Raw genomic sequence first — 72089 nt, forward strand, 5'->3', positions numbered from 1 at the left:
ACAACCAGTTGAGACATCTTTCTCTTTGGGATTGTGAGTATGCTCTCCAACAGGGGAACTGGTGGAAGGGGAATGATCCATGCATGGGATGGGGTGGAGGAAACAAATAAAAAGAGGTTGTTGCTGGTGGTGGTGTTTTGTATTGGAAGGGACACTGGGGGTCATTTTGCCTAATAATAATAATAATAATAATAATAATAATAATAATAAAATATTATTTATACCCCACCCATCTGGCTCGGTTTACCCAACCACTCTGGGCGGCTTTCAGCAAAATATTAAAATACAATAATTCATCAAATATTAAAAGCTTCTCTAAACAGGGCTACCTTCAGATTTCTTCTAAACATCAGATAGTTATTTATTTCTTTGACATCTGCTGGGAGGGCGTTCCACAGGGCAGGCGCCACCACTGAGATGGCCCTCTGCCTGATTCCCTTAAACCTAACTTCTTGCAGCGAGCAAGGGAACCGCCGGACGACCCTTGGTGCTGGGCTTCAGTGTCTGGGAAGAACGATGGAGGTGGAGATGCTCCTTCAGGTATACTGGGCAGAGGCCATTTAGGGCTTTAAATGTCAGCACCAATACTTTGAATTGTACTTGGAAACGTACTGGGAGCCAATGTAGCAATCTTGAAACGCAGGAATCTTAACTTAAATTGTGGTGCTCAGAATTGGACAGAATATTCCAGGTGTGGTCTGACCAAGGCAGAATAGAGTAGTACAGTGGTACCTCAGGTTAAGTACTTAATTCATTCTGGAGGTCTGTTCTTAACCTGAAACCGTTCTTAACCTGAAGCACCACTTTAGCTAATGGGGCCTCCTGCTGCTGCTGCGCCGCCAGAGCACGATTTCTGTTCTTATCCTGAAGCAAAGTTCTTACCCTGAAACACTATTTCTAGGTTAGCTGAGTGTGTAACCTGAAGCGTATGTAACCTGAAGCGTATGTAACCCGAGGTACCACTGTACTATTACTTTTCTTGATCTGGACACACTAGACTTCTGTTGATGCTGCCTACAATAGCATTGGCCTTTTTTGCTGCTGCATCACACTGTTGACGCCTGTTAAGCTTGTGGTCTACTAAGACCCCTAGATCTTTTTCACATGTACTGCTAGTAAGTCTTTATTCACTGCTGTATTTTCATCCATGTTGTTTGTGTCAGGTGCCATTGAGGAGTATATACAGAAATCCTTCCCACATAAGGAGTTCCCATTTCCAGCCAATCATCACCTCAAGATACGAAGTGTATATAGAAGGAAGAGGAAAGCCAGATAGGAAGGCAATGAATGTCCTTTTTGGATTCCAGCTTTACGCTGTTGCCGCAATCTTCATCACCGCAGGAGTTTGGCCTGTTTATAGTGCCTTTCCGGCAGAATTAGGTGAAATACCCCAAGCCATGAACTTGGCTTTTTGGCTCAAGGGAAGGATTAGCAGTCTGGATGAAGAAATATGTCAGAGGCTAGACACATGTCAAATGGGTTGGGAGGAAATTCCTCTCGGTCTACCCGAAATGAGTCTCCAAGCGAAATGCTTCCCTCCTGACTTCGAAAAGCAAACATGCCTGGGGGTCCTTTCACGTGGGCTTTTCGTATATAGCACATTTTTGAAATATTTAAAAGAAACTTTATTTGCCAGTGAGCCACACGAAAGCAATTATTATTGGAAAGCAATAAAGATCCTTGCAGGTAACTTGAAGTCATTGATGAAAAATCCTGAGACTGTCGAGTTTGTGGCTCCAGACGTGGAGGCACTGCTAGCAGAGCAGAGTAGCTCGACACCTACACTTATCAGGCATGTCATATTTAAAAGATGTATGTTGTTTCTAGATGCAACTGTAAGGGCATATATCTACATTAAAAGCTCCTGACACAGTGCTCTGGATGCCACTTACAAGAAGAAAATGATAGAGAATTCACACTGTAGCGGACAAGAGCAGGGTGGGGCTGGATTTCTTTTTTCCCCTTTTTCTTTTACTATTAGTATTATTTTCTCATAACACAATAAGATTACAACTACAAAAGAAGAAGAAACAAAGCATAGAAAAAGAAAAGGGGACGAATACAATACAATAGAAATAAAGAGAGGAAAAAGAGGGAAGAGGAAAAGAAACGTTAACAAAAGATAAGAAAGAAGAACTTCCAATCTTCCATCTGTCAGTTACATAAAAAAGGAAAATCTGATTATTTAAAGCCTTCAGTTCATGCATACATAGATCTTTTCCACTTTCTGTTAAACAATATTTCTTTTAAGTCAAGGTGCATCAGATTCATTCATTTCTTTTTCCAAAAAAAGTCCAAGATAGCTTCCCTAATAGTTATTATTGTTACTAAATGTTATCCATATGGTTTCTTTTCATTTTACCTCTATTAATTCCTACGACCATTACTCCATGTGGAATAATACTAAATTCTTCTATCCGAGTCCATATTAAAGTCTGTCTACTAAGATCACAAACTGAGTCAGTATTCCATTTCTGTTTCTTGTTGTATATCCACTAGTTCGTGTCTAGTTTCGTATAGGAGTGGGGGCTGGATCTGGCCAGCTCGCTACATCCTTATCTTGGACCTCCTCCTAAAAGTGGAGAGTTCATGAAGAAAACCTTATGGGCACCCAAAACTAGAACATTTAACACACACACACCCCATACACACACTTCACAGGATTCTGTTTGCATTAACAGTCCTTGCCCCAGTGCTTTGAGTTACAAACTCCTGCCTTCAGAAAGAAAAAGATGCCTGGATAGCTCAGTTGGTTACAGCATGGTGCTGATAATGGCAAGGTTGCAGGTTCGATCCCCGTATGGGACAGCTGCCTATCCCAGCACTGCAGGGGGTTGGACTAGATGATCCGCAGGGTCCCTTCCAACTCTACAATTCTATGATTCTATGACAATCAGCTGATTGGTTGCTTGCAAAGCATCTCCCACAGCGCTTCTGGGGTTCCAACAAAATCTGAATTGCCACAGGTTGACCGTCCTTACCTTAGCTTAGTGGAATGCATTATCCTGCTTTAATGTATGTGCTATGAAGATTTATTACAAAATTTCCAAGTTAGAGCAAATTTGAAATGTTCAGTCTTCTGAAATTCTCTCACTTGGCTTCTCAATGCTGTGATCTTCAGATGAAGGGCGATATACAAATATAATTAATTCTGCTACTGACACAATTCAAAGTGTTGGTGCTGACCTTTAAAGCCCTAAACGGCCTCGGCCCAGTATACCTGAAGGAGTGTCTCCATCCCCAGCGTCCAGCCCAGACACTGAGGTCCAGTTCTGAGGGCCTTCTGGCGGTTCCCTCGCTGCGAGAAGTGAGGTTACAGGGAACCAGGCAGAAGAGGGCTTTCTCGGTAGTGGAGCCCACCCTGTGGAATGCCCTCCCCTCAGATGTCAAGGAAATAAACAACTATCTGATGTTTAGAAGACATCTGAAGGCAGCCCTGTTTAGTGAAGTTTTTAATATTTGATCCTTCATTGTATTTTTAATATTCTGTTGGGAGCCGCCCAGAGTGGCTGGGGAAACCCAGCCAGATGGGTAGTGTATAAATAAATGATGATGATGATGCAAAGAATAACTTCACCTGAAAGGGAGAGGCACTCAGCCTGACTTGTTCACCCATTAGACTTGCCCAGTCTTCTATGCTCCTTCCATTTTATTAACCGCACATCCTTTGACCCCATAGAAGTAGAAATGATGCTATCCTTGACCAAGAGGAAGTTAGATTTGGGGCTCAATGAATAAGAAAAATCCCTACATCATTAACTTTGAAAATATTTCTTTCTATGGCTCCCGTGTATGTGCTACCTCTGTTAGCAACAGTAGGGGCCTGTGGGACGCCTTTCTCCATAAATTCAGCTTATGGCTCATGGGCAGGTATTTTCTAGCACCTGATTTATTTCCTTCACAGCCTCCCCACTGCACCTTTTAGTGAGATGGGTGTTTCATTGCAATGGAAGTTACTGAACACATCACCAAAGGCAGCCATTTTGTGTATGCCTGCTCCTGCAGTGGCCATTTTGTGACTATTTCTGTTTTTGACAGAGCAAAGTTAAGGATGCAAGGATTCGTGTTCCTTCTTATGTTCCTTACAGCCTACACCTTGCAAACCCTTACAGAACCTTCATAACCTGCATCGGATATACCGGTTCCCAACATTTAACCCCATGACTCCCACTTTCCATGGCATGTCCTCTGTTTTGCAGGTGGTGGTGAAGAAGGTGTTTCTGTTCTAAATACAGGCAGAAAGCTGGAATGCTGTAAAAAACATTTCAGCTTTTCTCACAACAATCTACTAATGATATTGGTGATACGAAACCCATGTCAATATTTGTTATGTCCCTGTCATCTGCTTCTGATGCCTCGCTCTGTGAAAAAGAAAGCACATTTTCCTTTAAAAAAAAAAATCCTTACTCTGTCTCTGTCTCTGACAGTCAAATGAAATTCCGCCACGGGCAGTCAGCAGACCTTCCCTATTAGTTAATACCAGTCTTTCCCCATTAATTAATACCTGCCATTTCTTCTTTGTAAAATGGGTTCCCACCCCATCTTGCCGTATAAGTGATAAAAAGAACACATTCATTTGGGCAGGTGATTTTTGGGAAATATTTATGGGTAGATGTTGGAGGACACACACACAAAAGCAAGTGATCACATTCATTTAAAAGCTGTTTCTTCTCATGTGTTTAGTCACTTAAAACAGGGGTCAGCAAACTTTTTCAGCAAGGGGCCGGTCCACTGTCCCTTAGACCTTGTGGGGGGCCAGACTATATTTTGAAGGGGGGGGAATGAACAAATTCCTATGCCCCACAAATAACCCAGAGATGCATTTTAAATAAAAGGACACATTCTACTCATGTGAAAACACGCTGATTCCCAGACCACCCGCAGGCCAGATTTAAAAGGTGATTGGGCCGGATCCGGCCCCCGGGCCTTAGTTTGCCTACCCATGAGTTAAAACATTTCATACCTGCATTTCAATGATTGACTTACTTTTAAAGATAAAATGATAGCTAAAATCTGTGGGGCCTGATCTATGCATACCCATTGGCCACCCTGAGTATATGTGCTAGTTGGTGAGCATCATTTGTGGCATGTAGATTGCTAGGCCTCCATGTATGTATACAGCAACAAACGTTCTCCAGCAACAAAATGTAACCTTGGAGAATGAGGTGCTTGATGACTACAGTTCTGAAGTCAGTAAAGCTTGCTAGCATTTGAGAATAAGAGTCCTTCACCTGTTCATCCGGATAGGTCACAGTCTCAGTGCCTTCCATCAGGGACTTCAGTGTATTTGCTAGGTGCTTTGCAGTTATCCACGGATATGTAGTTGGCCGCTCAGAGACTAGAAGAAGAAGAAGTGTTTGGATTTGATATCCCGCTTTATCACTACCCGAAGGAGTCTCAAAGCAGCTAACATTCTCCTTTCCCTTCCTCCCCCACAACAAACACTCTGTGAGGTGAGTGGGGCTGAGAGACTTCAAGGAAGTGTGACTGGCCCAAGGTCACCCAGCAGCTGCAGGTGGAGGAGCGGAGACGTGAACCCGGTTCCCCAGATTACGAGTCTATCGCTCTTAACCACTACACCACACTGGCAGAGTCTGTTCTATATATTTCAGAAATACCTCCATGTGAAAAAGCCCACTTGCAAGTGCTCTCAGGCAGGTTTCCTTGTCAAATGCATGTTCAGGCTGGCATCTGTCTGCTGCGGTGATCTCGGGAATGCTGAAGGGGAAATTAGGATGATCATTTCCCTGACATTCACATCCACCAGATTTCTCACACAGTTCTTTATCCCACTCAGTAGCCATATGTTTGAGCCAAGTAGCCACACCTCCTCACACCTCCCTTTTTTGTATTCTAGTTCAAATTAGCTAATTCAGCAAATCCTTTCCCTCTTTCTCAATTTTTTGTTCTATAATTTATCGTAACACAATCTAACTTTAAATTTTCCACTTTAGCCCATTAACAATCAGTTTTTGCTTAATTCTTTATAACATTTCTGCTAAAACCATATAACTTCATTCCAGTATTCTTCTATCATTCATTAATTTTGCAGTATTTCTGTAAGTATACTTTAAATTTTTTCCACTCTTCTTCCATCGACTCTTCTCCCTGGTCTCGGATTCTGCCAGTCATTTCCGCCATTTCCATGTAGTCCATCAGCTTCATCTGCCATTCTTCCAGGGTGGGTAGTTCTTGTGTCTTCCAATACTTTGCGATGAGTATTCTTGCTGCTGTTGTGGCGTACGTAAAAAAGGTTCTATCCTTCCTTGGCACCAATTGGCCGACCATGCCCAGGAGAAAGGCCTCTGGTTTCTTCAGAAAGGTACATTTAAATACCTTTTTCATTTCATTATATTGTAGCACCCTGCTTGTGGTTAACGCTTAGCTGGAATGAAATATTCAACGCAGCAATAGAGAAATTAAAATAATAATTTATTTGTCAGACAAATAAATGATTGGCACAGTGGTATATTTACCAAAAGCTCTGCACCACCCCAGCCCTGGTGGCCAGCACTTATATTCCCTCAGCCCAGCCTCCTTACTCCTCCTTTGGCTGCCTCTGTCCAATCAGCCTGGTTGAAATTCCTATTGGCTGTTTGCTAGAACCAATCATAAAAGATACACCCATTTCCTATTACCTTTTATGGGAGACAAAGAGCTATATTTCCTTCTATCAATATCTTACATTTGCCTTGACAAGGCATCTTAAATATCAGATCACCCTTTGCTCTTTGCTCTTCTGCTCTTTGCTCTTCTGCCCTTGGCAACAGGGGCAAATGGCTAAAACAGATGGCTCATGGTTTCAAATTTTGTCATATAAACAGAGGTCTTGGGTTCACCTTCTCACACACCATCAATGAAATAAGAATCTAACATAAGAATCTAACATCTCTTACTTTCTACATTCTTTTGTATAGTTACATTAAAGTCAGTACATATATATAGATTGATTTTTAGAAGGGAAGAACTTATTAAAAATCAAGTTTCTAAAATGACCAAAAACAACCTCAGAGCAGTTTCTCTTCCTCACCAGGCAGCAGCTGTTGTTGCTTTTAGCTCTTTGCCTTTTAACCTTCTCAGGATACCTTAAACCATGTTTTGATGGGAGGCACTATTTACCAACTCTAATTAGTGTTTTTGCAGCTTGGATTGTATTCTGTAATTCGTATGACCTTTTGTTCCCAGCTTTTGCTCCTTTTTACAACTTTGAGGTACTGCAACAAATCAATGAGGGGCCCTTGTTCAGGAGAATAAACAAAAAGACTCTCAGCCAGGTGGTTTCTGCCTGGCCTGGAGCAAGCATTTGGAGCAAGCATTTGGAGCAAGCATTTGGAGCAAGCATCTACAAATATATTTTTAAGCTTATTTTAAAATACAGATCTTTGATCAGATGCCTCAATATATCATCTCCCAGAAGGTCTTAATCCTTGGGCACGTCCACCAAAGGTGAAAGAAAGTACCTTCAGTCTCATTACATTTCCAACATTTATTATCGGGCAAATGACAGATTTTTGCCAGGTTGACTGGTGTTATGTACCACCTATAAATCATTTTCATTAAATTCTCCTTTAAGGCATTACATGCCGTAAACTTCATACCTGTGTTCCATAACTGTTCCCAGTCAGCCATCATAATGTTATGCCCAACATCTTGTGCCCATTTAATCATAGCAGATTTCACCGTTTCATCTTGAGTATTCCATTTCAGCAGCAAGTTATACATTCTTGACAAATTCTTAACTTTGGGTTCTAACAATTCTGTTTCTAATTTTGATTTTTCCACCTGGAAGCCTAATTTTTTTGTCCAGATTATATGCCTCCATTATTTGATAATAATGGAGCCAATTTCACACTCTGTTTTTCAATTTTTCAAAACTCTGCAATTTTAGCCTGTCTCCCTCTTCCTCCAGAATAGGAGCCCATCTTTGAAGGAAGCTGTGCCTGGAGGAAGAACTGTGAGGGGGAGCCTCCATCAGGCAAGGCCTCCTTCCACTTGCCTTGCCCCCCCCCCGGCCCTGGGTCTCCTCATGAGGAAGCTGTGCCTGGAGGAAGAACTGTGAGGGGAGAGACTCCATCAGGCAAGGCCTCCTTCCACCTGCCTTGCCCCCCCCCCCGGCCCTGGGTCTCCTCATGAGGAAGCTGTGCCTGGAGGAAGAACTGTGAGGGGGAGACTCCATCAGGCAAGGCCTCCTTCCACCTGCCTTGGGTCCTGGGTCTCCTCATGAGGAAGCTGTGCCTGGAGGAAGAACTGTGAGGGGAGAGACTGCATCAGGCAATGCCTCCTTCCACTTGCCTCCCCCCCCCCCCCGCCCTGGGTCTCCTCATGAGGAAGCTGTGCCTGGAGGAAGAACTGTGAGGGGGGAGACTCCATCAGGCAAGGCCTCCTTCCACCTGCCTTGCCCCCCCCCCCCCCGGCCTGGGTCTCCTCATGAGGAAGCTGTGCCTGGAGGAAGAACTGTGAGGGGAGAGACTCCATCAGGCAAGGCCTCCTTCCACCTGCCTTGCCCCCCCTCCGCCCCTGGGTCTCCTCATGAGGAAGCTGTGCCTGGAGGAAGAACTGTGAGGGGAGAGACTCCATCAGGCAAGGCCTCCTTCCACCTGCCTTGCCCCCCCCCCCCGGCCTGGATCTCCTCATGAGGAAGCTGTGCCTGGAGGAGGAACTGTGAGGGAAGAGACTCCATCAGGCAAGGCCTCCTTCCACTTGCCTTGCCCCCCCCCCCCTCCGGCCATGGGTCTCCTCATGAGGAAGCTGTGCCTGGAGGAAGAACTGTGAGGGAAGAGACTCCATCAGGCAGGCCTCCTTCCACTTGCCTTGCCCCCCCCCCCGGCCTGGATCTCCTCATGAGGAAGCTGTGCCTGGAGGAGGAACTGTGAGGGGAGAGACTCCATCAGGCAAGGCCTCCTTCCACCTGCCTTGCCCCCCCCCCCGGCCTGGATCTCCTCATGAGGAAGCTGTGCCTGGAGGAGGAACTGTGAGGGGAGAGACTCCATCAGGCAAGGCCTCCTTCCACCTGCCTTGCCCCCCCCCCCGGCCTGGGTCTCCTCATGAGGAAGCTGTGCCTGGAGGAGGAACTGTGAGGGAAGAGACTCCATCAGGCAAGGCCTCCTTCCACTTGCCTTGCCCCCCCCCCCCTCCGGCCATGGGTCTCCTCATGAGGAAGCTGTGCCTGGAGGAAGAACTGTGAGGGAAGAGACTCCATCAGGCAGGCCTCCTTCCACTTGCCTTGCCCCCCCCCCCCCTTCTGTGAGCAACTTTTAAGGAAACACCAGACATAGGTAAGGGGTCACTGCCTCTTCAATTTGCCTTTATTGAAGTGGGTGCCTTGTCACAGCAGCAATTTTTATTACTGAACACATCAGCAAGGGCAGCCATTTTGTGAATGCCTATGCTTCCCACAGCAATGATTCCCTAAATCGCCATGTCCCTACACTGGCCATTTTGTGACTATTTCTGCTTTTGGCAGAGCAAAGTTAAGGACACAAGGAGCAATGTTCCTTCTTACATTCCTTACAGCCTACACCTTGGAGGCCCTTTCAGAACCCGCTTAATTACCTTATCGCCTACACCAACATTTGATCGCAAGCTCCCCACTTTCCTTCAGGCATGTCCTCTGTTTAAATCAGGCATAAAGTTTTGAAAGCTTCACTTTTGGAGGACAGGCTAGGAATTTCTGTTCTGAATATAGATCAAAAGCCGAGATCTTGTAAATATGCTTCCCTGTGGTTGTTATATCACACCTTTTTTCGCTACAATCTCCTAATGATGTCAGTGAAATGAAATGCATAGTTATCTTTGTTGTGTGTCTTCCATCTGCTTCTATGGCTTCACTCCATGACAAAGCAAGTATTTTTAAATTCAAAAAAGTCCTTGCTGACTCTGATGACAGTTAAATCTAATTCTTCAGAAACTCTTGTTGTTTTGAGGTTTTGCTCAACTTGTGTCCAGATTTTCACTTTTTCAAATATGGCAACTCTGTGGTTTGGGGATGTATAGAGTTAGACATCACAGGACATATAAAAAGCAAGAGATCCCATTTTTAAGGCATTTGTTTTATGTATTTATTCATTTACAACAGTTCATACCTTCCTTCACTAATTGGCTTTCTTTTAAAATAAATTTATAGGTAAGTGCCCCTTCTAGCTCAGGGACTGATTTGTTTGTACCCCTTGTAACCCCTTGTTTGCAGCCCTAATTTTAAGTGGCAAATGGTGAACTTTATTTACATTGTGTAGATACGAGAACTACATGTATCTAAACGCACCTTCAATTTTCTCCATAAATGAAATATATTTTTGAAGTATGACATGCTGAATAAGTATTTTTACCCAGTTGCTATAGCTTGCTAGCTTTTTAGAGTAAAAGTCTGCGTTATCTGGATCGAGAGGGGTCACAGTCTTAGAATTCTGCATCATTGACATCAAACTACTTGCCAGGTTCTCTGTTGTTGGCCAAATATATTTAACTGGTTGTGTCTCACTGATACTTAGTGATTCTTGTAAGGTAAAGGTAAAGGTACCCCTGCCCATTCAGGCCAGTCTTGACAGACTCTAGGGTTGTGCGCCCATCTCACTCAAAGAGGCCGGGGGCCAGCGCTGTCCGAAGACACTTCCGGGTCACGTGGCCAGCGTGACATCGCTGCTCTGGCGAGCCAGAGCCGCACACGGAAACACTGTTTACCTTCCCGCTAGTAAGCGGTCCCTATTTATCTACTTGCACCTGAGAGTGCTTTCGAACTGCTAGGTTGGCAGGCGCTGGGACCGAACAACGGGAGCGCACCCCGCCGCGGGGATTCGAACCACCGACCTTTCGATCGGCAAGCCCTAGGCGCTGAGGCTTTAACCCACAGCGCCACCCGCGTCCCCTAGTGATTCTTGTAGATACTCCAAAAACACCCGAAATTGATAAAGTCCACTTGAAAGCCCTCTCAGGCAGGTTTCCTTTTCAAATCCATCGTTGGGAGAGCATTTGTCTTCTTTACTGATCTTTGGAAGGTGGATATTAAATTCAGGCTGAAAATCTTTGCGAGGCTTACAGGCACCTTCCGCAGCACACAGCTCTTGGTCCCATTCAGTAGCCTTTTGTTTGAGGGAAGCAACCAAGTTTATGACAGTAGACGTTTCTGCAGTGGCATCAACAACAGACAACATTACAAGGAGGAACACAAATGTGGTGATGTGGAGACCGCAGCCAGGTAGGAGACACATGGTCTTTCAGAATCTGCTGTTCCTCTTCAAGGACACCTTACACAAACTACACAGAAGGAAATAGAGCCACTGTAATTAAGCAAACCTAGACGGCATGTTAAAAAGCAGAGACATCACCTTGACAACAAAGGTCCGTATAGTTAAAGCTATGATTTTCCCAGTAGTGATGTATGGAAGTGGGAGCTGGACCATAAAGAAGGCTGAATGCCGAAGAATTGATGCTTTTGAATTATAGTGCTGGAGGAGACTCTTGAGAGCCCCATGGACTGCAAGAAGATCAAACCAATCCATTCTGAAGGAAATCAGCCCTGAGTGCTCACTGGAAGGACAGATCCTGAAGCTGAGACTCCAATACTTTGGCCACCTCATGAGAAGAGAAGACTCCCTGGAAAAGACCCTGATGTTGGGAAAGATTTAGGGCACAAGGAGAAGGGAATGACAGAGGACGAGATGGTTGGACAATGTTCTCGAAGCTACCAGCATGAGTTTGGCTAAACTGTGGGAGACAGTGGAAGACAGGAGTGCCTGACATGCTCTGGTCCATGGGGTCACGAAGAGTCGCACACGACTAAACAATAACAACAAATTAAACAGCAAAATAAATGTCACAGTTTAATTAGAAGTTATGAAAAATAAAAAAGGTATTTGCTTAGCTCCACAAAGAAGTGACAGACAAGTGTCCAAAGAAAGTCATTCCATAAATGCCAGGAGGGGAAGCTCGGAGAAGCTCTGCACCCTAGTTGTCACCTACCTCACCTGAAATGGTGGAGGCTCTTGAAGAGTGGAGGCTCTTGAAGAGAGGACTTACAGACAGGGCAGTTACTTGTTCAGATGAGGCATGAAGCCATGCAGGGTTTCAGTGGTAAGTCCAGAAAGAACCTGGATACCAGTACAATTGTTTCATCTCTGGTGAAACTTGAGACAGCATACTCACAATCGCAAAATGAAAAAGAAGGATGCTTCAGATGGTCAAGATACGTGTCTGCAGCTGTTTACCAAAATGGTACCTCGTAGCTTCTGTTGCATCCGCTCAGGTTTTCTTTTTATATACTTCATTGTTCATTTGATTGTACTGTTCCGCCACCCACCCACCAATTTTCTTTTAACTGGACACAGCTATAATTACTTCAGGGCCAGGTGCTCAGCCTGGAAGTCATTTTGGACTCACAGTTGTCCATGGAGGTGCAGGTCAATTCTGTGTTGAGGGCAGCTGTCTATCAGCTCCATCTGGTACAAAGGCTGAGACCCTACCTGACCGCAGACTGTCTCGCCAGAGTGGTGCATGCTCTAGTTATCTCCCGCTTGGACTACTGCAATGTGCTCTACTTGGGGCTACCTTTGAAGGTGACCTGAAAACTACAACTAATCCAGAATGTGGCAGCTAGACTGGTGACTGGAAGTGGCCGCCAGGACCATATAACACTGGTCCTGAAAGACCTACATTGGCTCCCAGGATGTTTCCAAGCACAATTCAAAGTGTTGGTGCTGACCTTTAAATCCCTAAATGGCCTCGGCCCAGTATACCTGAAGGAGTGTCCCCACCCCCATCGTCCAGCCCAGACACTGAGGTCCAGCGCCGAGGGCCTTCTAGCAGTTCCCTCACTGCAAGAAGCAAAGTCACAGGGGACCAGGCAGAGGGCCTTCTCAGTAGTGGTGCCCGCCCTGCAGAATGCCCTCCCATCAGATGTCAAGAAAATAAACTATCTGACTTTTAGAAAACATCTGAAGACAGCCCTGTTTAGAGATGTTTTTAATGTTTGGTGTTTTATCATGTTTTTAATATTCTGTTGGGAGCTACCCAAAGTGGCTGGGGAAACCCAGCCAAATGGATGGGGTATTAATAATAATAATAATAATAATAATAATAATAATAATAATATTCAGGGACATTTCTTCCTTGAGAAGTTAGACTGGCTCCCTCCTTGTCCTTCTCCTGACAAGCAAGGACCTTTTTTATTCCAGAAGGCCTATAGGAAATGTTTTTAAGTAAAGAGCTGGGGCTATGATGTTTTTCTTGTTTTGTGTATTTTTAATAGAAAATGATAGGTGATAGGTGTAGATGATAGATGATAGATATAGATAGATAGATCATAGAATCATAGAGTTGGAAGAGACCACAAGGGCCATCGAGTCCAACCCCCTGCCAAGATAGATAGATAGATAGATAGATAGATAGATAGATAGATAGATAGATGGATGATAGATAGATGATAGATAGATTAGATAGATAGATAGATAGATAGATAGATGATAGATGATAGATAGATAGATAGATAGATGATAAATGGTAGATAGATGATAGATAGATATAGATGATAGATGATAGATAGATGATAGATAGATAGATAGATGATAGATAGATAGATAGATGATAGATAGATAGATATAGATAGATAGATAGATAGATAGATAGATATAGATAGATGATAGATAGTTTTGCGTTCAACTGGCTGCCGAGAGGCCCAGTGGTTTAGACCACCCTCTTCTCCCCCTTTTTAATAAATAAAGATGTAGTTGGATCTTCTCCTGTGAGGCCAAAGTAACTGTGGGTGATGCAATGTCAAAGGCTGGGAGAGTGTAAAGTGTTGAGGTACCTTTCATTGATGTTAAGGAAAATCTGTTGCACATGCTTCCCTTCCTTTGCACCTGCAGGTCTTATGATTAGTGTTTGAAGGCCACTGTGATCTGGCAGCCAGCCAAGGGTGTGGTCATTCTTGGGTATATTAATTAGAAGGCTGTGCATTGCCTTCTAGCTTTGCTCTGAAGAAGCTCTGCCAGATTTATACTGAACTCTGTGCTGTATGTCTGCTGTGAGCTGTACTTGCTTTGCATTTGAAACCTGCACTTTCTACTAGGGCTTTAATGGAAGCCTGTACATAGTGTATATAATGAAACTGCCTTAATGCTTAGGACCTGTCAGTAAAGGACTGGGAAGTTGGAGTCTGACTGAATTTCTGACTATGGAAGCTCCTTTAATTTGAGTAAATAAGGGATGGAAAATGAAGTGAGCAGAAGCAGGCAAATTTTCCGTGTTTAAAAAGATTTTTTTTAAAAAATTCTGATAGTAATACAGGAGGGGGGGAAAGGAAGACATACAATGTGAAACCAACCAGCCTTATATCACTCTACTTCCTATGCAAAGCGCCGAGACTGGAGACAGTGGGGTTTTGATTACAGGATGTTATTCTTCATGTTAAACAAAACCATATGATGCTGAGGCTCTATGCTGCTGTTCATTGGCTATTGCATAAGTAAAAAAGTTGTACCAGGTCAAGTGAAAAGTTCTGAGCTTTTTGCCTGTTCTTTTCTCATGTACACATGCTGGTTGTTTGCCCATTAGTGTCATATCCGAAAGTTGTGGGAGCCAGATCTCAAATAGTGACACATTTATATATTTATTTGGTGAAGGCAAGCTTTGCTGTTGTCATTAAGTGTGCCGTGAGGTCTCTGCATAAGATACCACTGGCATCCTCTCTGTAATATGTCAACCATGAAAATCTAGGGTCCAGAGAAATATCTTGCTTCATAATCAAACAAGCCTCCTGAAACAGCTTTTTGTTTTCCCCAGAAGAAGGCACCCAAGGAAAGAACCACCACATATGAATAAAAAAAGCTGGGGTTATTCCAATTCCTCCAGCAAAGTGCTGAAGTTATTTAGCTTAAGTGGGTGTGTATACACCAACAGTGTGCAATGTCTCCATAGCATTCTCCCAGCAGGGGCAGATTTTAGGTCTTTCAAATTTCAACAGCGCCTGTGCAAGGCCAAAAATTGGCACCCACCATTCTCTCACCTTCCATTCTGCTCAATTCACTAGGTCATAGTTGCGGCACCCCCTAGGTTCGGCACCCAGTGTGGCAGGACCGGTCATACCGCCCTAAATCTGCCTCTGCCCCCCAGGTCTCTACTGAAGCAACTTTAAAAGAGACCTTAACTCAATTATTATCCCATTTGATATCTTTCAAAAATTCTCCCTTTTCCCAGTGCAGTTTAGGACAAAGATAGAAGTTGGAACCTGTGTGACAGAGGTGAAAGGGTTATAGATCTGAAAGATAAGCCCTTTGAAATATACTCAGAGTCGCAAAGTGATTTCATGCTCTTTATTCAGCTCATAGTGGTGAGGAGGAATGGATGTCCCCTCAAAGTATCTGCTTTATATACATTATTTACACAATAGGCTGCACATGATTGGCTAATTCTGGAATTCTACTGTAAGCCAATCAGGTTGTGGATTCACTTATATCTGGAGCATGATTGGTTGGTTCCTGCCAACCAATCATACTGCTGCATTGTCCTAGGACCAATCCGACTGCTGCATTCTGAATCCTATTGTTCTAGGACCAATCAGACTGCTGCAATTTGGATCCTATTGTTCTAGGACCAATCGGACTGCTGCAGTTTGGATCCTATTCAACTCAGTACATAACACCCCTCCCCTCTAAGTTCCAGTCCTGCCCGGGAGGTCGCATTCATAGTCCTCAAGGTACGCTGGCGGCCTACGTGTGCGTTGCGGCCTGTGGTGTTCCCTGGTCCGGGGTTCAGGTTCTGGCTCGTGTTCCAAGGATGCTGGCTGTGATGGGCCTGTTTGGTCTGGCGCAACCGGCTCGCTCAGTCGTGGTTCTGGTTCCGGTGTCCTTTCGGCCTCGCGGGTTCTCTCTGTATTTACTGATTCTGCCTCTCCTGCTGGCCCCTCCTGCTCTATGGGCCTCCCTGCCCCTCTGTTCCCTTGGGACTCCTCTGACCTTTCCTCCTCCTGGTTTTCTCCCGGGAATCGTCGGCGTATCTGGTCGCAGTGGCGGCGCCAGCATTGCCCCCCATCCGTTAGCACCTCGTATGACACGGGGCCAGTGACCCTGGTGACTGTGGCGGGAACCCATGCTGGGCCTGCCCCAAAATTCTTTGCGTACACTGGGTCCTGGGCCTTGAAGGTCCGGGGGTTCCTGCCTTCCCCCACCACTACCTCATCCTGAGCTCTATCGGGGTGAAGGCGGTCCAATCTGATTGCAAGGCGCCGTCCCATTAGTAGTTCAGCGGGGCTCCGGCCAGTCGTTGAGCTTGGGGTGCTGTGCTGTGCTAGGAGGAATGTGGCAAGGCGGTACTCCCAGTCCCCTTGCGTCATGCGGCGAAGGGTGTCCTTGGTGGTCCGCACCATGCGTTCTGCTTGGCCATTGGTGGCAGGGTGGAATGGCGCCGAACGGATGTGGCGGATGGCGTTCTGCGCTGTGAAGGTTTGGAATTCTTCTGACGTAAATGCAGTCCCGTTGTCTGAGACGAGAGTGTCAGGGAGCCCATGGGTTGCAAACAGCTTGCGTAGTACACGGATGGCTGCGGATGTAGAAGTGGACGGTACCAGTGCGACTTCCAGCCATTTGGTGTAGGAGTCCACCACTATGAAGAATGTTTTCCCCTGAAAGGGGCCGGCGAAGTCCACATGCAGGCGTGACCATGGTGCTCGGGCGGACTCCCAGGACTGTACTGGGGCCCTTGGGGGATCTGGGCGGGATTCTTGGCAGGCCTGGCAGTGTTTGACCCAGGCCTCTATCTCTCCGTCGATCCCCGGCCACCACACATAACTCCTGGCCAGGGCCTTCATTCTTACTACCCCTGGGTGTGTCTCGTGTAGGGCTGTGAGGACCCTTTTGCGGAGGGGCTGGGGAACCACGACCCTGCTTCCCCATAACAGGCACCCCTTGTGGGCTGACAGTTCATGTTTGCGGGTTGTGTAGCCAGCGAATTCTGGCCCGGGGCTGCTGCTGGGCCATCCCCTCCACACCCAGTCCAGGACCCGGGAGATGACCCTGTCTTTCTTGGAATGGTGTGCAACTTCTTGTGCCTGAATGGGGCGGTCGGGAAGCAGCTCCAGGCTCATAACCTCTTGTGCGGGTGCTGGGTCGGGGCCTGTTTCCGGTAGTGGTAGCCTGCTGAGGGCGTCTGCATGGCCCATTGCCTTCCCAGGTCGGTGAATCAGTGCATACTGGTAGCTGGCAAGGAAAATTGACCACCTGAGGACGCGAGGAGACAGCACTTGGGGGGTCTGCTTTTCGGGGGCGAACAAGCCAAGCAACGGCTTGTGGTCAGTCACCACGGTGAAGGACCGCCCGTACAAGAAATCATGGAATTTTTTTACTCCCTTCACAATTGCCAGCCCCTCCTTGTCTATTTGTGAGTAGTTCCGCTCGGTTGCGTTGAGTGTCTGGGAAAAGTATGCTACCGGTACCTCTCTTCCATCCGGGAGTTGGTGTCCCAGGACAGCGCCAATGCCATAGGGTGAGGCATCGCATGCTAGCACCACCGGCAGCCTCTCGTCGAAGTGTGCCAAGACTGAGTTTGAGACAAGCAAGTCCTTGACTGCCTGGAATGCAGCCTCCTGGCGCTGGCCCCACACCCAAGGGGCCCGCTTGTCCAAAAGTCTGTGTAGGGGCTCCGCTACCGCCGCCTTGTGGGGAAGGAAGGAATGGTAAAAGTTCAATAGTCCCAAGAAGGCCTGAAGTTCAGTCTTGCTCTTGGGCGCTGGGGCATCACAAATGGCCCGTACCTTGTCCCCAGTCGGGTGGACCCCTTCTGCGTCCACCATAAATCCCAGAAAGTCCACCTGAGGCACTCCTAGTAGGCATTTTTCCCGCTTCACCTTGAGACCCGCCGTCTGGAAACGGTGCAGAACGGTGCGGAGGCGGTCCTCAAACTCCTCTGGTGTGGGCCCGGCAATCAACACATCATCAAAGAAGGGGGTGACGCCAGGAATCCCTTTAAGGAGCGAGTCCATTAGATTCTGGAATATGCCTGGTGCCACACTGACACCGAATTGCAGCCACTTTACCCTGAAGGCTCCTCTGTGCGTCACAATCGTCTGTGCCTCTGCTGTGGCCTCATCTACTGGCAGCTGTTGATATGCTTGGGCTAAGTCCAGCTTGCCAAAAATTTTCGACCCAGCCAGGGTGGCAAGGACATGGCTGACCACTGGCACTGGGTATGCATGGGCCGTGAGGGCCTTGTTTATGGTACATTTGTAGTCTGCGCAGATGCGGACCGAACCATACGGGTGTGACGATTGGGGTTTCCCAGGGGGCATTAGGCACCGGCTCCAGCACTCCTTGCTCCACGAGCCGGTCCAATTCCTCGTCTATACGGGGTTTCAGGGCGAACGGGACCCGGCGGGCCTTGAGCCTGACCGGTCGTACTGCGGGGTCAAGCTGTAGCGCAATGGGGGGGCCCGTATACTGTCCCAATTTCCCATCGAAAACTCCTGGAAATTCCTTGCATATGGCGTCCACGTCCACTTGTAAGGTAGTGTGGTTCACCCCGGTGATGGCTAGCCCCAGTGGTCCAAACCATGCCAATCCCAGTAAGCTAATGTAGGGGCCCTTGACCACAAGCAAGTCCAGTTGCCGCGTCCGCCCTCGGTATTGCACCCTGAAGGTCCCCACCCCCATTGTGGGGACCTTACGTTTCTGGAAGTCCCGGAGGGTGAATGGGGCCGGCCTGAGTTTGGGACCCCCAGTAGGACACAGTTTCCTTAAGGTCTTTGCCGAGATTATGGATAGAGTTGAACCCGTGTCAAGCTCCATGCGGCATGGGGCGCCCTCTATCTGTACCTCTACATAAATTTTCTCTACGTTGGGGTGGGGCAACTGGTATACCTGGAAGTCCGTGAGCTCCGTCGAGTTGCCTTGGTGCGTTGGGCCCCGGGACCTGGGGCTCTTGGATTGGTCATCTGATGCCTGGCGTTGGGTGGACCGAGCTCGACACACCCGGGCGATGTGTCCCAATTTTCTGCACTGCCTGCACTCTGCATTGCGGAAACGGCAGGTCCTCCTCTCGTGACTTTCCCCGCAGCTTGCGCAGTTCCCTCCTTCTCGTCGAGGCAGCTGTGGTATGTGGGCTGCTTGAGTGCGCTGCTGTACTCGGTGCACCTCCTCCCTGTCAGATCCTGAGTCGTCGGTGAGGTCTTCGTGGTGGACCCTCGGTTGGGGTGGCAGTCTCGGCCGTGCCTCTTGCGTCGACCTCTTGGCAGCTTCCATTGCCAGGGCCTCCTCCAGAGCGACCTGGAACGTTAGGTCCTTCTTAGCGTAGAGGCGTCGTTGCAGCTTCTCATCCTCCAGGCCACCGACGAGGCGGTCCCGAAGCATGTTCTCCAGCTCTGAGAAGTTGCAGAACCGGGCGGCTTGGCGGAGAGAGGTCACAAACCCAGTTATGGTTTCCCCGGGGGCTTGCCGCTTTGCGTAGAAGGCATTTCGACGAGCCACCACTGAGGGCTGTGGCGAAAAGTGCCCCTTCAGCTGTTCCATTATTGTTTTGTATGGAACAGTAGCGACGTCTTCAGGCGCAAGGAGAGCCCGGGCGATTTCAAACGTCTCCTCTCCGCAGACGCTGAAGAATATCGCCCTCTTCTTGGCGTCTTCTTCATCGGTGACCCCTTTGGCTTCTAGGAGGAAGGTGAAACGGGAGGCGTACGCTTCCCAGTCTCCAGATGCTGGGTTGAACGGCGAGAAGCTGCTGTCGGTTGCCATCCTGAGTTCCTTGTGTCCCGGAGCTGAAGCCTGGATACACGGTGCGAGGCAGCGGTGCGGCAGGTGGCGGTGCTGCGGTGCTGTGTGTGGCAGTCAGCTCAGCGGGATCCCACCTTCGTCGCCAGTGAAATATACTCAGAGTCGCAAAGTGATTTCATGCTCTTTATTCAGCTCATAGTGGTGAGGAGGAATGGATGTCCCCTCAAAGTATCTGCTTTATATACATCATTTACACAATAGGCTGCACATGATTGGCTAATTCTGGAATTCTACTGTAAGCCAATCAGGTTGTGGATTCACTTATATCTGGAGCATGATTGGTTGGTTCCTGCCAACCAATCATACTGCTGCATTGTCCTAGGACCAATCCGACTGCTGCATTCTGAATCCTATTGTTCTAGGACCAATCAGACTGCTGCAATTTGGATCCTATTGTTCTAGGACCAATCGGACTGCTGCAGTTTGGATCCTATTCAACTCAGTACATAACACCCTTCCTGTTATGTATTCAGTGGTCTGTGTTTGCCTGAGCTTGAGTCTGGACTAAGAATTCTGAGCTCCTGTGTTCTGATTAGATACATAATATCCAATCACAGAACATTTCAGGATTTGGGCTTCTGCCATTGGCCCTTAAACTCTGAGTCATGATTCGCAGCTTGGAAGTTTAGACAGCCAATCACATTGGGGGTGGGATTAGCCCAGGCCTTCAGAAATGTATATAAGCAGTTGCTTTGTCCCTGTTGTCCAGTTCTGTTAGTTCAATAAAGGTTCTTGCTGTTATCACTGTGTCTTGCCTTGTGGGAACCCACCTACACTTCACTTACATGTTCAAAATAGGTTAATGTATGAGTCACTTGTAATCAGATCATTGGCATATAAAATGCAAAATTATGCAGGAAGTTACCAAGTTTTTGTTTTATATCTGGGCCTGTTAAGGGCCATTGGTTATTTGAGTTTCTATAGTTCTACTTGTTCCCATTTCCCAAAGGTCACAATTCTATCTAAGTTATGGAAGGAGAGATGAAAAAATAAAAGTGTTTTGGGTGTCAGACACCAAAGGGATAAGTTTCATCGCTCATTCCTTCCAAGGTTAAAGGTCAGAAGCCCAAAAGGCATTTGAAAGATCTTCCAAAACAAGCCTGCTAATTCTTTAAAATGGTAATGGCCATTATCACCCATGTCACCTTTGGAACCCAAACCCTCCAACATTTCTCCGATGAAAAGAGGGACATCCAATTCCCTAATGATAATTTTACTATTTATACCCCACACATCTTACTGGTGCCCCAGCCACTCTGGGCAGCTTCCAACAAGCGTAAAAACATAATAAAACATTAAACATTTTAAAAAAACCTTCCCTATACAGGATTGCCTTCAGACGGGTCAGGGGTTGGATAACTCCATACCCTCCCGTGAGAATAGGGACATCCTACTATACCTTCCAACATTTATCCATTGAAAATAGGGACATCCAAATGAAAAATGGGACATTCCCAGGATCAAATCAGAAACTGGGGCAGCTTCTCTAAAGCTTCCAGGGATGTCCCTGGAAAATAGGGATACTGGGAGGGCCTGGAAACCTGTATCAGCAAGAGTATATCATGTAAATAGGCTATTCAAAGTAGTCTTTTTTGTGAATAAATGTGATTATCATTGCTTTGTTTCCAGGTGCCCCTCCCCACATTTTTTTTTCATTAAAGCTAAAGGTAAAGGACGCCTGACAGTTAAGTCCAGTCGTGAATGACTTTGGGGTTGCAGCGCTCATCTTGCTTTACTGGCCGAGGGAGCCAACGTTTGTCAGCAGACAGTTTTTCCGGGTCATGTGGCCAGCATGACTAAGCTGCTTCTGGCGAAATCAAAGCAGTGCATGGAAACACGGTCTACCTTCCCACCGGAGCAGTACCTATTTATCTACTTGCACTTTGATGTGCTTTCGGACTGCTAGATTGGCAGGAGCTGGGACCGAGCAACGGGAGCTCACCCCGTCATGGGGATTTGAACCACCAACCTTCCGATCGGCAAGCCCTAGGCTCAGTGGTTTAGACCACAGCACCACCTGCATCCCAGATTTTTTTTATCATTAGGTAGACACAAATGGTGAGTACCCAGAGCCACTTTTCAGGTGAACGGTGATTCCAGAGACTTTCAAACATGGCTGTGAGATTCACGAGGCAGGATATGTATCACTTTTGATTTTAACCTGTGTCACTTACTAAGAGTTCCCATAATTTGTAAGGGAGAAGCCATGAGTGACCTTTAAAGGTGGTATCATAGCACTTTATGCAGATGGTGGGAATGTATAAGCTGAAATAAGTCAGCAAATCCCTGCCTTAAAATTAGAAGCCACCTCCTGAGACACTCCAGAAGGATACTGTGTCCAACAGCATGGAAAGCCACTGAGAGAACAAGGAGGAAGAGCAAGGTCACTATGCCCATCTTTATCACTCCCAGGATAAAGGTCATTTACTAAGGGGGCCAAGGCAGTTTCAGTGCCATGACAAGGCCTGAAGCCTGACTGGAAGGACGTCATGGCAGGACGTCATGGCAGAGGATCCCAGCAAGGGGTGCAGCTGGGACTGGGACCCACTGGGGCAAACCGGGGATGGGAAAGGAGAAGTTGGCGTTGCGGAGAATAGACACAGGATGACAGAGGATGGTGAAGGGATGGGAGGCATGCAACCGGAAGTCCTCCTCTGATGGTGTCCATGAATGAGCTGGTAGTCTGCTCCTGAGCTATTCAGGGCCTTACAAGCTGACAATTAGTAGGTTTCTTCTATAAATACAGTGCATTGTCCCATGGATTATCATCTGACAACTCTGGTAGGAACTTCATGCAAAAGGGTAGTGCTGAGCATCAATGTGATCTTGGGCAGAGTGAGCAAGAGCTAAAATGGGGGGGGGGGATCTGAATTTGAAAAACAAGCTACACTTGCTATTATTGATTAGAGAGAAAGAAAGAGAGGAAGGGGGGATTACTTGGTTTTTTGCTGTACGCAGGGATGTAGAGTGGCAGCTGATGGATAATAATATTGGTAAATACTGGGGGGGGGGTGTTATCTAGAGATTAATTGAGAAAATGAGCAGAAACACGGGTTCATCTTGGACATACCTTATAAGGAGAGTGGAAAGCCAGTTTTGGGAAATTGTATTAATTAATCTAATTTGGCAGGATTTGTAATAATTAGGAAAATCAATAAAAAAAATTGGCCAAAAATAAATAAATGGCAGGGCCACTCCTGTTGAAAGGCAAGACTGTCAAAGGCTGAAATTGATGTCTGAATGGTGCAGCAAGACATAATAATAATAATAATAATAATAATAATAATAATAATAAAAACATTGGCTCCTACAAAGCAGATTGCAGAAATTCAATAAGAAACATAGTTTTCAATTGATTGTGAAGTACTAAACGCTTTAAAATGCTTTAAAAAGTAGAGACATCACCTTGCCAACAAAGGTCCATATAGTAAAAGCTATGGTTTTCCCAGTAGTGATGTATGGAAGTGAGAGCTGGACCATAAAGAAGGCTGATCGCCGAAGAATTGACGCTTTTGAATTATGGTGCTGGAGGAAACTCTTGAGCGTCCCATGGACTGCAAGAAGACCAAATGCATCCATTCTTAAGGAAATCAGCCCTGAGTGCTCACTGGAAGGACAGATCGTGAAGCTGAGGCTCCAATACTTTGGCCACCTCATGAGAAGAGAAGACTCACTGGAAAAGACCCTGATGTTGGGAAAGATGGAGGGCACAAGGAGAAGGGGACGACAGAGGACGAGATGGTTAGACAGTGTTCTCGAAGCTACCAGCATGAGTTTGACCAAACTGCGGGTGGCAGTGGAAGACAGGAGTGCCTGGCGTGCTCTGGTCCATGGGGTCACGAAGAGTCGGACACGACTGAACGACTAAACAACAACAAAACGCTTGCAATCATTATTACAAGACATCTGCCGTGATGACAGCTTGGAAACCCAAGAGAAATCATATAAACGTTCATATCAACGTTCATATCAAACAGTGTAGAAAGGTGAGGATAGGGATGAGGCAAACAGATGGCTAAATGTTTCTTGTATTTATTCCACAGTGACATAGTTGATGGTTTTGTGGACCCTTTGAAGACACAGTTGTTGATTTCCTTGCTTCTGCAGCTCTCAAGGATGTTTGCTGGAACACAGAGTTACTAGTAGTAATGCTTTGGTTTTTATCTCGGACGCCTGAAAGAGTAAACAGGGAAATTTGTGACTCTAGAAAACACTGAGGAAAACCTTATAAACCTACTGCTCTCAAATAACTGGTAACTTTGACCTGGCTCTGAAAAAGCTGCCACCTAATCAAACATGGCTCATTAGCCATGTATCATCAGACCACACCAATTTACTGTATATTGTCACGATTATACATAGAAAAACTAAGCACATGGGGGGGGGAGGGGTCCCTTCATTCAGACAGCAGATCTCCTTGATTCAGTTACCTGGGCTAACATCAGGCTTCACACCTTAAATATGGAGTAGAGCTTGTCTTGCCTAAACTTTTGAAGCCTCAGATGTCTCTCCTATTGACCATAATGGAATAATTAATAACTACTCATTGGTGGGTTTGCGGTTGTTGTTTTTTAAAGTTGTTTGGATGAATTTGATGAAATGTGCCCAAAAGTAGTAGCCCCTTTTTGCGAGGGGCTAGTCCACCAAATTTCAGACAAATGGGTGGGAAAGGAGATTTGCGGCAACCTCAAGCCTTTGCATGGATGTGAAATGTGCAAAACAACAACAAACCTCTGGTTACGTGAAACATATTCAATAAACACACAAGAGGTAACTGACTGTACATTTGAAAAAATAATATATACTATTCATTGTATTGAATTGTAGATTTCAACAGAAGTAGCTCATAACGTTCAACTACTATGCTATAAGATCCACTGTCCTAGAATCATAGAATAGAATAGAATCATAGAATCATAGAGCTGGAAGAGACCACAAGGGCCATCAAGTCCAAGCCCCTGCCAAGCAGGAAACACCATCAGAGCACTCCTGACATATGGTTGTCAAGCCTCTGCTTAAAGACCTCCAAATAAGGAGACTCCACCACACTCCTTGGCAGCAAATTCCACTGTCAAACAGCTCTTACTGTCAGGAAGTTCTTCCTAATGTTTAGGTGGAATCTTCTTTACAAGAAAGAAACAACCTTTCTCCCTCCTCTATGTTTGGATCCATTGCTCCGTGTCCACTTCTCTGGAGCAGCAGAAAACAACCTTTCTCCCTCCTCTATGTGACATCCTTTTATATATTTGAACATGGCTATCATATCACCCCTTAACCTCCTCTTCTCCAGGCTAAACATGCCCAGCTCCCTTAGCCGTTCCTCATAAGGCATTGTTTCCAGGCCTTTGACCATTTTGGTTGCCCTCCTCTGGACACGTTCCAGTTTGTCAGTGTCCTTGAACTGTGGTGCCCAGAACTGGTCACAGGTGAGGTCTGACCAGAGCAGAATACAGTGGCACTATTACTTCCCTTGATCTAGATGCTATACTCCTATTGATGCAGCCCAGAATTGCATTGGCTTTTTTAGCTGCCGCGTCACACTGTTGGCTCATGTCAAGTTTGTGGTCAACCAAGACTCCTAGATCCTTTTCACATGTACTGCTCTCAAGCCAGGTGTCACCCATCTTGTATTTGGGCCTCTCATTTTTTTTGCCCAAGTGCAATACTTTACATTTCTCCCTGTTAAAATTCATCTTGTTTGTTTTGGCCCAGTTCTCTAATCTGTCAAGGTCGTTTTGAAGTGTGATCCTGTCCTCTGGGGTGTTAGCCACCCCTCCCAGTTTGGTGTCATCTGCAAATGTGATCAGGATGCCCTTGAGTCCATCATCCAAGTCGTTGATAAAGATGTTGAATAAGACCGGGCCCAAGACAGAACCCTGTGGCACCCCACTAGTCACTCTTCTCCAGGATGAAGAGGAACTATTGATGAGCACCCTTTGGGTCCGGTCAGTCGGCCAGTTACAAATCCACTGAGTGGTAGCATAGTCAAGACCGCATTTTACCAGCTTCTTTGCAAGAATATCATGGGGCACCTTGTCAAATGCCTTGCTGAAATCAAGGTAGGCTACATCCACTGCATTCCCTTCATCTACCAGGCTTGTAATTCTGTCAAAAAATGAGATCAGGTTAGCCTGACATGACTTATTTTTCAGAAATCCATGCTGACTATTGGTGATCACAGCATTCCTTTCTAGGTGCTCACAGACCGTTCGCTTAATGATCTGCTCCAGAATCTTCCCTGGTATTGATGTCAGACTGACTGGGCGGTAATTATTTGGGTCCTCTCTTTTCCCCTTTTTGAAAATAGGGACAACATTTGCCCTCCTCCAGTCTGCCGGGACTTCACCTGTTCTCCAGGAATTCTCAAAGATGACTGCCAGTGGTTCTGAGATCACATCTGCCAGTTCTTTTAATACTCTTGGATGCAGTTCATCTGGCCCTGGAGACTTGAAAACATCTAAACTAGCCAAGTATTCTTGTACTATCTCCTTAGTTCTTCTGGGCTGTGTTTTCTCTGCTGAATCATTTGCTCCAAATTCTTCAGGTCGGGCATTGTTTTCTTTATCGGAGAAGACTGAGGCAAAGAAGGCATTGAGGAGTTCAGCCCTTTCTGTGTCCCCTGTTTGCATTTCAGCATCTTCTCCTCTGAGTGACCCCACTGTTTCTTTGTTCTTCCTTTTGCTATGAACATACCCATAAAAGCCTTTTTTGTTGCTTTTAACCTCTCTAGCAAGCCTGAGTTCATTCTGTACTTTAGCTTTTCTGACTTTGTGTCTACACGTGCTGGCTATTTGTTTGAATTCCTCTTTGGCGGTTTCCCCCCTTTTCCATTTTTTGTACACATCCTTTTTTAATCTTAACTCAGTTAAAAGTTCTTTAGATAGCCACCCTGGCTTCTTTAGGCACCTTCCATGTTTCCGTCTCATTGGTATTGCCTGAAGTTGTGCTTTTACTATCTCCCTCTTAACAAACTCCCAGCCATCATTAACTCCCTTTCCTTTTAGTATTACTGTCCATGGGATCTCACTCAGCACTTCCCTAAGTTTTATGAAGTCGGCTTTCTTAATGTCAAGAAATTGAGTCCTAGTATGCTTGGCTGCTCCTTTCCGCTGTATAGTAAACTTCAGAAGAGCATGATCACTCACGCCTAATGATCCTTCCACTAAGTGATTTCATTGTTGCTGAACTTCTGAAAGCGCAAATAAACTGGTGGGCTCCGGTTCTTGCAAATCTATTTTCATATAAGACAACTGAAATCCCTAAAGATTGGGGACTGGCTATAATTGTTCCTATATTTAAAAAGGGCAACCCCTCTGACCCATCCAATTACAGACCAATTAGTCTTCTGAATGTGATCTGCAAACTTTATACAAAACATCTATGTCTAAAACTATGTGAATGGTTAGATCATATGACTTGCTAGATATTGAACAAGCAGGATTTACATCTGGACGTTCCACCATAGATCACTGCTTAGTGTTAGATTACTTTGTCTATAAGTATGTGAAACATTGGAAAAAGTCATTGTATGCAGCTTTTCTCCTCTCTCAAACCAAAGTGGGTCTGAAACGTGCCTTAGGGAAGTTTAGTGATCAATGTAACACTGAACTGTTAACAATTAACTTCGCTAAAACTAAAATTGTACATTTTAACTGTTCCTTCAGGAAAGATAATTGGACCGTAAAGGGAAATGCCATTGAACAGACTAAAACCTTCCAATACTTAGGCATTACTTTCTCTTATAATGCCAAACTGTCAACACACCTGACTACATCAGCTATATCAGCAGGAAGAAGTGCAAATGCCATCCTTAGATTATTCAGAAGGAAAGGAGCTGGCTTCCTCCCAATGGCCTTAAAAGTCTTTCAGGCAAAATCTTTGGCCCAACTCCTGTATGGCTCTCAAATTAGCCCCTCTGCCAACCTTAAGACCCTTGAAACAGTTCAATCAAAGTTTTTAAGATCACTATTTGCTACCCCAAGATGCACACCTAATGCAGTCTTAAGGCAAGAGGCAGGACTGCCCAGAGTGGAATTAAAAGTCTGGGAGCAAGCAATATCCCTCTGGCTGAAAATCCATTACAATCCTAAGGGACTGTTACCTTGCTTCCTGGCCGCAGTTCCCTATCCTCCTTGGCTTCTGCAAATAACTAATAAGATCAAACAAATTGGCCTAAACCCTGAAAATCTCTTTATTGGAACTCTGAATAAGGCAAAAGCAATTATCACTCAGAGACTTTACGATGTCGAATTACAACAAGAAGACGCCCTACTCCCGGAGACGTATAGATGTTTAAAAGCTTGGCCTAATTTTGCAGCTGCCCCTTACTTAACTAACATCACTAACGAAGCTTATAGATGGGCTTTTTCTAGAGCCCGCTTTGAGACAATGCCCTCAGCAGTGCTGCACGGCAAATTCACGTGGGTACCAATGCATGCGCGTCTCTGCCCCTGTATGTCTAATAAGGTAGAATCTGTCACACACATCCTTCTATTTTGCAAATTTTATAGTGAAGAACGAGTTCAATTTATTTTGCCGCTTTTATCAAAATTTATACCCCTACAACATTATTTGGAATCCTCCCCCGAAATTTTACGAAAATACCTTCTGGAAGATTCCTCAAGCTCAATATCATATGAGGTGGCCAGATTCTGCACTTTGGTAATCAGGAAGCGTAAATCTCTTCTGTTGAATGGCACAATGCGAAGTTCCCTTGTGTAATCCTTTTTCTTTTCTTTTTTTTCTTTTTTTTCCTGATGCCATTGTTGAATTTTCTTTGTCTGATCTTGTGGTGTTTAGTGTTACTGGCTTTTGCCGCAATAAAACTTGAACTTGATCCTTCCACTTCTACCCCACTAACCAGGTCATCAACATTGGTTAGGACCAGATCTAAAATGGCTGTTCCTCTTGTTGCTTCTCTCACTTTCTGGACAATGAAGTTGTCTGCAAGGCCAATGAGGAATCTGTTTGACCTTATGCTCTTGGCTGAGTTTGACATCCAACAAATATCCGGGTAATTGAAGTCCCCCATTACTACTATCTCCCTTCCTTTTGCATGCTTGGCCATCTGTTCCAGGAAGGCATCATCTATGTCCTCCATTTGGTTTGGGGATCTATAGTAAACTCCCACAATGAGGTCACTGTTATTCTTCTCTCCCTTAATTTTGACCCAAATGCTCTCACTTTGGCTTTGAGGTTCTAAATCTTGGATCTCTTCACAGGTATACACATCCCTGACATATAACGCTACTCCTCCGCCTTTCTTGTCTGGTCTGTTTCTCTGAAATAGATTGTATCCCTCCATTTTTACATTCCAATCGTGGGACTTATCCCACCAGGTTTCAGTGATGCCTATTATGTCATATTTAGTTTGCTGTACCAAGAGCTCAAGCTCATCTTGTTTATTTCCCATGCTTTGCGCATTAGTGTACAGACATTGAAGTCCATTAATCATTCCCCCATGTCTCTTATTTAAGGATTTTTTCCTCCCACCACTAGGTCTGCGTGCTGTTTGCTCCATTTGGTCTATGACATTTGGATGATCATCTTCATCAGTTGATAGACTCCTACCTTCAGGAGCACTGTCTCCCTCCTCCACACTAGTCAGTTTAAAGCTCTCCTGATGAGGTTTCTGAGATTTTTGGCAATAACATTCCTCCCAACCGTTGTGAGGTGCAGCCCATTGCTTGCCAGAAGTCCATCTTCAAGAAACTGCAGTCAGTGATATAAGAATCCAAACCGTTCCTGTTTACACCATTTGCGAAGCCAGCTGTTCACTTCCACTATTTTTCCCTCTCTCCCTGGGCCACGTCGTTCAACTGGGAGGACAGATGAGATGACAGATGAGATGATACCCTGTGATATCATATATGAGTTTGTACTACTGATGAAGCCCAGGATGGCGAAACAAGGCTAATATTTCAGAAATCCTTGTCTTAGAGTCTGTGAAAGGATTCTGTGGAACTGCAACAACCTTTCGTGTGGATTGCTGAACTCTATGAACAGGTGGAATAGACACTTTCACATATATGGACCTTATGCGTAAACTGATTAAAGAATGAACTGATCCACCGGGTCTTCTACTTTTTTCGTTGAACTTTATGAGCTGTTGAAATCTACAATTCAATACAATGAATAAAAGATAAAGGTAAAGGGACCCCTGACCATTAGGTCCAGTCGTGGCCGACTCTGGGGTTGCGGCGCTCATCTTGCTTTATTGGCCAAGGGACCCGGCGTACAGCTTCCGGGTCATGTGGCAAAGGGCTTGGTGGTCTCCATACATCTGCTCCCATATTTTAGCTCACTCTCACTGGTCTGGCACTTGAGCTCTGATGGTCCTCTGTGGCATTCAATCCCAGCAGCGGTCTGATTTACACAAGAGGCAGTGACAACCGCCAGCTTGAATGGCTTTAAATGAGGCTTAGACAAATGAATGGAGGATAAAGATATAAATGGCTACTAGCCACAGTGGCTATGTTCTGCTTCCACTTCATAGGCAGTATTCCTCTGAATGCCAGCTGCTGGGATTGGCAAATGTTCAGAGTGCTGTTGCACTGATGTTCTGTGTCATAGGTATCTGGCTGGCCACTGTGGCAACACGATGCTGGGCCAGGAGAGCCATTGGCCTCATCCTGCAGGTTCTTCTTATGACTCGCTGCTTATGCAAATAAAGAGATAACCCAACCATTGAGACCAGGTCAACAGCATTTCAAGGATATTGGTTTGATAGATGTGTAGATTGCAGCTGAACCTATTTCCTCAGCCAACCATTTACAGTGTATCTCCTACAACCCCCTCCTGCTATGCAATTTACCCTTTGCTAAAGATACCCCACTAAAGATATGCAGTCATCTGGACGATTTTTTTTCTTCTTTCCTTTTTGCATTTTATCTGTCAAGGTTTGCAACTCACTTTCTGCAGCAGAAAAACTTTTTAGCGCACTTGTGAAGGGAAGAACTGCCTGGAGGACATTTATTTTTAGTGCATTCACCTCCCCGCCATTTGCAGTACTCTGCTGGGTCTCTGCAGAGGAAGAAAAAAACATTAAGTGAAAAGGTGGTAGTATTTATTTATTTATTTATTTATTTGATAAATTATTGATAGTTCTTCCGCACAGAGGGACCCAGGGCTACAGACACAACACAAGAAAAATGATTGAATATATCCAAAACCTATTTAAAACATATATATCAGGTACGACCAACTTCCAAGAGACTGCAATCTACTCCCATTATTAAAAAAAACCTGGCCGTGATCTACCCATTGGATTGACCAGAGTTGCTGTGCTTTTTTGGGGGACAGCTTCATCAAAGTTGTTGAGTTAGAAGGTACTTCAAGGGTCATCTAGTCCAACCCCCTGCAATGAAGGGAGATGGCCATCCAACCTCTGCTTCAAAAGACCTCCAGTGAAGGAGAGTCCACCACCTTCAGAGGGAGTCCATTCCACTGTTGAACAGCTCTTATCATCATAAGGTTCTTTCAGATGTTGAGTTGGAATCTCCTTTCTTATAAGTTTAATCCATTGGATCAGGTCCTGCCCTCTGGAGCAGGAAAAAGCAAGCTTGTTCCATCTTCCATGTAAAAGCCCCTAAGATATTTGAAGATGGCTACCTACTCTCATTCTCCTCTTCTCCAGCCTAAACCTACTGAACTCTCTCAATAAGCTTTGGTCTCCAGACTCCAGAGTTAACCAGGGCTATTGACCATCTGGCTCTGATGTGCCCTCTCTGATTGCTTGGAGCCCAGATAGTCCTGTGGTTTCCACCGGAGCTGAGGGCAATGAAACAATCACTGAGATGGCTAGAGTGCCAGTGGTGAAAAACTCATTCTGAATCTGACTGGACATGAGTTAATGCTCAATGTCGAGCCTACCAAGTGGCGGTAGCAATAGCGAAGAGGACCTTCTTCACCGCCTCTATTCCATCTGCAGAAAACAGCAGCAGGAGACTCTTTCAAGTGGTTCACAATTTAAGAGAACCACCAGTGCTATCGGGGCCTGATAAGGGCCCCAGGATCTCTTGCAACAATTTTGTAAAGTCTTTTTTTTTGCAGATAAAGTCACTCAGATTCAGAAAGAGGTAGATTCCACCATGGGAGCAGGGGCAGGGCGGGAGAGTGCAAGAGCCCTGTCTAGTCAAGGTGCGTGAAATCAATTCCAATCTGTTAACCTCTGAGGATATGGACAGGCTGCTTGGATGAATGAAACTGACCACCTGTCTCCTTGATCCTTGCCCATCCTGGCTCATAAAAGTGAACCAAGAAGGGCTGGGCGATGGGCTCTGCAGGGTGGTGAATGTTTCCCTCTGTGAGGGAGCCTTCCCTTAAGAAGCTGAAAGAGGCTTCTTAAAAAAACATCTTTAGACCCGGCCAATTTCGCCAACTATCACCCAGTCTCAAATCTTCCATTCTTGGGTCAGGTGGTTGAGCAGGTGGCTGCTGAACAACTCTGGGCATGCCTGGAGGATGCGGACCATTTGGATCCCTTCCAATTAGGATTCAGGCCTCAACATGGAACTGAAACTGCCTTGGTCACCCTGGTCAATGATCTCCAGCAGGATAGGGACAAAGGGGAAATCTATTTCCTAGTTCTGCTGGATCTCTCAGCGGCCTTTGATACCATCGACCATGACATCCTTCTGGACCATTTAGAGGAGCTGGGAGCACTGTTATACAATAGTTCCACTCCTTCCTCCTGAAGGAGTCCAGAAAGTGGTGTGGGAATGATAAGTGTTCAGATCCCTGGGCTCTCACTTGTGGGGTGCCTCAGGGTTCCGTCCTCTCCCCCATGCTTTTTAACATCTATATGAAACCCCTGGGAGAGATCATCAGGGGGTTTTGGCTGGTTGTATGTTGGCTGGTAGTATGCTGAGGAAACCCAGCTCTACCTCTCTTTTAAATAAGAACCAGTGAAGGTGGGGAAAGTCCTGTGTGAGTGTCTGGAGGCAGTTGGAGGATTGATGGCGGCTAACAGATTGAGGTTGAATCCTGGCAAGACAGAAGTATTGTTTGGGAGGGACAGGGGGTGGGTAGGTGTAGAGGACTCCCTGGTCCTGAATGGGGCAACTGTACCCCTGACTCACAGCTGTCCATGGAGATGCAGGTCAATTCTGTCTCCAGGGCACCTGTCTATCAGCTCTATCTGGTACGCAGGCTGAGACCCTACCTGACCGCAGACTGTCTCGCTAGAGTGGTGCATGCTCTAGTTATCTCCTGCTTGGACTACTGCAATGTGCTCCATATGGGGCTACCTTTGAAGGTGACCCAGAAACTACAGCTAATCCAGAATGCGGCAGCTAGACTGGTGACTGGGAGTGGCTGCTGAGACCATATAACACCGGTCCTGAAAGACCTACATTGGCTCCCAGTACTTTTCCAAGCACAATTCAAAGTGCTGGTGCTGACCTTTAAATCCCTAAATGGCCTCGGCCCAGTATACCTGAAGTATACTCCACCCCCAGTATACTCCACCCCCATCATTCAGCCCGGACACTGAGGTCCAGCTCCGAGGGCCTTCTGGCGGCTCCCTCGCTGTGAGAAGCCAAATTACAGGGAACCAGGCAGAGGGCCTTCTCGGTAGTAGAACACACTCCCATCAGATGTCAAGGAAATAAACAATTATCTGACTTTTAGAAGACATCTGAAGGCAGCCCTGTTTAGGGAATGTTTTAAATGTTTGATGCTCTATTGTGCTTTTAATTCTGATGGGAGTTGCCCAGAGTGGCTGGGGAAGCCCAGCCATGGGTGGGGTATAAATAAATTATTATTATTATTATTATTATTACTACTACTACTACTACTACTACCACTACTACTTATGAATCTGCTTTATAGCAAAACTCAGGTCTAGGGGGATGAAGGAGTACAAAAACAGAAAGCGAAGGGCACATCTCAGAAACATTGCCACCCTATTAACCTGAAGGACGATTGGCCCTTCAGTAAGAAGATATGACATTCCATGGGGGAATCAGTGCAACCAGACATTCTCCCCTCTTCATTGCAGTGAGAGACTAATGGAGAAGGCTGTATGCAAAGTTAAGACCTTTCACTTTGAGTGGGCCTCACTATTGCACATAGCACTGTGGCTCAACATGTTCCCTACCGAAGAAACCTCTGTGCCCCTGCTTTGACGACCTTTATGTGCTTAGTCTCTCAACCTGCCTTGTACCACCCTCTGCACCCAGCTTAGCTTCTACCTTGCCTTGCCTTGCCTCACCTCAGCACAAGGCATGACAATGATATAGCAGGAGCCCATCTTGCTAGAGTAATTGGGTTCCCTCTTCTGAAAGTTTAAAGCAGCCTTTCCCGACCCAGTTTGCTCCAGATGTTTTGAACTACAATTCCCACCATCTCTGGCTATCGGCCATGCTGTCTGGGGCTCATAGAACTTGTAGTCCCAAGCATCTGAAACACATCGGACTGGGGAGCACTGGGCTCAGGAATTTATTGAGTTGCTAGGTCTTAGAAATTTCTCCATCCCAACACACTTGGATCTTCCTGATCAAAGCTCCCTACTCCCTTTTCATTCCCTTTAAAATCACTACAGAACCAGCACCTTTGTAATATACTGAACTTCTGTAAATCCACGTGTTTCTTAAGTGATTTTTGAATTCAGGAAAGCCAGCCCAAGCATGTCACCATGCTGCAGGGATACATTATTCACGCTCCTTTCCTTCATTGACAGGTCTTCTCCTACGATCCTGCCAGCACACGTTAATACACACGTTTGATTTTAATTGTACTGTGTTGACTACAGCAAACTATGACAAGTTCTTAAAGAAATGGGAGTGCCTGATCATCTCATCTGTCTCCTGAGAAATGTCTATGTGGGACAAGAAGCTACAGTTAGAACTGGATATGGAACAATTGATTGGTTCAAAATTGGGAAAGGAGTACGACAAGGCTGTATATTGTCTCCCTGTTAATTTAACTTATATGCAGAATTCATCATGCAAAATGCTGGGCTGGATGAATCCCAAACCGGAATTAAGATTGCGGGAAGAAATATCAACAACCTCAGATATGCAGATGACACAACCTTGATGGCAGAAAGTGAGGAGGAATTAAAGAACCTTTTAATGAGGGTGAAAGAGGAGAGTGCAAAATATGATCTGAAGCTTAACATCAAAAAAACTAAGATAATGGCCACTAGTCCCATCACCTCCTGGCAAATAAAAGGGGAAGAAATGGAGGCAGTGAGAGATTTTACTTTCTTGGGCTCCATGATCACTGCAGATGGTAACAGCAGTCACGAAATTAAGAGACGCCTGCTTCTTGGTGAAAAAGCAATGACAAACCTAGACAGCATCTTAAAAAGCAGAGACATCACCTGGCCGACAAAGGTCCATATAGTTAAAGCTCTGGTTTTCCCAGTAGTGATGTATGGAAGTGAAGCTGGACCATAAAGAAGGCTGATCACTGAAGAATTGATGCTTTTGAATTCTGGTGCTGGAGGAGACTCTTGAGAGTCCCATGGACTGCAAGAAGATCAAACCTATCCATTCTGAAGGAAATCAGCCCTGAGTGCTCATTGGAAGGACAGATCCTGAAGCTGAGGCTCCAATACTTTGGCCACCTCATGAGAAGAGAAAACTCCCTGGAAAAGACCTTGATGTTGGGAAAGATTGAGGGCACAAGGAGAAGGGGACGACAGAGGACGAGATGTTTAGACAGTGTTCTCGAAGCTACCAGCATGAGTTTGACCAAACTGCGGGAGTCAGTGGAAGACAGGAGTGCCTGGCATGCTCTGGTCCATGGGGTCACGAAGAGTCAGACATGACTAAATGACTAAACAACAACAAATTTTTGATTTCACCTCCATAATACTCTCCACTCTTGCACGTAACCTGCAATATTATGGATTTACCTTTTACAGCATATGCCTCTGCTACCGTTCTGACAGTGTCCATAGAAAACAAACTGTTCTTGACAGCTAGTTCTTGCGAAGCATCGGCCACCCCTTTTTAAACATTCTTGGTAATCGATGGATGTAGGCTTTACATAACTGTACACGAAACCTGTTCAAGAAACATAATAAACCAGAATCAAATAACTGGACACTTTCTCATTCAATTCCTCTTGAATCTCCTACAACGGCTACTGTTTGTTTATTTATTTATTTATTACCTTTTTTAAAGCAAAGCCTCCAAACAAATGCTGCGCTTCCCAAACAAGTTGGACATTTGAGGAAATCTGAGAGGAGCAAATAATACCTCAAAAAAGCTGATGAATTTTCTAAGACTTGTTTCTGAACTGGAGGTCTGCATTAAAATATAAACATGAGGCTTATAGTTCAGCTACTCCTTGTTTTTATTTAGGGCGGATTGAAAGTTGCCTATTAAAATGCTCCCTGCTTGCCAGGGTTGGGGGAGGTGAGGGAACTGAGCACCTTTCTTCTTTTCTTTTGTAGAGCCAGTGGCGAAGCTGCATGCTCCGCTACCGGGGAGCAGGCGGGGGAATGGCATGCACCCTGGGGGGCATGGAGTGTGTTCGGGGGGTGTGTTGTGCCGCCTGCGGGTGTGTGGTGCCCAGCGTGCATATGTGTGCATGGCGCCTGTCCGGAGGGGCCACCGCGATGGCACCATACCTGAATAGTGGTGCCGGGGATGGTCCGCTCCCTCTGCAGCCCTATTCCTCTGCCAGTGTTTAGAGCAATGTCAGATTCCCATCTCTTTATAAGAGAACTTGGTGGGGCTTACTGTAGAATACACCTGCATAGGATTTTATTCACTGCAGATGGTGACAGCAGTCACAAAATTAAAAGATGCCTGCTTCTTGGGAGAAAAGCAATGGCAAACCTAGACAGCATCTTAAAAAGCAGAGACATCACCTTGCCAACAAAGGCCTGTATAGTTAAAGCTATGGTTTTCCCAGTAGTGATGTATGGAAGTGAGAGCTGGACCATAAAGAAGGCTGTTCGCTGAAGAATTGATGATTTTGAATTATGGCATGGTGCTGGAGGAGACTCTTGAGAGTCCCATGGACTGCAAGAAGATCAAACCTCTCCATTCTTAAGGAAATCAGCCCTGAGTGCTCACTGGAAGGACAGAACGTGAAGCTGAGGCTCCAATACTTTGGCCACCTCATGAGAAGAGAAAACTCCCTGGAAAAGACCCTGATGTTGGGAAAGATGGGGGGCACAAGGAGAAGGGGATGGCAGAGGACGAGATGGTGGGACAGTGTTCTCGAAGCTACCAGCATGAGTTTGACCAAACTGTGGGAGGCAGTGGAAGACAGGAGTGCCTGGCGTGCTCTGGTCCATGGGGTCACGAAGAGTCAGGCACGACTAAACAACTAAACAACAACAGGATTTTATGTTAAATTCAAATTAATTTGTAATTTTTTTTTGAGAATCAATAAAAATTAATTGGGGGGGGATTTCAATTGTGGGCCACCTGCACACCTACCCCCCCCCCTCCGAGCTACCATTACCAGAGTTTCTTGGAAAGAGGAACTGACTGTTAAGCTGTTCTGGGAGTGCCACTCCCACCCTTGAGCGCAAGTGGATTTGCCACATCTCAACTCCCCTGGGAAGGAGACTCAAAATGGTTTAGCCCTGCGGAGGAGTTGGGGAAGGGTCAGGTGAGATGACAGGCCAATCAGGATGGGGAAGAAGCCAGGCTTTATAAGATGCCTCCGCCCCAAACACTTTACTCTTCTCTTTGTGATTCCTTCCCTCCCTTTGTGGCATGGACTTTGCTACTTGCATATTTGGGGGATGAGTAGGATTTTTTTTGGGGGGAGCCCTAGGAAGCCCCTCCTCTTTTTCACCTATTCCCTACTGCTGGGAGTCCAATTTTTGAAGTGGTGTTTTTAATTTGTTTGTTTGGCTTTCAGTACTGGCAGGAAAGTCAAGTGGGGTGTATATTAGGGCAGTTCATAAAAATGTTTTGAAAATGCCTGCTCCAATGGTCTTATCTTACTAAACTAGGGATTATATAGCTATATCTGAAATTTCATGCAGTTAATATCTTGACCCTGCTCCACTAAGTTGAAATTTCAGCCTTCACGACATAGGAAAACGGCCAAATAAACAGCTATTTTCATGGAGGAGGGTCAAGATATTAACTGATATGCATGAAATTTCAGATATAGCTATATAATCCCTAGTGTTGTAAGATAAGACCTTTGGAGAAGGCATTTTCCCAAAAAAAGTTTTTTATGAACCGCTCTAGTATATATAAAGGTAAAGGTACCCCTCACCGTTCGGTCCAGTTGCAAACGACTCTGGGGTTGCACTCTCATCTCACATTACTGGCTGAGGGAGCAGACGTTTGTCCTCGGACAGTTTTTCCAGGTCATGTGGTCAACATGACTAAGCCGCATCTGGTGAAACCAGAGCAGCGCACGGAAATGCCGTTTACCTTCCCGCTGGAGCAGTACCTATTTACTTGCACTTTGACGTGCTTTCGAACTGCTAGATGGACAGGAACAGGGACCGAGCAATGGGAGCTCACCCCGTCACAGGGATTCGAACCGCTGACCTTCTGATCGGCAAGCCCTAGGCCTAGGTTTAGACCACCGCGCCACCCACGTCCCTTCTAGTATATATACCTGTGGCATTACTGGATTTAGGGCACTCTTTGTCATCCAACACTGTCTGGGTTTTAGGTCCTAAGTGGATTTTGTGGGACTGTTTCAAGGTGAGGGGTATCCAGCATGATGTACAGAAGATGACACCTCCCAAGAAAAATGAATCCTGAAATCAATTTCTTTTTTCTTTTTTGTCTTTTTTGTACTTCTATGTACTCCTATAGACTTGGCAAGCACACTGGGGTGAATGCCAACCTAGTGTGGCCACAGTGTGCTTATCAGTTTCACATACTCAAAGTTCCCATACCAATGAGGAAGAACTTGTTTGGATCTTTTCTTGCAGGACCACAAGTGGAACCTGTAAACTAAAGTAGGGAGGGACCCAATCTCACCTTAAAGAACTTCTCTGCATAGGCTATATTTTGACTTTGCTAATTAGGTCAATATTGGTTGTTCGCAAATCCTCTGTGTTGTCATATTTGAATAAAAATAAACTTTTTCATCAGTTACGGTTTCTTGGGGCTTTGCTAAGGCTGTACTGCAATGGTAGCTCTGTGAGGGGAAGAGGGAATCTCCTAGCAACTCTCCACTCATTTGACGTAATGCAGCTCCCAGAATTCTTTGGGGGAAGTCATGATTTTAAAGCAGTATCATGTTTCTTTCAATATATGCTGTGAATGAGACCTAACTTGCATGATTTTTTTTTTCAGGGGAGGCAGGTGCCATGTGGCAGGCTCTTTAAATATGTGAATGGTAGTTCATAAGAGCATGGATCAGACGAAGTCTGGTTCAGCATTCTGTTTTCAGCAGTGGCAGATAGTTGATTGTTGCAAGGCTCACTCTACATGGGGCTGCCCTTGAAACTGACCCAGAAACTCCAGCAGCTGCAGAATGCTGCAGCGAGACTCCTTACGGGATCCCCACCACGGGACCACATTCACCCAGTGCTATACCAGCTGCACTGGCTCCTGGTGGAGTACAGAATCAGGTTTAAGGTGCTGGTTTTAACCTTTAAAGCCCTTTATGGCCTAGGACCCTCGTACCTGTGCGACCACCTCTTCTGGTAAGTCCCACAGAGGACCTTATGTTCTGCTAACAACAACACCTTGAAGATCCAGGGCCCCAGGGAAATTAGACTGGCCTCGACTAGAGCTAGGGCCTTTTGGGCCGTGGCCCCAGCCTGGTGGAACACTCTCCCACAAGAGACCAGGACCCTGTGGGATATGACATCTTTTTGCAGGACCTGCAAGTTGGAGCTGTTCCCCCAAGCCTTTGGGCAGGATGCATTTTGTCTTACTTTCCATTGTATAAAACAAGCCCGAAGGAGACCCCCAACCCACTCACAGGTCCTTGTATGATCAGTGGAAACAATTGCTCCCGGCAAGTATTAACCACTCTCAGTTCCAACCTGATAATTGCCACCTGCCCAGATTTTAACTTGTCTGAATTAATTTTAAGATGTATTTTAATTAATTGGTGTCTGTTTTTATGTATATTGTGTTGTTTTTATGATGTTAGCCACTCAACTGGGGAGGGTGGAATACAAATAAAAATTTATTATTATTACAGTGGTACCTCTGGTTACGAGTTTAATTCATTCCGGAGGTCTGTTCTTAACCTGAAACTGTTCTTAACCTGAGGTACCACTTTAGCTAATGGGGTGTCCTGCTGCCGCCGCACCACCAGCACACGATTTCTGTTCTCATCCTGAAGTAAAGTTCTTAACTCGAGGTCGTATTTCTGCATTAGCGGAGTCTGTAACCTGAAGCGTCTGTAACCCGAGGTACCCCTGTCTTATTAAGGCAACAGGTGGAGCATGAAGGAAAAACAAACAGCTAAGGCGCAGGTAGATAGTCTCAAAATCCTAAGGCCACCACAAGACAACCAAACTAGTAAGAACAAGTTTTAGGAGGAGCCCAACACTGTGTGCTGGAAAGAAGAATAGCTCCATATAAGATGCAAGGAGGCCTCTGTGCACAGCAAAAGAAAGCATGTGTTGAATAACTGTTTCTAAGGTCTTTGCTTGGAGGAAGAGACAGTGAGCTGCTAGGGTGACTTTGGTCCAGATGACATCCCCCCCCCCCATAGTGTGTGTCATAATGGATATCCTCTCATCTCATAGACTCTCTTGGAATCTGTCTTTGAATGCATGACTGAATTAGCAGTCTGACTAACTGGGAATTTGTTTGAGCCTCCATACTAAACTTCCCAAGGGAGTTTTCTCCCACATCATTCTGCCGTCATCTTTAAACAGATCTTACTTGACTCTCTCAGGACTCCCAAGCAGAGAAGAACAAAAAGAAAGCCATGAGCTTTTTCCATGGCAAAAGTTGCCCGATATCTCGAAGTCACTGAAAGAGAGAAAGGGTACCAAGAGTTGTATTCAACACATCGCTTTTCTGCTTCCCCAACTGAATAATCTCCCTTCTCCTAGCTCCATGTGCTGTTCTGGAGGTTCTCCCAACCCTCCCAAGAAGGGGTGAAGAGTGGTTGGGAAGACCCATAGCTCTAGCAGGAATTTGGCTTCTGCTAGCGTGTTGAGTTAATTGAATATGGCTCCAAGACATGTAAATCACAAACTAGTACAGATCCAAACAATTCACAGCTGTCATGCCAAACACTTGAGAGCAAGTCCCGTTGAACTCCATGGAAATTGCATGTTTGTATGCATGCATATGATGTTTGGGTGGGTGGGTGTTTAGTATATTAAAGTTAGATGTGAAGAGGCACAACCTTTCCATCAAAACAATGGAAATTTCTTTTTAGAAGTTTGCCAATGTAAGCAGCCCAGAGTTGACTTAGAGCAATTCTCTCATTATCTACACTGGATAAAATTTCCAATGTGTGCAGTGAGCCTTACACCCAAATAAACCGGAAGAGGATTGCAATCTCAAACAATATTCTAAACTCTATTATATATATTTCTGTCATTCATAAACTTTGTTGCGCTAGCCAAAGGCCATGGCATTGTTCACAGGGGGAACAAAAGGAAAAACAGCAATAGCAGTTGCTCATTGTTTCTTGGAAAGGGACATTAATTTGTTTTGATCCATATTTTTAAATGAACTGTCCAAATTAATATACTCCAGCCTAATATGTATCACATTGACATTTATTTCAATATGTACATTTATTTAACTGCTTATTTTACATAGAGAGAAAGCTTAGCTTGTTTTAACTCTAGTTTCAATAATTTTAACTACTTAGAGGGGGTTTTATGATTAAATGATGTACAAACTATGTTGGTTACATACATACATACATACATGATTTGTATTTTGCTCAATAAATGAAGCAAAATGCATATTTTATGATAACATCTGTTTAGAAATGTGTGCATTGAGATAAATCTACACATATTTCTGTCATAAAATATTGAGGGTTGTATTCAGCTAAATCCTACTCAAAGTAGACTCGTTTATGTTAACAAATCTAAGTTAGTCGTGCCCATTGACTACAATGGGTCTACTCCTGAGTAGGACTAGCATTGAATACCAGCCACACAACTGTGCCTGTTACAATGCATTTACGTACAGGTCCTCATACAGATCATTTGTATTCTGATCTGTAATTCTTTACAATACAAGTTCCGAATATACCATCAAAAGTCCAAGCTGCTGACAAAGCCTGAAGAGACTTGATTTAACTTACCTCCTTACAAAGAAGCAGTGAAAGCTCACCTTCGAATCTGGAATAACTTCTTATGTTGGCTTTTTTATTATTCATTTGGTTATGCTCCTTTGAACACAGATATGATTGTATCAATTTTTCATGGAAGCAATATTTCCTGGAACATTCGGTTCTGCCTCTGACTTCTGGAGAGCTTTAATATAGCTCTGTAAATTAATGATTGATTCATCCTATGATAATAATAATAATAATAATAATAATAATAATAATAATAATAATATCTTTATTGTCATTGCCCCCTTCGGGGACAACGAAATTACTTGGCTGCTCCATAAAAACACTAATTAAAAAAATATAGTAAAATACATAAAACACCAATTAAAAAAATATAGTAAAATACAGCAAAGGAGATTTGATGACTTTCAAAGTCCGGGCTTCCCATTCAGGGCCGAGATCGCTCTGGAGAAGAAGCTGTTCTTAAGACGGCTTGTTCTTGTCTTCATCGTCCTGTATCTCCGTCCCGACGGCAAGAGCTCGAAGAGACAGTGACCAGGATGCGATGGATCTTTTACTATGTCCAGTGCCTTCCTATGGCACCTTGTGGCGTAAATCCGCTCTAAGGTGGAGAGTGGGCAGCCAACAATGCTCTCTGCTGCCTTCACAACCCTGTGCAACCCCAACCTGTCCTGGGTAGTACAGCTTCCGTACCACACGCATAAGCCATAAGTAAGCACGCTCTCAATGGCACAGTGATAGAAGGCAAGCAGCAGTTTCTGCGGAAGATGGTTTTTCCTTAGTATTCTCAAAAAATACAGTCTCTGCTGCGCCTTCTTCACAAGCCCCCTTGTGTTGACACTCCAGGACAGATCCTCTTGTAACTCAATGCCCAAAAATCTGAACGTTGTTACCCTCTCCACACAGACCCCATCAATCAAAAGTGGCTGGACATTGCTCTTCTGTCTCCTAAAGTCCACCTAAAGTCCTAAAGTCTATGAAAGGCTGGGATCAATGGGTCAATATTCGCAGGGAAACCAACATTCTTGTTTACAGAGCTATCGTACTACTAACTTTACGGTATGCATGTGAAACATGGACCACTTACAAAAGCCATCTCCGACTCCTCGAAAGATTCCATCAATGGTGTCTCCGAAAATTTCTACACATCACTTGGGAAGACAGGCAAACTAATACCAGGGTACTAGAAGTAGCAAAGTTCACCAGTGTTGAAGCAATTATTCTTCAATGTCAGCTTCATTGGACTGGTCATGTTGTTTGGATGACTGGTTATCGTCTTCCAAGCCAACTACTCTATTCCAAACTTAAAAATGGAAAGTGTAATGCTGGTGGTCAACAAAAGAGGATCAAAGACTTTCTCAAGCCAAATCTTAAAAAATGTAGAATAAACACCAGCAATTGGGAAACACTGGTCTGCGAGTGCTCCAATTGAAGAACAGCCTTAACCAAAGGTGTCATGGTCTTTGAAGACACTCGAACTCAGGACACAAGGGAAAAACATGCTAAGAGGAAGGCACGCTTGGCAGATCCACACCATGATCAGCTCCCACTCGGAAACCAATGTCCCTACTGAGGAAGGACGTGTGGATCCAGAATTGGCCTCCACAGTCATTTATGGACTCATTGTTAAAACTGTGTTTATGGAAGACAAACTTACTCGGCCAGGAGTGATCTGGCTGGGTTTCCCCAGCCTTCTGGTGGTTCCTTCACTGCAAGAAGTGAAGCTATGGGGAACCAGACAGAGAGCCTTCTCGGTAGAGGCGCCTGCCCTATGGAATGCTCCTTCATCAGATGTCAAGGAAATAAACAACTATCTGACTTTTAGAAAATACCTGAAAGCAGCCCTGTTTAGGGAAGCTTTTAGTGTTTGATGTTTTATCACTTGTTGTTGTTGTTGTTGTTGTTGTTGTTGTTGTTATATTTTGCAAGACTGCAAAAAGCTAGGTGACATCACTTTAGAGGATGCATAGATGACACATTGACATCTCTCTTCTAAATGGCCTCCAACTTCTTCTTAGCATGCTATAGAGCCAGTGTGGTGTAGTGGTTAAGAGCGGTAGTCTCGTACGTCTGGGGAACCGGGTTCGCGTCTCCGCTCCTCCACAAGCAGCTGCTGGGTGACCTTGGGCTAGTCACACTTCTTTGAAGTCTCTCAGCCCCACTCACCTCACAGAGTGTTTGTTGTGGGGGAGGAAGGGAAAGGAGAATGTTAGCCGCTTTGAGACTCCTTAAAGGGAGTGAAAGGCGGGATATCAAATCCAAACTCTTCTTCTTCTTCTTATAGTTATATCATTTTAAAATGAATTTTTCAATTTTCGATGCATGCCTTATCCGCAGAACACAAAAGCACCCGTGAAATAACAACAGTTAAAATCAGGCCTCCTTCATGGCTGAAGCCTGACCAGGAGATCAAGCTGGACAGCAGCTGGACAAAGCTGGGGCAGAGCACTGTGAAGGTACTCTGTGTTATGATAGACTGCACTGCTCTTTCCCTGCTTGGTGATACAAGGACACGTAAGCCCTGCATTCTAACAATCCTGGTGCAGTTAGCATGACAACCAGAACTGTTGGTGTGTTGCTGCTTAATAAGACACAGTGGGCAAAAGAGAGGAAATTCTGTACAGTACATTAAACTGACAACAGAAAATCCATGCCAAGCATGCTATCTATCACAGATCTCCATTTGGTGCAAAGCACTGCTGGTGCAAAAAGACTGTTGAGTGGGACAGACTAAGCAGCTAAGAAGATTGTAGTTAAGTGCTATAAAAATTGTTTAAATATACAGTGGTACCTCGGGTGAAGAACTTAATTCGTTCCGGAGGTCTGTTCTTAACGTGAAAGTTAATATTTATTTCAAAATAATTATGTACCAGTGTGGAATGCAATTAAGAAGGACCTGGAAGTGTGGGGAAGATTGAAATTTTCATTTTGGGGAAGAATATCTACAATCAAGATGAACGTGTTGCCAAGAATGTTGTTCCTGTTCCAGACTATCCCTATAATTAAGGGGATTAGTCTGTTTAAAGAATGGCAAAGAACGATTTTAAGATATATATGGCAGGGCAAAAAGCCGAGAATACAATTTAAAGTTTTAACAGATATAAGACAAAGAGGAGGCTTTGCCCTGCCCGATTTGAAGTTATACTATGAGGCGTCATGTCTTTGCTGGTTGAAAGAATGGATAAAATTAGAGAACAAGGAACTGTTAGACTTAGAAGGATACGATAACAGATTTGGCTGGCACGCGTACTTGTGGAAGGACAAGAAAAAAGTACATAAAGGTTTCGGGGACCACATTTTCCGGGGTCCACTAATTGAAGTTTGGGACAGGTATAAAAACCTACTGGAACCTAAAGTACCACACTGGTTATCATCATTAGAGGTTATGAGTGTTAAGAGAACCAATATGAGAGGTGATTGGGCAACATATAGTCAATTGTTAGTGAAAGAAGGAGGAAAATGGAAAGTGAAACCATATGAACAAGTTAAAAAGCATGTATATGATTGGTTGCATTATTATCAGGTAAACGAAATGTTTAGGAAAGATGCAAGAGAATAGGGCTATGTAGATAAAGACTCAACATTCCAGTCAGAAATAGTAAACAAGGAGGCTAAAATTCTGTCAAAAATGTATAATCTGTTGTTAGAATGGAATCTATTTTTTTTTTTTTAATTATAAATATTTTATTCGATTTTGCATAAAAGACGACAAAGCAAAACAAAAGCAACGAACAATACACCAAAAACATACAGAATTACACAAACATAACATACTACAAACAACAGAAATAAAAACAATCTTATCTTCATATTGATCTTGCATTAACTTGTTTCTCTGACTTCCCCGAGTCTCCCTTCCCTGTATTCCAATTCATACAATTAAACAACAAATCCCTTCCCTCTGTCATAATTAACCTCCTTTCTGATTTGAATGTCTTAATATAGCTTATTCAATGCTTAGAACTTAAGATGTTGGGTCTTCTGATCCTTAAAATTTTACTCCAATAACCTTATACATTCAATCTGATGTTATTTTAACATTCATTAATCTTGTAGTGTTTCTGTAAATAGTCTTTAAATTTCTTCCAATCTTCCTCCACCGTCTCTTCTCCCTGGTCTCTGATTCTGCCAGTCATTTCTGCGGATTCCATATAGTCCATGACTTTCATCTGCCATTCCTCCAGCGTGGGTAATTCTTGTGTCTTCCAATACTTTGCAATAAGTATTCTTGCTGCTGTTGTGGCGTACATAAAAAAATATCCTGTCTTTCATACGTACCTCTTGATTGACCATGCCCAGGAGAAAGGCCTCCGGTTTCTTCGGGAATGTGTATTTAAATACTTTCTTCAGTTCATTATAGATCATCTCCCAAAAGGTCTTAATCCTTGGGCATGTCCACCAGAGGTGAAAAAAGGTACCTTCAGTTTCTTTACATTTCCAACATTTGTTATCGGGCATATGGTAAATTTTTGCTAGTTTGACTGGTGTTATGTACCATCTGTATATCATTTTCATAATATTTTCTCTTAGGGCATTACATGCCGTAAACTTTAGCCCAGTGGTCCATAACCGTTCCCAGTCGGCTAGCATTATGTTGTGACCCACATCTTGTGCCCATTTAATCATTACTGATTTCACTTCCTCATCCTGTGTATTCCATTTCAGCAGCAGATTATACATTCTTGACAATATCTTAGTTTTGGGTTCTAGCAATTCTGTTTCCAATTTTGATTTTTCCACCTGGAAGCCAATTTTTCTGTCCAATTTATATGCCTCCTGCTGTTAGAATGGAATCTAAAAGATGAAGAAGTAAAGTCGGTTATGATCCATTGGGCCAGAAATTTTGGTTATAATATACAGTTGGAAGAGTGGGAAAAACTATGGAAGGAGAACTTAAAATTTACAGCATGTATGGCATTGAAAGAGAATGTGATGAAAATGTTTTATAGGTGGTTTATTACACCGCTAAAACTGGCAAAAATGTATAAGACCTGTAATAAGTGTTGGAAATGTAAAGAAAAAGAGGGTTCTTTTTATCATATGTGGCGGGAATGTAAGAGAGTGAAAGACTTCTGGGAAATGATATATAATGAGCTGAATAAGATTTTGAAATATACTTTTACAAAGAAACCAGAGATCTTTCTGTTAGGTATTTTGGGAAAGGAAATTAAGAGAAAGGATAGTAAATTTCTCCAATATGCAGTGACTGCAGCAAGAGTGTTACTGGCACAAAAATGGAAACAACAGGAAATACCGACAATAGAAGATTGGAGGTCTAAGTTGTTAGACTATGCTGAACTGGATAAGATGACTGGAAAGATTAGATACTTAAGAGACCAAAAGTTTACAGAAAACTGGGGGAAATTTGTTAAGTATCTGGAGAGTATAAGTGATGGTCAAATAACGCTAGAAGGTTTTAAAAGAGCACTGTGAACATATGAGAGACATTGTCAAAAGGAAGGAGAGGGGAAAATATAACTAATGACAATGGTAAAAAAGGAAATGCGGAAATTAATAACGACTACGAAAGATTTACGGAAAAGCTGAAGGAAGTCCAAAATCAAAGACTCAGAAACTGAAATGTGAAATGTGAAAATAATCTATGTTTTGTTTGTTTTGTTTTGTTGTAAATTAATAAAAAATATTTTTTTAAAAAAACAAATTAAACAGCAGAATAAATGTCACAGTTTAATTAGAAGTTATGAAAAATAAAATAGGTATTTGCTTAGCTCCACAAAGAAGTGACAGACAAGTGTCCAAAGGAAGCCATTCCATAAATGCCGGGAGGGGAAGCTCGGAGAAGCTCTGCACCCTAGTTATCACCTACCTCACCTGAAATGGTGGAGGCTCTTGAAGAGTGCCTGCAGAGAGGACTTACAGACAGGGCAGCTACTTGTTCAGATGAGGCATGAAGCCATGCAGGGTTTCAGTGGTAAGCCCAGAAAGAACCTGGATACCAGTACAATTGTTTCATCTCTGGTGAAACTTGAGAGAGCATACTCACAATCCCAAAATGAAAAAGAAGTGGGTGTGTATACACCAACAGTGTGTAATGTCTCCATAGCATTCTCCCAGCAGGGGCAGATTTTAGGTCTTTCAAATTTCAACAGTGCCTGTGCAAGGCCAAAACTTTGCACCCACCATTCTCTCACCTTCCATTCTGCTCAATTCACTAGGTCATAGTTGCGGCACCCCCTAGGTTCGGCACCCAGTGTGGCAGGACCGGTCATACCGCCCTAAATCTGCCTCTGCCCCCCAGGTCTCTACTGAAGCAACTTAAAAGAGACCTTAACCCAATTATTATCCCATTTGATATCTTTCAAAAATTCTCCCAGGTCCTTTTCCCAGTGCAGTTTAGGACAAAGATAGAAGTTGGAACCTGTGTGACAGAGGTGAAAGGGTTATAGATCTGAAAGATAAGCCCTTTCTGTTATGTATTCAGTGGTCTGTGTTTGCCTGAGCTTGAGTCTGGACTAAGAATTCTGAGCTCCTGTGTTCTGATTAGATACATAATATCCAATCACAGAACATTTCAGGATTTGGGCTTCTGCCATTGGCCCTTAAACTCTGAGTCATGATTCGCAGCTTGGAAGTTTAGACAGCCAATCACATTGGGGGTGGGATTAGCCCAGGCCTTCAGAAATGTATATAAGCAGTTGCTTTGTCCCTGTTGTCCAGTTCTGTTAGTTCAATAAAAGTTCTTGCTGTTATCACTGTTTCTTGCCTTGTGGGAACCCACCTACACTTCACTTACATGTTCAAAATAGGTTAATGTATGAGTCACTTGTAATCAGATCATTGGCATATAAAATGCAAAATTATGCAGGAAGTTACCAAGTTTTTGTTTTATATCTGGGCCTGTCAAGGGCCATTGGTTATTTGAGTTTCTATAGTTCTACTTGTTCCCATTTCCCAAAGGTCACAATCTAAGTTATGGAAGGAGAGATGAAAAAATAAAAGTGTTTTGGGTGTCAGACACCAAAGGGATAAGTTTCATCGCTCATTCCTTCCAAGGTTAAAGGTCAGAAGCCCAAAAGGCATTTGAAAGATCTTCCAAAACATGCCTGCTAATTCTTTAAAACGGTAATGGCCATTATCACCCATGTCACCTTCTTTGGAACCCAAACCCTCCAACATTTCTCCGATGAAAATAGGGACATCCAATTCCCTAATGATAATTTTACTATTTATACCCCACACATCTTACTGGTGCCCCAGCCACTCTGGGCAGCTTCCAACAAGCGTAAAAACATAATAAAACATTAAACATTAAAAAAACACCTTCCCTATACAGGATTGCCTTCAGACGGCTCAGGGGTTGGATAACTCCATACCCTCCCATGAGAATAGGGACATCCTACTATACCTTCCAACATTTATCCATTGAAAATAGGGACATCCAAATGAAAAATGGGACATTCCCAGGATCAAATCAGAAACTGGGACAGCTTCTCTAAAGCTTCCAGGGATGTCCCTGGAAAATAGGGATACTGGGAGGGCCTGGAAACCTGTATCAGCAAGAGTATATCATGTAAATAGGCTATTCAAAGTAGTCTTTTTTGTTAATAAATGTGATTATCATTGCTTTGTTTCCAGGTGCCCCCTCCCCACATTTTTTTTCAGTAAAGCTAAAGGTAAAGGACCCCTGACAGTTAAGTCCAGTCGCGAACGACTTTGGGGTTGCAGCGCTCATCTCGCTTTACTGGCCGAGGGAGCCAACGTTTGTCAGCAGACAGTTTTTCCGGGTCATGTGGCCAGCATGACTAAGCTGCTTCTGGCGAAATCAAAGCAGTGCATGGAAACATGGTCTACCTTCCCACTGGAGCAGTACCTATTTATCTACTTGCACTTTGATGTGCTTTCGGACTGCTAGATTGGCAGGAGCTGGGACCGAGCAACGGGAGCTCACCCCGTCATGGGGATTCGAACCACCAACCTTCCGATCGGCAAGCCCTAGGCTCAGTGGTTTAGACCACAGCACCACCTGCATCCCGGATTTTTTTTATCATTAGGTAGACACAAATGGTGAGTACCCAGAGGCACTTTCAAGGTGAACGGTGATTCCAGAGACTTTCAAACATGGCTGTGAGATTCACGAGGCAGGATATGTGTCACTTTTGATTTTAACCTGTGTCACTTACTAAGAGTTCCCACAATTTGTAAGGGAGAAGCCATGAGTGACCTTTAAAGGTGGTATCATAGCACTTTATACAGATGGTGGGAATGTATAAGCTGAAATAAGTCAGCAAATCCCTGCCTTAAAATTAGAAGCCACCTCCTGAGACACTCCAGAAGGATACTGTGTCCAACAGCATGGAAAGCCACTGAGAGAACAAGGAGGAAGAGCAAGGTCACTATGCCCATCTTTATCTCTCCCAGGATAAAGGTCATTTACTAAGGGGGCCAAGGCAGTTTCAGTGCCATGACAAGGCCTGAAGCCTGACTGGAAGGACGTCATGGCAGGACAATGGGGAAGAGGATCCCAGCAAGGGGTGCAGCTGGGACTGGGACCCACTGGGGCAAACCGGGGATGGGAAAGGAGAAGTTGGTGTTGCGGAGAATAGACACAGGATGACAGAGGATGGTGAAGGGATGGGAGGCATGCAACCGGAAGTCCTCCTCTGATGGTGTCCATGAATGAGCTGGTAGTCTGCTCCTGAGCTATTCAGGGCCTTACAAGCTGACAATTAGTAGGTTTCTTCTATAAATACAGTGCATTGTCCCATGGATTATCATCTGACAACTCTGGTAGGAACTTCATGCAAAAGGGTAGTGCTGAGCATCAATGTGATCTTGGGCAGAGTGAGCAAGAGCTAAAATGGGGGGGGGGGAATCTGAATTTGAAAAACAAGCTACACTTGCTATTATTGATTAGAGAGAAAGAAAGAGAGGAAGAGGGGATTACTTGATTTTTTGCTGTAAGCAGGGATGTAGAGTGGCAACTGATGGATAATAATATTGGTAAATACTGGGGGGGGGGGGTGTTATCTAGAGATTAATGGAGAAAATGAGCAGAAACACGGGTTCATCTTGGACATACCTTATAAGGAGAGTGGAAAGCCAGTTTTGGGAAATTGTATTAATTAATCTAATTTGGCAAGATTTGTAATAATTAGGAAAATCAATAAAAAAAATTGGCCAAAAATAAATAAATGGCAGGGCCACTCCTGTTGAAAGGCAAGACTGTCAAAGGCTGAAATTGATGTCTGAATGGTGCAGCAAGACTTAATAATAATAATAATAATAATAACAACAACAACAACATTGGCTCCTACAAAGCAGATTGCAGAAATTCAATAAGAAACATAGTTTTCAATTGATTGTGAAGTACTAAACGCTTGCAATCATTATTACAAGACATCTGCCGTGATGACAGCTTGGAAACCCAAGAGAAATCATCTAAACGTTCATATCAACGTTCATATCAAACAGTGTAGAAAGGTGAAGATAGGGATAAGGCAAACAGATGGCTAAATGTTTCTTGTATTTATTCCACAGCGACATAGTTGATGGTTTTGTGGACCCTTTGAAGACAAAGTTGTTGATTTCCTTGCTTCTGCAGCTCTCAAGGATGTTTACTGGAACACAGAGTTACTAGTAGTAATGCTTTGGTTTTTATCTCGGACGCCTGAAAGAGTAAACAGGGAAATTTGTGACTCTAGAAAACACTGAGGAAAACCTTATAAACCTACTGCTCTCAAATAACTGGTAACTTTGACCTGGCTCTGAAAAAGCTGCCACCTAATCAAACATGGCTCATTAGCCATGTATCATCAGACCACACCAATTTACTGTATATTGTCACGATTATACATAGAAAAACTAAGCACATGGTGGGGGGGAGGGGTCCCTTCATTCAGACAGCAGCACTCCTTGATTCAGTTACCTGGGCTAACATCAGGCTTCACACCTTAAATATGAAGTAGAGCTTGTCTTGCCTAAACTTCTGAAGCCTCAGATGTCTCTCCTATTGACCATAATGGAATAATTAATAACTACTCATTGGTGGGTTTGCGGTTGTTGTTTTTTAAAGTTGTTTGGATGAATTTGATGAAATGTGCCCAAAAGTAGTAGCCCCTTTTTGCGAGGGGCTAGTCCACCAAATTTCAGACAAATGGGTGGGAAAGGAGATTTGCGGCAACCTCAAGCCTTTGCATGGATGTGAAATGTGCAAAACAACAACAAACCTCTGGTTATGTGAAACATATTCAATAAACACACAAGAGGTAACTGACTGTACATTTGAAAAAATAATATATACTATTCATTGTATTGAATTGTAGATTTCAACAGAAGTAGCTCATAACGTTCAACTACTATGCTATAAGATCCACTGTCCTAGAATCATAGAATAGAATAGAATCATAGAGCTGGAAGAGACCACAAGGGCCATCGAGTCCAACCCCCTGCCAAGCAGGAAACACCATCAGAGCACTCCTGACATATGGTTGTCAAGCCTCTGCTTAAAGACCTCCAAAGAAGGAGACTCCACCACACTCCTTGGCAGCAAATTCCACTGTCAAACAGCTCTTACTGTCAGGAAGTTCTTCCTAATGTTTAGGTGGAATCTTCTTTACAAGAAAGAAACAACCTTTCTCCCTCCTCTATGTTTGGATCCATTGCTCCGTGTCCGCTTCTCTGGAGCAGCAGAAAACAACTTTTCTCCCTCCTCTATGTGACATCCTTTTATATATTTGAACATGGCTATCATATCACCCCTTAACCTCCTCTTCTCCAGGCTAAACATGCCCAGCTCCCTTAGCCGTTCCTCATAAGGCATTGTTTCCAGGCCTTTGACCATTTTGGTTGCCCTCCTCTGGACACGTTCCAGTTTGTCAGTGTCCTTCTTCAACTGTGGTGCCCAGAACTGGACACAGTACTCCAGGTGAGGTCTGACCAGAGCAGAATACAGTGGCACTATAACTTCCCTTGATCTAGATGCTATACTCCTATTGATGCAGCCCAGAATTGCATTGGCTTTTTTAGCTGCCGCGTCACACTGTTGGCTCATGTCAAGTTTGTGGTCAACCAAGACTCCTAGATCCTTTTCACATGTACTGCTCTCAAGCCAGGTGTCACCCATCTTGTATTTGGGCCTCTCAATTTTTTTGCCCAAGTGCAATACTTTACATTTCTCCCTGTTAAAATTCATCTTCTTTGTTTTGGCCCAGTTCTCTAATCTGTCAAGGTCGTTTTGAAGTGTGATCCTGTCCTCTGGGGTATTAGCCACCCTCCCAGTTTGGTGTCATCTGCAAATGTGATCAGGATGCCCTTGAGTCCATCATCCAAGTCGTTGATAAAGATGTTGAATAAGACCGGGCCCAAGACAGAACCCTGTGGCACCCCACTCGTCACTCTTCTCCAGGATGAAGAGGAACCATTGATGAGCACCCTTTGGGTCTGGTCAGTCGGCCAGTTACAAATCCACTGAGTGGTAGCATAGTCAATACCACATTTTACCAGCTTCTTTACAAGAATATCATGGGGCACCTTGTCAAATGCCTTGCTGAAATCAAGGTAGGCTACATCCATTGCATTCCCTTCATCTACCAGGCTTGTAATTCTGTCAAAAAACGAGATCAGGTTAGTCTGACATGACTTATTTTTCAGAAATCCATGCTGACTATTGGTGATCACAGCATTCCTTTCTAGGTGCTCACAGACTGTTCGCTTAATGATCTGCTCCAGAATCTTCCCTGGTATTGATGTCAGACTGACTGGGCGGTAATTATTTGGGTCCTCTCTTTTCCCCTTTTTGAAAATAGGGACAACATTTGCCCTCCTCCAGTCTGCCGGGACTTCGCCTGTTCTCCAGGAATTCTCAAAGATGATTGCCAGTGGTTCTGAGATCACATCTGCCAGTTCTTTTAATACTCTTGGATGCAGTTCATCTGGCCCTGGAGACGAATACATCTAAACTAGCCAAGTATTCTTGTACTGTCTCCTTAGTTATTCTGGGCTGTGTTTTCTCTGCTGAATCATTTGCTCCAAATTCTTCAGGTCGGGCATTGTTTTCTTTATCGGAGAAGACTGAGGCAAAGAAGGCATTGAGGAGTTCAGCCCTTTCTGTGTCCCCTGTTTGCATTTCAGCATCTTCTCCTCTGAGTGACCCCACTGTTTCTTTGTTCTTCCTTTTGCTACGAACATACCCATAAAAGCCTTTTTTGTTGCTTTTAACCTCTCTAGCAAGCCTGAGTTCATTCTGTGCTTTAGCTTTTCTGACTTTGTGTCTACACGTGCTGGCTATTTGTTTGAATTCCTCTTTGGTGGTTTCCCCCCTTTTCCATTTTTTTGTACACATCCTTTTTTAATCTTAACTCAGTTAAAAGTTCTTTAGATAGCCACCCTGGCTTCTTTAGGCACCTTCCATGTTTCCGTCTCATTGGTATTGCCTGAAGTTGTGCTTTTACTATCTCCCTCTTAACAAACTCCCAGCCATCATGAACTCCCTTTCCTTTTAGTATTACTGTCCATGGGATCTCTCCCAGCACTTCCCTAAGTTTTATGAAGTCGGCTTTCTTAAAGTCAAGAAATTGAGTCCTAGTATGCTTGGCTGCTCCTTTCCGCTGTATAGTAAACTTCAGAAGAGCATGATCACTCGCGCCTAATGATCCTTCCACTAAGTGATTTCATTGTTGCTGAACTTCTGAAAGCGCAAATAAACTGGTGGGCTCCGGTTCTTGCAAATCTATTTTCATATATAGATAAGACAACTGAAATCCCTAAAGATTGGGGACTGGCTATAATTGTTCCTATATTTAAAAAGGGCAACCCCTCTGACCCATCCAATTACAGACCAATTAGTCTTCTGAATGTGATCTGCAAACTTTATACAAAACATCTATGTCTAAAATTATGTGAATGGTTAGATCATAATGACTTGCTAGATATTGAACAAGCAGGATTTACATCTGGACGTTCCACCATAGATCACTGCTTAGTGTTAGATTACTTTGTCTATAAGTATGTGAAACATTGGAAAAAGTCATTGTATGCGGCTTTTGTGGACCTAAAGGCAGCTTTTGATTCTGTATCCAGGGGTAGGCTTTGGGCCAAATTGGCCAATATGGGTATTAACAGAAGGTTATTACTTCTGATGATTAAGCTTCATGAGAATAATACCCTCCAGATAAGACTCGCACAGGATGGTAGACTCTCTAGAGAAATCCCAGTCCAAAGAGGAGTCAGACAAGGATGCCTATTAGCCCCATTTTTATTTAACATCTATGTTAACTCCCTGATCACATGTTGCCGTGAAATTGACCCCCCCCCCCCTGTGTTCTCTAACGGCAGAAAAGTACCAGTTTTAATGTATGTGGATGATGCGGTTCTCCTCTCTCAAACCAAAGTGGGTCTGAAACGTGCCTTAGGGAAGTTTAGTGATCAATGTAACACTTAACTGTTAACAATTAACTTCGCTAAAACTAAAATTGTACATTTTAACCGTTCCTTCAGGAAAGATAATTGGACCGTAAAGGGAAATGACATTGAACAGACTAAAACCTTCCAAGACTTAGGCATTACTTTCTCTTATAATGCCAAACTGTCAACACACCTGACTACATCAGCTATATCAGCAGGAAGAAGTGCAAATGCCATCCTTAGATTATTCAGAAGGAAAGCGGCTGGCTTCCTCCTGATGGCCTTAAAAGTCTTTCAGGCAAAATCTTTGGCCCAACTCCTGTATGGCTCTCAAATTAGCCCCTCTGCCAACCTTAAGACCCTTGAAACAGTTCAATCAAAGTTTTTAAGATCACTATTTGCTACCCCAAGATGCACACCTAATGCAGTCTTAAGGCAAGAGGCAGGACTGCCCAGAGTGGAATTAAAAGTCTGGGAGCAAGCAATATCCCTCTGGCTGAAAATCCATTACAATCCTAAGGGACTGTTACCTTGCTTCCTGGCCGCAGTTCCCTATCCTCCTTGGCTTCTGCAAATAAGAAGAAGAAGAAGAAGAGTTTGGATTTGATATCCCACCTTTCACTCCCTTTAAGGCGTCTCAAAGCGGCTAACATTCTCCTTTCCCTTCCTCCCCCACAACAAACACTCTGTGAGGTGAGTGGGGCTGAGAGACTTCAGAGAAGTGTGACTAGCCCAAGGTCACCCAGCAGCTGCATGTGGAGGAGCGGAGACGTGAACCCGGTTCCCCAGATTACAAGACTACCGCTCTCAACCACTACACCACACTGGCTATTAAATAACTAATAAGATCAAACAAATTGGCCTAAACCCTGAAAATCTCTTTATTGGAACTCTGAACAAGGCAAAAGCAATTATCACTCAGAGATTTTACGATGTCAAATTACAACAAGAAGACGCCCTACTCCCAGAGACGTATAGATGTTTAAAAGCTTGATCTAATTTTGCAGCTGCCCCTTACTTAACTAACATCACTAACGAAGCTTATAGATGGGCTTTTTCTAGAGCCCGCTTTGAGACAATGCCCTCAGCAGTGCTGCACGGCAAATTCACGCGGGTACCAATGGATGTGCGTCTCTGCCCCTGTATGTCTAATAAGGTAGAATCTGTCACACACATCCTTCTATTTTGCAAATTTTATAGTGAAGAACGAGTTCAATTTATTTTGCCGCTTTTATCAAAATTTATACCCCTACAACATTATTTGGAATCCTCCCCCGAAATTTTACGAAAATACCTTCAGGAAGATTCCTCAAGCTCAATATCATATGAGGTGGCCAAATTCTGCACTTTGGTAATCAGGAAGCGTAAATCTCTTCTCTTGAATGGCACAATGCGAAGTTCCCTTGTGTAATCCTTTTTCTTTTCTTTTTTTTCTTTTTTTCTGATGCCATTGTTGAATTTTCTTTGTCTGATCTTGTGGTGTTTAGTGTTACTGGCTTTTGCCGCAATAAAACTTGAACTTGATCCTTCCACTTCTACCCCACTAACCAGGTCATCAACATTGGTTAGGACCAGATCTAAAATGGCTGTTCCTCTTGTTGCTTCTCTCACTTTCTGGACAATGAAGTTGTCTGCAAGGCCAATGAGGAATCTGTTTGACCTTATGCTCTTGGCTGAGTTTGACATCCAACAAATATCCGGGTAATTGAAGTCCCCCATTACTACTATCTCCCTTCCTTTTGCATGCTTAGCCATCTGTTCCAGGAAGGCATCATCTATGTCCTCTGTTTGGCTTGGGGATCTATAGTAAACTCCCACAATGAGGTCACTGTTATTCTTCTCTCCCTTAATTTTGACCCAAATGCTCTCACTTTGGCTTTGAGGTTCTAAATCTTGGATCTCTTCACAGGTATACATATCCCTGACATATAACGCCACTCTTCCTCCTTTCTTGTCTGGTCTGTTTCTCTGAAATAGATTGTATTCCTCCATTATTACATTCCAATCGTGGGACTTATCCCACCAGGTTTCAGTGATGCCTATTATGTCATATTTAGTTTGCTGTACCAAGAGCTCAAGCTCATCTTGTTTATTTCCCATGCTTTGCGCATTAGTGTACAGACATTGAAGTCCATTAATCATTCCCCCGTGTCTCTTATTTAAGGATTTTTTCCTCCCACCACTAGGTCTGCATGCTGTTTGCTCCATTTGGTCTATGACATTTGGATGATCATCTTCATCAGTTGATAGACTCCTACCTTCAGGAGCACTGTCTCCCTCCCCCACATTAGTCAGTTTAAAGCCCTCCTGATGAGGTTTCTGAGATTTTTGGCAAAAACATTCCTCCCAACCGTTGTGAGGTGCAGCCCATCGCTTGCCAGAAGTCCATCTTCAAGAAACTGCAGTCGGTGATCTAAGAATCCAAACCGTTCCTGTTTACACCATTTGCGAAGCCAGCTGTTCACTTCCACTATTTTTCCCTCTCTCCCTGGGCCACGTCGTTCAACTGGGAGGACAGATGAGATGACAGATGAGATGATATCCTGTGATATCATATGTGAGTTTGTACTACTGATGAAGCCCAGGACGGCGAAACAAGGCTAATATTTCAGAAATCCTTGTCTTAGACTCTGTGAAAGGATTCTGTGGAACTGCAACAACCTTTCGTGTGGATTTCTGAACTCTATGAACAGGTGGAATAGACACTTTCACATATATGGACCTTATGCGAAAACTGATTAAAGAATGAACTGATCCACCGGGTCTTCTACTTTTTTCGTTGAACTTTATGAGCTGTTGAAATCTACAATTCAATACAATGAATAAAAGGTAAAGGTAAAGGGACCCCTGACCATTAGGTCCAGTCATGGCCGACTCTGGGGTTGCGGCGCTCATCTCGCTTTATTGGCCAAGGGACCCGGCGTACAGCTTCCGGGTCATGTGGCCAGCATGACTAGAGCAGCGCACGGAAACGCCATTTACCTTACCGCCGGAGCAGTACCTATTTATCTACTTGCACTTTGATGTGCTTTCAAACTGCTAGGTTGGCAGGGGCTGGGACCGAACAATGGGAGCTCACCCCATTGCGGGGATTCAAACCACCGACCTTCTGATCAGCAAGTCCTAGGCTCTGTGGTTTAACCCACAGCTCCACCTGCGTCCAATCCAATGAATAGCATATATTATTTTTTCAAACGTACATCCGGTTACGTCTTGTGTGTTTATTGGATGTGAAATGTAACACTGTGATTAAGTAAAAATTGCATCCGTTCCTCTGTGAAATTTTACCTCTGGCCTCACACACAGCTGGGGGGGGGGGAGCTTTAATATAGTCCTTGGTAAAGGGCTTGGCCTGGGGATGCGGGTGGCGCTGTGGGTTAAAGCCTCAGCGCCTAGGGCTTGCCGATCGTAAGGTCGGTGGTTCGAATCCCCGTGGCGGGGTGTGCTCTCGCTGTTCAGTCCCAGCGCCTGCCAACCTAGCAGTTCGAAAGCACTCTCGGGTGCAAGTAGATAAATAGGGACCGCTTACTAGCGGGAAGGTAAACGGCATTTCCGTGTGTGGCTCTGGCTCACCAGAGCAGCGATGTCACGCTGGCCACGTGACCTGGAAGTGTCTTCGGACAGCGCTGGCCCCTGGCCTCTTTGAGTGAGATGGGCGTACAACCCTAGAGTCTGTCAAGACTGGCCCGTACGGGCAGGGGTACCTTTACCTTTTTAAAGGGCTTGGTGGTCTCCATACATCTGCTCCCATATTTTAGCTCACTCTCACTGGTCTGGCACTTGAGCTCTGATGGTCCTCTGTGGCATTCAATCCCAGCAACGGTCTGATTTACACAAGAGGCAGTGACGACCGCCAGCTTGAATGTCTTTAAATGAGGCTTAGACAAATGAATGGAGGATAAAGGTATAAATGGCTACTAGCCACAGTGGCTATGTTCTGATTCCACTTCATAGGCAGTATGCCTCTGAATGCCAGCTGCTGGGAATGGCAAATGTTCAGAGTGCTGTTGCACTGATGTTCTGTGCCATAGGTATCTGGCTGGCCACTGTGGCAACACGATGCTGGGCCAGGAGAGCCATTGGCCTCATCCTGCAGGTTCTTCTTATGACTCGCTGCTTATGCAAATAAAGAGATAACCCAACCATTGAGACCAGGTCAACAGCATTTCAAGGATATTGGTTTGATAGATGTGTAGATTGCAGCTGAACCTATTTCCTCAGCCAAACATTTACAGTGTATCTCCTACAACCCCCTCCTGCTATGCAATTTACCCTTTGCTAAAGATACCCCACTAAAGATATGCAGTCATCTGGACGATTTTTTTCTTCTTTCCTTTTTGCATTTTATCTGTCAAGGTTTGCAACTCACTTTCTGCAGCAGAAAAACTTTTTAGCGCACTTGTGAAGGGAAGAACTGCCTGGAGGACATTTATTTTTAATGCATTCACCTCCCCGCCAGTTGCAGTACTCTCCTGGTTCTCTGCAGAGGAAGAAAAAAACATTAAGTGAAAAGGTGGTAGTATTTATTTATTTATTTATTTATTTGATAAATTATTGATAGTTCTTCCGCACAGAGGGACCCAGGGCTACAGACACAACACAAGAAAAATGATTGAATATATCCAAAACCTATTTAAAACATATATATCAGGTACGACCAACTTCCAAGAGACTGCAATCTACTCCCATTATTAAAGAAAACCTGGCCGTGATCTACCCATTGGATTGACCAGAGTTGCTGTGCTTTTTTGGGGGAAAGCTTCATCAAAGTTGTTGAGTTAGAAGGTACTTCAAGGGTCATCTAGTCCAACCCCCTGCAATGAAGGGAGATGGCCATCCAACCTCTGCTTCAAAAGACCTCCAGTGAAGGAGAGTCCACCACCTTCTGAGGGAGTCCATTCCACTGTTGAACAGCTCTTATCATCATAAGGTTCTTCCAGATGTTGAGTTGGAATCTCCTTTCTTATAAGTTTAATCCATTGGATCAGGTCCTGCCCTCTGGAGCAGGAAAAAGCAAGCTTGCTCCATCTTCCATGTAAAAGCCCCTAAGATATTTGAAGATGGCTATCTACTCTCATTCTCCTCTTCTCCAGCCTAAACATACTGAACACTCTCAATAAGCTTTGGTCTCCAGACTCCAGAGTTAACCAGGGCTCTGATGTGCCCTCTCTGATTGCTTGGAGCCCAGATAGTCCTGTGGTTTCCCCCAGAGCTGAGGGCAATGAAACAATCACTGAGATGGCTAGAGTGCCAGTGGTGAAAAACTCATTCTGAATCTGACTGGACATGAGTTAATGCTGAATGTCGAGCCTACCAAGTGGCGGTAGCAATAGCGAAGAGGACCTTCTTCACCGCCTCTATTCCATCTGCAGAAAACAGCAGCAGGAGACTCTTTCAAGTGGTTCACAATTTAACAGAACCACCAGTGCTATCGAGGCCTGGTAAGGGCCCCAGGATCTCTTGCAACAATTTTGCAAAGTCTTTTTTTTTTGCAGATAAAGTCACTCAGATTCAGAAAGAGGTAGATTCCACCATGGGAGCAGGGGCAGGGCGGGAGAGTGCAAGAGCCCTGTCTAGTCAAGGTGCGTGAAATCAATTCCAATCTGTTAACCTCTGAGGATATGGACAGGCTGCTTGGATGAATGAAACTGACCACCTGTCTCCTTGATCCTTGCCCATCCTGGCTCATAAAAGTGAACCAAGAAGGGCTGGGCGATGGGCTCTGCAGGGTGGTGAATGTTTCCCTCTGTGAGGGAGCCTTCCCAGACCCGCTGAAAGAGGCTTCTTAAAAAAACATCTTTAGACCCGGTCAATTTCGCCAACTATCACCCAGTCTCAAATCTTCCATTCTTGGGTCAGGTGGTTGAGCAGGTGGCTGCTGAACAACTCTGGGCATGCTTGGAAGATGCGGACCATTTGGATCCCTTCCAATTAGGATTCAGGCCTCAACATGGAACTGAAACTGCCTTGGTCACCCTGGTCAATGATCTCCAGCAGGATAGGGACAAAGGTGAAATCTATTTCCTAGTTCTGCTGGATCTCTCAGCGGCCTTTGATACCATCGACCATGACATCCTTCTGGACCATTTAGAGGAGCTGGGAGCACTGTTATACAATATTTCCACTCCTTCCTCCTGAAGGAGTCCAGAAAGTGGTGTGGGAATGATAAGTGTTCAGATCCCTGGGCTCTCACTTGTGGGGTGCCTCAGGGTTCCGTCCTCTCCCCCATGCTTTTTAACATCTATATGAAACCGCTGGGAGAGATCATCAGGGGGTTTTGGCTGGTTGTATGTTGGCTGGTAGTATGCTGAGGAAACCCAGCTCTACCTCTCTTTTAAATAAGAACCAGTGAAGGTGGGGAAAGTCCTGTGTGAGTGTCTGGAGGCAGTTGGAGGATTGATGGCGGCTAACAGATTGAGGTTGAATCCTGGCAAGACAGAAGTATTGTTTGGGAGGGACAGGGGGTGGGCAGGTGTAGAGGACTCCCTGGTCCTGAATGGGGCAATGGTACCCCTGACTCACATCTGTCCATGGAGATGCAGGTCAATTCTGTCTCCAGGGCACCTGTCTATCAGCTCTATCTGGTACGCAGGCTGAGACCCTACCTGACCGCAGACTGTCTCGCCAGAGTGGTGCATGCTCTAGTTATCTCCTGCTTGGACTACTGCAATGCGCTCCATATGGGGCTACCTTTGAAGGTGACCCAGAAACTACAGCTAATCCAGAATGCGGCAGCTAGACTGGTGACTGGGAGTGGCTGCTGAGACCATATAACACCGGTCCTGAAAGACCTACATTGGCTCCCAGTACTTTTCCAAGCACAATTCAAAGTGCTGGTGCTGACCTTTAAATCCCTAAATGGCCTCGGCCCAGTATACCTGAAGTATACTCCACCCCCAGTATACTCCACCCCCATCATTCAGCCCGGACACTGAGGTCCAGCTCCGAGGGCCTTCTGGCGGCTCCCTCGCTGCGAGAAGCCAAATTACAGGGAACCAGGCAGAGGGCCTTCTCGGTAGTAGAACACCCTCCCATCAGATGTCAAGGAAATAAACAATTATCTGACTTTTAGAAGACATCTGAAGGCAGCCCTGTTTAGGGAATGTTTTAAATGTTTGATGCTCTATTGTGCTTTTAATTCTGATGGGAGTTGCCCAGCCACGGGTGGGGTATAAATAAATAATTATTATTACTACTACTACTACTACTACTACTACTACTACCACTACTACTTATGAATCCGCTTTATAGCAAAACTCAGGTCTAGGGGGATGAAGAAGTACAAAAACAGAAAGGGAAGGGCACATCTCAGAAACATTGCCACCCTATTAACCTGAAGGACGATTGGCCCTTCAGTCAGAAGATATGACATTCCATGGGGGAATCAGTGCAACCAGACATTCTCCCCTCTTCATTGCAGTGAGAGACTAATGGAGAAGGCTGTATGCAAAGTTAAGACCTTTCACTTTGAGTGGGCCTCACTATTGCACATAGCAGTGTGGCTCAACATGTTCCCTACCGAAGAAACCTCTGTGCCCTGCTTTGACGACCTTTATGTGCTTAGTCCCTCAACCTGCCTGGTACCACCCTCTGCACCCAGCTTAGCTTCTACCTTGCCTTGCCTTGCCTCACCTCAGCACAAGGCATGACAATGATATAGCAGGAGCCCATCTTGCTAGAGTAATTGGGTTCCCTCTTCTGAAAGTTTAAAGCAGCCTTTCCCGACCCAGTTTGCTCCAGATGTTTTGAACTACAATTCCCACCATCTCTGGCTATCGGCCATGCTGTCTGGGGCTCATAGAACTTGTAGTCCCAAGCATCTGAAACACATCGGACTGGGGAGCACTGGGCTCAGGAATTTATTGAGTTGCTAGGTCTTAGAAATTTCTCCATCCCAACACACTTGGATCTTCCTGATCAAAGCTCCCTACTCCCTTTTCATTCCCTTTAAAATCACTACAGAACCAGCACCTTTGTAATATCCTGAACTTCTGTAAATCCACGTGTTTCTTAAGTGATTTTTGAATTCAGGAAAGCCAGCCCAAGCATGTCACCATGCTGCAGGGATACATTATTCACGCTCCTTTCCTTCATTGACAGATCTTCTCCTACGATCCTGCGAGCACACGTTAATACACACGTCTGATTTTAATTGGACTGTGTCGACCACAGCAAACTATGACAAGTTCTTAAAGAAATGGGAGTGCCTGATCATCTCATCTGTCTCCTGAGAAATCTCTATGTAGGACAAGAAGCTACAGTTAGAACTGGATATGGAACAATTGATTGGTTCAAAATTGGGAAAGGAGTACGACAAGGCTGTATATTGTCTCCCTGTTAATTTAACTTATATGCAGAATTCATCATGCAAAATGCTGGGCTGGATGAATCCCAAACCAGGAATTAAGATTGCTGGAAGAAATATCAACAACCTCAGATATGCAGATGACACAACCTTGATGGCAGAAAGTGAGGAGGAATTAAAGAACCTTTTAATGAGGGTGAAAGAGGAGAGTGCAAAATATGATCTGCAGCTTAACATCAAAAAAACTAAGATAATGGCCACTAGTCCCATCACCTCCTGGCAAATAAAAGGGGAAGAAATGGAGGCAGTGAGAGATTTTACTTTCTTGGGCTCCATGATCACTGCAGATGGTAACAGCAGTCACGAAATTAAAAGACGCCTGCTTCTTGGTGAAAAAGCAATGACAAACCTAGACAGCATCTTAAAAAGCAGAGACATCCCCTGGCCGACAAAGGTCCATATAGTTAAAACTCTGGTTTTCCCAGTAGTGATGTATGGAAGTGAAGCTGGACCATAAAGAAGGCTGATTGCCGAAGAATTGATGCTTTTGAATTCTGGTGCTGGAGGAGACTCTTGAGAGTCCCATGGACTGCCCGAAGATCAAACCTATCCATTCTGAAGGAAATCAGCCCTGAGTGCTCATTGGAAGGACAGATCCTGAAGCTGAGGCTCCAATACTTTGGCCACCTCATGAGAAGAGAAAACTCCCTGGAAAAGACCTTGATGTTGGGAAAGATTGAGGGCACAAGGAGAAGGGGACGACAGAGGACGAGATGGTGGGACAGTGTTCTCGAAGCTACCAGCATGAGTTTGACCAAACTGCGGGAGTCAGTGAAAGACAGGAGTGCCTGGCGTGCTCTGGTCCATGGGGTCACGAAGAGTCAGACATGACTAAATGACTAAACAACAACAAATTTTTGATTTCACCTCCATAATACTCTCCACTCTTGCACATAACCTGCAATATTATGGATTTACCTTTTACAGCATATGCCTCTGCTACCATTCTTACAGTGTCCATAGAAAACAAACTGTTCTTCACAGCTAGTTCTTGCGAAGCATCGGCCACCCCTTTTTAAACATTCTTGGTAATCGATGGTTGTAGGCTTTACATAACTGTACACGAAACCTGTTCAAGAAACATAATATACCAGAATCAAATAACTGGACACTTTCTCATTCAATTCCTCTTGAATCTCCTACAACGGCTACTGTTTATTTATTTATTTATTACCTTTTTTAAAGCAAAGCCTCCAAACAAATGCTGAGTTTCCCAAACAGGTTGGACATTTGAGGAAATCTGAGAGGAGCAAATAATACCTCAAAAAAGCTGATGAATTTTCTAAGACTTGTTTCTGAACTGGAGGTCTGCATTAAAATATAAACATGAGGCTTATAGTTCAGCTACTCCTTGTTTTTATTTAGGGCGGATTGAAAGTTGCCTATTAAAATGCTCCCTGCTTGCCAGGGTTGGGGGAGGTGAGGGAACTGAGCACCTTTCTTCTTTTCTTTTGTAAAGCCAGTGGCGAAGCTGCATGCTCCGCTACCAGGGGCGGAGAGCAGGCGGGGGAATGGCATGCACCCTGGGGGGCATGGAGTGTGTCCTGGGGGTGTGGTGCGCCGCCTGCGGGTGTGTGGTGCCCAGCGTGCATATGTGTGCATGGCGCGTGTCCGGAGGGGCCACCACGATCGCACCATACCTGAATAGTGGTGCCGGGGATGGTCCGCTCCCTCTGCAGCCCTATTTCTCTGCCAGTGTTTAGAGCAATGTCAGATTCCCATCTCTTTATAAGAGAACTTGGTGGGGCTTACTGTTGAATACACCTGCATAGGATTTTATTCACTGCAGATGGTGACAGCAGTCACAAAATTAAAAGATGCCTGCTTCTTGGGAGAAAAGCAATGGCAAACCTAGACAGCATATTAAAAAGCAGAGACATCACCTTGCCAACAAAGGTCCGTATAGTAAAAGCTATGGTTTTCCCAGTAGTGATGTATGGAAGTGAGAGCTGGACCATAAAGAAGGCTGATCGCTGAAGAATTGGTGCTTTTGAATTATGGTGCTGGAGGAGACTCTTGAGAGTCCCATGGACTGCAAGAAGATCAAACCTCTCCATTCTGAAGGAAATCAGCCCTGAGTGCTCACTGGAAGGACAGAACGTGAAGCTGAGGCTCCAATACTTTGGCCACCTCATGAGAAGAGAAAACTCCCTGGAAAAGACCCTGATGTTGTGAAAGATGGAGGGCACAAGGAGAAGGGGACGACAGAGGACGAGATGGTTGGACAGTGTTCTCGAAGCTACCAGCATGAGTTTGACCAAACTGCGGGAGGCAGTGGAAGACAGGAGTGCCTGGCGTGCTCTGGTCCATGGGGTCACGAAGAGTCGGGCACGACTAAACAACTAAACAACAACAGGATTTTTTGTTAAATTTGAATTAACTGGGCATTAATTTGTAATTTTTTTTGAGAATCAATAAAAATTAATTGGGGGGGGAGGATTTCAATTGTGGACCACCTACACACCTACCGCCCCCCCCCCCGAGCTACCATTACCAGAGTTTCTTGGAAAGAGGAACTGACTGTTAAGCCGTTCTGGGAGTGCCACTCCCACCCTTGAGCGCAAGTGGATTTGCCACATCTCAACTCCCCTGGGAAGAAGACTCAAAATGGTTTAGCCCTGCGGAGGAGCTGGAAGGGTCAGGTGAGATGACAGGCCAATCAGGATGGGGAAGAAGCCAGGCTTTATAAGATGGCTCCGCCCCAAACACTTTACTCTTCTCTTTGTGATTCCTTCCTTCCCTTTGTGGCATGGACTTTGCTACTTGCATGTTTGGGGGATGAGTAGGATTTTTTTTGGGGGGGGTGCCTAGGAAGCTCTCCTCTTTTTCACCTACTCCCTACTGCTGGGAGTCCAATTTCTGAAGTGGTGTTTTTAATTTGTTTGTTTGGCTTTCAGTATTGGCAGGAAAGTCAAGTGGGGTGTATATTAGGGCAGTTCATAAAAAACGTTTTGAAAATGCCTGCTCCAATGGTCTTATCTTACTAAACAAGGGATTATAAAACTATATCTGAAATTTCATGCATATCAGTTAATATCTTGACCCTGCTCCACTGAATTGAAATTTCAGCCTTCACGACATAGGAAAACGGCCAAATAAACAGCTATTTCCATGGAGGAGGGTCAAGATATTAACTGATATGCATGAAATTTCAGATATAGCTATATAATCCCTAGTGTGGTAAGATAAGACCTTTGGAGAAGGCATTTTCCCAAAAAAAGTTTTTTATGAACCGCTCTAGTATATATAAAGGTAAAGGTACCCCTCACCGTTAGGTCCAGTCGCAGACGACTCTGGGGTTGCACGCTCATCTCACATTACTGGCTGAGGGAGCCGACGTTTGTCCACTGACAGTTTTTCCAGGTCATGTGGTCAGCATGACTAAGCCGCATCTGGTGAAACCAGAGCAGCGCACGGAAACGCCGTTTACCTTCCCGCCAGAGCAGTACCTATTTACTTGCACTTTGACGTGCTTTCGAACTGCTAGATGGACAGGAGCAGGGACCGAGCAATGGGAGCTCACCCCGTCACAGGGATTCGAACCGCTGACCTTCTGATCGGCAAGCCCTAGGCCTAGGTATAGACCACAGCGCCACCCACGTCCCTTCTCGTATATATACCTGTGGCATTACTGGATTTAGGGCATTCTTTGTCATCCAACACTGTCTGGGTTTTAGGTTCTAAGTGGATTTTGTGGGACCGTTTCAAGGTGAGGGGTATCCAGCATGATGTACAGAAGATGACACCTCCCAAGAAAAATGAATCCTGAAATCAATTTCTTTTTGTCCCTTTTTTTCTTTTTTGTACTCCTATGTACTCCTACACACTGGGGTGAATGCCAACCTAGTGTGACCACAGTGTGCTTATCAGTTTCACATACTCGAAGTTCCCATACCAATGAGGAAGAACTTGTTTGGATCTTTTCTTGCAGGACCACAAGTGGAACCTGTAAACTAAAGTAGGGAGGGACCCAATCTCACCTGAAAGAACTTCTCTGCATAGGCTATATTTTGATTTTGCTAATTAGGTCAATATTGGTTGTTCGCAAATCCTCTGTGTTGTCATATTTGAATAAAAATAAACTTTTTCATCAGTTACGGTTTCTTGGGGCTTCGCTAAGGCTGTACTGCAATGGTAGCTCTGTGAGGGGAATAGGAGATCTCCTAGCAACTCTCCACTCATTTGACGTAATGCAGCTCCCAGAATTCTTTGGGGGAAGTCATGATTTTAAAGCAGTATCATGTTTCTTTCAATATATGCTGTGAATGAGACCTAACTTGCATGATTTTTTTTTTCAGGGGAGGCAGGTGTCATGTGGCAGGCTCTTTAAATATGTGAATAGTAGTTCATAAGAGCATGGATCAGACGAAGTCTGGTTCAGCATTCTGTTTTCAGCAGTGGCAGATAGTTGATTGTTGCAAGGCTCACTCTACATGGGGCTGCCCTTGAAACTGACCCAGAAACTCCAGCAGCTGCAGAATGCTGCAGCGAGACTCCTTACGGGATCCCCACCACGGGACCACATTCACCCAGTGCTATACCAGCTGCACTGGCTCCTGGTGGAGTACAGAATCAGGTTAAAGGTGCTGGTTTTAACCTTTAAAGCCCTTTATGGCTTAGGACCCTCGTACCTGTGGGGCCACCTCTTCTGGTAAGCCCCACAGAGGACCTTATGTTCTGCTAACAACAACACCTTGAAGATCCAGGGCCCCGGGGAAATTAGACTGGCTTCGTCTAGAGCCAGGGCCTTTTGGGCCCTGGCCCCAGCCTGGTGGAACACTCTCCCACAAGAGACCAGGACCCTGTGGGATATGACATCTTTCTGCAGGGCCTGCAAGTTGGAGCTGTTCCCCCAAGCCTTTGGGCAGGATGCATTTTGACTTACTTTCCATTGTATAAAACAAGCCCGAAGGAGACCCCCAACCCACTCACAGGTCCTCGTATGATCAGTGGAAACAATTGCTCCCGGCAAGTATTAACCACTCTCAGTTCCAACCTGATAATTGCCACCTGCCCAGATTTTAACTTGTCTGAATTAATTTTAAGATGTATTTTAATTAATTGGTGTCTGTTTTTATGTATATTGTGTTGTTTTTATGATGTTAGCCACTCAACCGGGGAGGGTGGAATACAAATAAAAAATTATTATTATTACAGTGGTACCTCTGGTTATGAATTTAATTCATTCCGGAGGTCCATTCTTAACCTGAAACTGTTCTTAACCTGAGGTACCACTTTAGCTAATGGGGTGTTCTGCTGCCGCTGCACCACCAGCGCACGATTTCTGTTCTCATCCTGAAGTAAAGTTCTTAACTCAAGGTTGTATTTCTGCAGTAGCGGAGTCTGTAACCTGAAGCGTCTGTAACCCGAGGTACCACTGTCTTATTAAGGCAACAGGTGGAGCATGAAGGAAAAACAAACAGCTAAGGTGCAGGTAGATAGTCTCAAAATCCTAAGGCCACCACAAGACAACAAAACTAGTAAGAACAAATTTTAGGAGGAGCCCAACACTGCATGCTGGAAAGAAGAATAGCTCCATATAAGATGCAAGGAGGCCTCTGTGCACAGCAAAAGAAAGCATGTGTTGAATAACTGTTTCTAAGGTCTTTGCTTGGAGGAAGAGACAGTGAGCTGCTAGGGTGACAGAAAGTAGCAGAAATGCTTGGCTATATGATGAAATGGTCCAGATGACATCCCCCCCCCCCCCATAGTGTGTGTCATAATGAATATCCTCTCATCTCATAGACTCTCTTGGAATCTGTCTTTGAATGCATGACTGAATTAGCAGTCTGACTAACTGGGAATTTGTTTGAGCCTCCATACTAAACTTCCCAAGGGAGTTTTCTCCCACATCATTCTGCCGTCATCTTTAAACAGATCTTACTTGACTCTCTCAGGACTCCCAAGCAGAGAAGAACAAAAAGAAAGCCATGAGCTTTTTCCATGGCAAAAGTTGCCCGATATCTCGAAGTCACTGAAAGAGAGAAAAGGTACCAAGAGTTGTATTCAACACAACATCACTTTTCTGCTTCCCCAACTGAATAATCTCCCTTCTCCTAGCTCCATGTGCTGTTCTGGAGGTTCTCCCAACCCTCCCAAGAAGGGGTGAAGAGTGGTGGGGAAGACCCATAGCTCTAGCAGGAATTTGGCTTCTGCTAGCGTGTTGAGTTAATTGAATATGGCTCCAAGACATGTAAATCACAAACTAGTACAGATCCAAACAATTCACAGCTGTCATGCCAAACACTTGAGAGCAAGTTCCGTTGAACTCCATGGAAATTGCATGTTTGTATGCATGCATATGATGTTTGGGTGTGTGTATGTTTAGTATTAAAGTTAGATCTGAAGAGGCACAACCTTTCCATCAAAACAATGGAAATTTCTTTTTAGAAGTTTGCCAATGTAGGCAGACCAGTGTTGACTTAGAGCAATTCTCTCATTATCTACACTGGATAAAATTTCCAATGTGTCCAGCAAGCCTTACACCCAAATACATTGGTGCCTCGCAAGACGAAATTAATTCGTTCTGCGAGTTTTTTCGTCTTGTGAATTTTTTCGTCTTGCGAAGCACCAATGTGTATTGACGGTTTCCCATAGGAATGCATTGGCGGTTTTTAAAAAAAGGCGCAAGACGTTTTCGTCTTGCGAAGCAAGCCCATAGGGAAATCCATCTTGCGAAGCAACTCAGAAAACGAAAAACTCTTTCGTCTTGTGAGTTTTTCGTCTTCCGAGGCATTCGTCTTGCGAGGTACCACTGTAAATCGGAAGAGGATTGCAATCTCAAACAATTTTCTAAACTCTTATATATATTTTTGTTCATTCATTCATAAACTTTATTGCACTAGCCAAAGGCCATGGCATTGTTCACAGGGGGAACAAAAGGAAAAACAGCAATAGCAGTTGCTCATTGTTTCTTGGAAAGGGACATTAATTTGTTTTGAACCATATTTTTAAATGAACTGTCCAAATTAATATACTCCAGCCTAATATGTATCACATTGACATTTATTTCAATATGTACATTTATTTAACTGCTTATTTTACATAGAGAGAAAGCTTAACTTGTTTTAACTCTAGTTTCAATAATTTTAACTACTTAGAGGGGGTTTTATGATTAAGTGATGTACAAACTATGTTGGTTACATACATACATACATACATACATACATACATGATTTGTATTTTGCTCAATAAATGAAGCAAAATGCATATTTTATGATAACATCTGTTTAGAAATGTGTGCATTGAGATAAATCTACACATATTTTTGTCATAAAATATTGAGGGTTGTATTCAGCTAAATGCTACCCAAAGTAGACTTGTTTATGTTAACAAACCTAAGTTAGTCATGCCCATTGACTACAATGGGTCTACTCCTGAGTAGGACTAGCACTGAATACCACCCACACAACTGTGCCTGTTACAATGCATTTACGTACAGGTCCTCATACAGATAATTTGTATTCTGATCTGTAATTCTTTACAATACAAGTTCCGAATATACCATCAAAAGTCCAAGCTGCTGACAAAGCCTGAAGAGACTTGATTTAACTTACCTCCTTACAAAGAAGCAGTGAAAGCTCACCTTCGAATCTGGAATAACTTCTTATGTTGGCTTTTTTATTATTCATTTGGTTATGCTCCTTTGAACACAGATATGATTGTACCAATTTGCAATATTTCCTGGAACATTTGGTTCTGCCTCTGACTTCTGGAGAGCTTTAGTATAGCTCTGTAAATTAATGATTGATTCATCCTATGAAAGGCTGGGATCAATGGGTCAATATTCGCAGGGAAACCAAAATGCTTGTTTACAGAGCTATCGTACTACTAACTTTATGCATGTGAAACATGGACCACTTATAAAAGCCATCTCCGACTCCTCGAAAGATTCCATCAATGGTGTCTCCGAAAATTTTTACACATCACTTGGGAAGACAGGCGAACTAATACCAGGGTACTAGAAGTAGCAAAGATCACCAGTGTTGAAGCAATTATTCTTCAACGTCAACTTCATTGTACTGGTCATGTTGTTTGAATGCCTGGTTATCGTCTTCCAAGCCAACTACTCTATTCCAAACTTAAAAATGGAAAGTGTAATGCTGGTGGTCAACAAAAGAGGATCAAAGACTCTCTCAAGGCAAATCTTTAAAAATGTAGAATAAACACCAACAATTGGGAAACACTGGTCTGCAAGTGCTCCAATTGGAGAACAGCCTTTACCAAAGGTGTCATGGGCTTTGAAGACAGTCGAACTCAGGACACAAGGGAAAAACATGCTAAGAGGAAGGCACGCTTGGCAGATCCACACCATGATCAACTCCCACTCGGAAACCAATGTCCCTACTGTGGAAGGACGGGTGAATCCAGAATTGGCCTCCACAGTCATTTATGGACTCATTGTTAAAACTGTGTTTATGGAAGACAAACTTACTCGGCCA

General features: G+C 44.4%; 3 long non-coding RNA genes across 3 annotated transcripts in view; 1 reads left to right on the forward strand and 2 right to left on the reverse strand.

Annotated features, from left to right (window-relative positions):
* The window catches only part of LOC310674037, a 2370-nt gene extending 22 nt beyond the window's left edge, over nt 1–2348 (forward strand). Inside the window, exons 1-2 of the long non-coding RNA XR_014509343.1 lie at nt 1–33; nt 1164–2348. The exon at nt 1–33 is cut by the window's left edge and continues 22 nt beyond it. This is a non-coding gene — a long non-coding RNA (uncharacterized lncRNA). The remainder of the gene's footprint in view (nt 34–1163) is intronic.
* Nucleotides 2349–23764: 21416 nt separating this feature from the next.
* Nucleotides 23765–41958, reverse strand: LOC310674008. Its single transcript, XR_014509304.1, has 5 exons — nt 41928–41958; nt 40538–40627; nt 35611–35761; nt 30660–30770; nt 23765–23871 (listed from the first exon to the last, which is right to left on the reverse strand). It is a non-coding gene; the product is annotated as an uncharacterized lncRNA (long non-coding RNA).
* Nucleotides 41959–59592: 17634 nt separating this feature from the next.
* LOC310674023 lies at nt 59593–71235 on the reverse strand. The gene is made up of 4 exons (XR_014509327.1): nt 71205–71235; nt 69533–69622; nt 64567–64717; nt 59593–59763 (listed from the first exon to the last, which is right to left on the reverse strand). It is a non-coding gene; the product is annotated as an uncharacterized lncRNA (long non-coding RNA).
* Between the last annotated feature and the right edge of the window lie 854 nt (nt 71236–72089).

Source organism: Podarcis tiliguerta (genome assembly GCF_965153285.1).
Source record: "Podarcis tiliguerta genome assembly, chromosome: 3".
NCBI lineage: Eukaryota > Metazoa > Chordata > Lepidosauria > Squamata > Lacertidae > Podarcis > Podarcis tiliguerta.